A 72,089-nucleotide genomic window follows, 5' to 3' on the forward strand; every position below is an offset into this window, starting at 1 on the left:
TCAAGATCAACATGTAAGAATAAAGAAACATACAATATATATCCGAAATCCTAAGTTTAACATCATCATTTTGCAAGAAACAATGAAGCATAGTATGTTTAGCCATAATCATTCTTAGACTACCATTTGTTAGTCATTTTAAACATGTCACCAAGCATTCAAACCTAAGGGTTTACACATATAGTCAATCTTCACAACCATTCATAAAAATCATGCATAAAACTACTAACCAAGCATTTCTTAGTTTATTCAACACAACATAAATCCTTATGCACATAATAATTAGCACTAACCGGTTGTGAAGAAGAAGAAGGAGCCGAAAACAAAGAGAAGGGAACCGAGAAGATGGAGTGTCCGAGTGATGATCTTGACCGAGATTCCTTGTCCGAGATCCTTGAGCTTGAACCGAAAGTTGGGGAAGAAAATGGTGTTGTTGTTTGGGGTTTCTAGTTGAGAGAGAATAGGAGTGTATGTGTAGATATGTTTGTGTAGCAAATGAGGGAAAGTGGGGGAAAGTGGGGATCTATATACAAGGTTCGAAGTAGGCTAAGGGATTTCGGCCCAAACCGGTTACGGCCCAAGAGGCCCACTCGAGACCGAGTGGCCCACTCGCAACCGGGTGGTTGCGAGTCATGGTCTCGAGTCGTGGTCTCGACTCACATACATATATATATATACATACACAACACACATATCATGTAAAAAGTCACGTTTCCATTTAATAATATTTATATATACACGAAATATTACAAGGTGTTCGTTCGGAAAAACCTAGAGTGTCACACACACATACACTGTTACAACAAATGAACCGCTCCTGCCTATTTATAGATATCTTGGGTCGCTTATATGACAGACCATATGAGCGATCCAGAACCCTTGTCCTATAAGCGATCCATAATAATGCCCTAAAAGCGGTCCAAGACTAAGACAATGACAAAAAAACGATCCTACATCAATCTATCTTAATATTTACACTCTGACCCCCTGTAAACCAATCTTGACTTCAGACTTTTTGTAGACGCAGTCAACAGACATTCCGTGCATCAACAGACTCCCCCTTGGATGTTGACGTAGTCTTTTAGCATCTTCAGTTCCATAGTCTTCAGTCTTTGTCTTTTCACAAACTCTGTCTTCTTCTCATAAGCATTCTTCACAGGTTCCCGGACTGTCTCCTAGCTCTATCTACAAACTTCCCATTAGCTGTTGATCCAGACTCCCCCTCTCACTGACTCCCCCTCTCAGTATGCTGGAATCTTGAGATATCTGGTTCAAGCTTTTGCAAATTGCCTCCGTCGGGAAATATCGTCCAAACCTGTTACTCAACCAATAACATTACAATCTATCTTTTCAAATAATAACCACTAATTCAATCAGCTATAGAAATCCACTCAAGTTTTCAAGTTCAAGTTAATGACCCTGAATACTTGATTAATCTACCAAGTTCAACTTAATGACCCTGGTTGATCTTTTGACGAAACAAACTGATTTAGTAAAACAATTTTCCAATTTTCTGAAAAATAACAAGTATCAACTTAATGAACTTGTTTATGACTTTGAAAACAAACATTTTCCAACAATGTAAGCTCTCCTCATTCTTCAGCTCAGAATCTCCTGTATCTGCTTCATCTTTCTAGAATCCGACAATCAACTTTCCACTCTGGTTTGTCTAAAATAAAGCAGAAATAAAATCTTTTTGGATTTTAAAATGATCTAAACTAAGAAATGAAATAACAGAAAATTTAAATTGCAGAAAGTAAACTATATACAACTTATTTTTGGCGAGCGTGTCAGGGAATCATATCAGCTTTTTACAGACAGATTACAAGTACCGTTAAGCTACATTACATACTCAGACTTAAACAATTCACCTCGATTGACGATATACTGATCCATCTTAAATTCTCATACAAACTTCAATCTATTCAGGATACCATTTAAGTGTTTTAAAAACTTAGATCAATTCATGTGTCCCACCTCTTGAATATACTCCCGTATCCAGAATCCCAATATTCAGTCTTACAGGCAAAAATACTACAATGATGTCTGTACATAAATTAGGATATGCGAGAACTGAGGGATCTCAGGTCAGAACTTCCGTTCAGCAGAGAGATATCAGCTTCGACTTTGCAGTGTGTTCCCTTTAGAGAATCTTTTCAGCTACAACAACTGATTATCAATTTTATTGTCTAATCAGCTGAGGGCTTTATGCTATATTTCAAGCATTTTTGGATAAAGTATTAGCCAAGGACTAGGTCAGAACCACCGTTCAGCAGAAGTCCCGGAATAATACCCCAGACATCATAGAGTATAACCACCTAGTATATCAGAATACGAGACCTTTCAAACGAGATTTCAGGGGTTACCTATATATCCAAGTAATGTTCCCCACGAATTTCACAAGTTTGAAATTTTAGGTTTATATCCCGAATAAATCTACTAAATGTACGAAAACCTATCGACACATCGTTAGTGAGACTGTTTAACTCATTTTGTCTTTCCAAATCTTTAGCATACTGTAATTGTCTAGCTGATGTACTATCATTTTCCCTATATACACAAGCTCTTTTTCAATTTTATCATGTTTTTGGATTTTTACATTTTTTACTGTTTTTGTATTTTTCTCAAAATAAACTATGTACAACTATCTATCTCACCCTAAATACCAAAACACGTAAAAAATCGACAAACCATCGCAGATTGTTTCTCATCTTCATCCACAACAGTACTCTCATCAACGCTCACAACCCCATCCGACACCGAAAGCAATTTCATACCATTAAGTTTTAACAAATATTGAAACCGATTTTTATCAAAAGCTTTGGTATGCAATCAGCTTTTTGTTCGTCAGTGTGGATTTTCTCAATTCGTATCAACTTTTTCTCGAAGCAATCGCGAATAAAGTGATGACGAATCTCAATATGTTTAGTTTTAGCGTGATGTACTGGATTTTTAGTTATATTAATTGCGGCCTCATTATCAACAAACAGAGGTGTGTTAAGAAACTGCAAACCATAGTCGCGCATCTGTTGCTGTATCCACAGGATCTGAGAGCAGCAACTGCTAGCAGAAACATACTCCGCTTCACAAGTAGATAGCACCACAGATGTTTGTTTCTTACACTGCCAAGTAACCAATCTCGGACCAAAGAACTGGCATCCTGCAGTTGTTGATTTCGCGTTGATTTTGCAGCATCCGAAATCCGAATCGGAAAACCCTTCGAGCGTAAAATCGCCTTTGCGAGGATACCACAACCCCAATGTGGGTGTGCCTTTCAAGTAACGTAAAATTCTCTTCACAATAATCATGTGCGATTCTCTCGGGTTAGACTGAAATCTTGCTGCGAGGCACGTTGGGTACATGATGTCAGGCCGTGAAGCAGTTAGGTACATCAAAGAACCTATCATGGATCGATAAAGTGTCTCATCAACCCTGTCTCCGGTGAGATCTGGGTGAATCCCATGATTAGTCGCAAGTGGGGTAGCAGCTGGAGTAGAACTTGACATTCCAAATTTCTCTAGAATATCATGCACGTACTTCGTTTGATGAATGAAAATTCCCTCAGGAAGTTGTTCAACTTGTAATCCCAGAAAGAATTTCATCTCCCCCATTGAAGACATTTCAAATTTCTGCTTCATCACCTGTTCGAAATCTTTGCATAATTTCTCATTTGTCGACCCAAAAATAATATCATCTACATAAATCTGTACTATCAGAAGATGACCATCAACGAATTTAGTGAAGAGAGTGGCATCCACTTTTCCACGTATGAACTGGTTAGAGAGTAGGTGTTGAGACAAAGTCTCGTACCAGGCTCTCGGCGCCTGATGTAGACCATACAACGCTTTGTCCAGCAAATAAACTTTGTTCTTGTGGATCGGGTCAGTAAAGCCCGGCGGCTGACCAACATAAACCTCCTCTTTGACCTTCCCATAAAGAAACGCTGATTTAACATCTAACTGAAATACTTTGAAATTCTTCCAAGACGCAAATGCTAGGAAAATTCTGATAGCCTCTAGTCATGCGACAGGAGCATAGACTTCGGTAAAATCAATCCCCTCCTGTTGACTAAAGCCCTGAACAACGAGTCGAGCTTTGTTTCTTACAACCACTCCTCTATCGTCCCTCTTACATTTGAAAACCCAATTTTGTATTGATTTTTCTTTGACCATCCGGCAAATCAACTAACTTCCACACACCTAACTTCTCAAACTGACCTAACTCTTCTTGCATCGCTATGACCCAAGAGTCTTCAGTAAGCGCCTCTTTGTAAGTCCTCGGTTCGACCTGCGAGATAAAACAACTTAATGAAAATTCAGTTTGTAAAGGTGCTACTGTAGTATAAAAACATGTTAAGCCCTGGTCAATTTGACGTCTCGTCCGAACGCCCGATTGCAATTCTCCTATTATCAACTCCTCTGGATGATAAGAAAGAGTTCGCGGCATCACTTCGCTTGGAACTTCTACATTTCCCTCCAGATTAGTAACATTCTGCTCTGCATCTTGTTCACCAACTTGGTTTGTTTGACTTGACAACTGGATCTGCTCCCCCTCAAGATCTGAATCACCATGGTCAAAAACTGGCATGTTTTCAGCTTCTTGATCATCATTCACCTCCGACTGATTACCAGGAGCAACTTCATCATCATGTTCACCAGCGTTACTAGGACCTGCTTCATCATCATTTGAAGTCTCCTGAGGTCTTCTAGAATACTCTGCTGGAAACCTGAGCGACGATTCATACTCTCGTAAAATATCCAGCTCATCAAAGAAATCTTCCTCTTCCTCTGATTCTTCTCTCATGTCAAACGATTCCCAAAGTTTGTCATAATGATAACGCCATGAATCACCAGGATTCTGTGGCGGCATAGTATAACCCTGACATTCAACATTCGCTGCTTCAATAATACGCTTTTCTCTTGGAACAAAGACACGCCGTGTAGGACCTAAATATCCAACAAATATTCCTTCAAAGTTCTTTGAACCAAACTTGCCATTCGGCTCTATTACCGTACAAGGTGACCCAAACGGTTCTAGATACTTCAAATTCGGCTTGCGTTTATTGATTAGCTCAAAACACGTCTTGTTGAACTTCTTCACAGTAAGAACTCTGTTGAGAGTATAGCATGCAGCAGAAACAGCTTCAGCCCAGAAATTAATTGGTAACTTGGAATCTGCAAGCATCGTTCTGGCTGTCTCGATTAGTGTCCGGTTCTTGCGTTCTGCAACTCCATTTTGCTGAGGAGTGTACGGAGCACTAAACTCATGCAGTATACCTCTTTCATCACAGTATTCCTCCATCTTACTGTTTTTGAACTCGGTACCATTGTCACTCCGAATTCTACAAATTGGTCTCTGGTACAGATTCTCAATTTTCTTAAACAATACCATCAAACTATCAAAGGTTTCATCTACTGTTTTCAAAAACATGACCCACGAAAATCTGGAGTAGTCATCAGTCACGACCAAACAGTAGGAATCCCCTGTTATACTCTTGACATTCACAGGACCAAACAAATCCATGTGAAGTCTTTCCAAAGGTCTTGAAACTGAATTAACTTGCTTTGTAGGGTGTGACTTTTTCTTCTGTTTGCCTCTGACACAACTTATGCACTCCCCTTCCAGATGAAAACCTTTAATATTCACTCCAGTGACCAAGTCGTTATGCACTAAGTGATTCATTTTCCTTAGGTGAATATGCCCCATCTTTCGGTGCCATAACCTTGACTCTTTCTCCGTTGCTCTAGACACAAAACAATGAGCCTGACCCGTGGTTATAGTAGCAACGCTCATGTCCAACACTTACAGATCGTTGACTCTTGGTGCCCTCATGATGATCCACTCTTCAGGTATCACAAATCCTGGTTTCAAGATCAAACATTCTTTGTCGGTGAAATGAGTAGTATACATCCTGTCACAGATCTGGGAGATACTCAGTAGGTTGTTCTCCAGCTCAGCGATGTAGTTAACTCTCTCAAACGTGATAATGCCATTTGATAATGTTCCTTCACCTATGATTCTGCCTCCTTGATTACCCGCAAAACCCACATAACCACCATTAATGTTATTCACATCGTACAGCAATGCGGTCTTCCCTGTCATATGCCTTGACGCTCCACTATCCATTATCCACCTGGATACAAGTTTTGGAAGATCCTGCACATAACAAATCATCATGTAAAACAACTTTAAGAAAGATGCCGATTCATGCTTCGCGATCCAGGAAGCTCCGGCAATTCAAACTATTTAGTCAAACATGGTGTCCACCCAGGCCTCATCAGCCTTAGGTGTAACCGTGACTTTAGCAATTTGAATTTTGAAGTTCTTAGACTTAAGAGGTGGAAATTGTGCATCATAATCAACCGTAATTAATTCTTCAGCCTTTTTCACCTCAGAAGGTAAAACTTTCTTCTCAACTTTAGGTTCAATTTTAGGTTTCCACACCTGTTGAGCTACTGCAACCCTCTTATAAAATTTATCATTTTGATTTACCAACTTTTTTACGGGTTCAGTTTTTACTGTCAAGTTGTCAATTTGAACATTTTTCTTCTCAACAACTTTCTTCTCAACATACATCGGTGTTTTACCCTTCACATCAACTTTCTTTTGTTGAACCTTCACAGCTTCAGTCTTAGGCTTCACATATGTACACTTTCGTGCAATATGACCAACCTGTTCACATCTAAAACAAGTACGAGTATCAGCTACCCGACTTGTGCCTTCAGACTGAGCCTGTGAAGCTCTCTTCTCAAAAAATTCTTTGTTTGATTTTGTAAAAATTTCTTTTTCTTCATCAACAAGTGAACTCGAACTGTTCACAAACTTTTTCTTTTCGACAAACCTCTTGTTTGAAACATTTCTTTTCTGATATGGTTTACCCCCTGATAACCACCCGACCAGTTGTTTCTGTTGTTATTGTAAAAACGTGGTGGATAAACAGTTTTCTTGTTGTAAACCCTCTCTTTCTTTCGACTCAGATCGTTCACTGCTGACAACTCGACTTCGACCAGTTTGAAAACATTTGTCAATTTGTTCAAATTAACATTCTCTAATGGAAACTCAGAATCCGAAAACAACTTATCCGATCCCGACATCTTGTACATGACAAGATCAGATTCATCATGTAAGTTGTTTTTGGACTTTTGCTTCGGAATGTATTTATCTAGAAAACACCCATCCTCCTCAGAAGTGTCACAATCCGGTTTAAGCACTTTGTCTACCACACTTTTTACCACATCATTTTGGACACCCTCTTTATTGGAAGACGTGAACGTGACATCAATGTTCTCAGGAAGTGTAACATCACTTTCTTCCTCAATTTCCACCAAACTAGACTGCTTTTTCATGTAGTTGTCTAAAATTGGCGGTGGAACTTTGTGAAACCCTACACCCGTTCCATCAGAAAACACATCCTCACCAGCTTTGTTTTTCCCTATAGGTTTGGGAACAATATGCTGCAAAACAAAGCTAGCTGAGCTATAGCTGTTTAATTTCAACTGAATTGTTTCATTTTCAATTTCAATTTCTTGAACTTTAAGTTTTAGTTTAGCAATTTCATCCAGTTGTTTGTTAATTGATTCTTCTTTTAATCTCAAAACAGCTCTTAGATGTTCATTTTCTTTAGTTGTTTTTCCATTTCGATCATCACTATCTTTGACAACGGTTTTTAATTTTTCAAATTTTTCAGAAATTTGTCGGTGCTCAAGAAATACTTTGTCATTTTCAGCTTTAATTTTCTTACATTCAGTCGTTAATTCATTTACTTGTTCAGTTGAAGATTTTAATTTTGTGTCACGTTCAAGAATCTGATCCTCAAGCTTTCCAACTTTAGTTGTTAGATTCTTGATTTTCTCACCGTTTAGGTACGTGACAGTGCCACAAAAATTGCATTGTTTGGTGCAACTTTTGCAATCAGCATTACCCCCAACTTTGTTACCTGACACATTCGTTGACTTGTTTTGACTAACCTGATTCTTTGACTCAGTAACAGAAACAAAATCTACCTCAAGTGCTTTTGCAGCTAGCACTTTGTCAGCCATATTTCCCAGGTTCTCAGCTGTCAACTCCTGTGTAGTATCGATCAGACCGGTATCAACTTTCTTTACTTTCTCAAGTTCTTCTTTTTCTTTCATCTCTTTCTCTTTTCTCTCTTTCTCTTCTTTCTCCTTTCTCTCTTTCTCTTCTTCAATCATCTTTGATGTTGGTGTTCCCCACCACTTGTGCTGCCAATATTCATCATCTTCTTTGTACTCCTGAATGATGGCTTCAATATCTATCTTTCTGTCATCAACCGCGATGTTGCCATATCTATCAAGATAACATTCTCTGTCTGGATCCCATCTGTTTGCTCTTTTAGCTTCCAGATAGACACTAGACAGTCTGATGATTTTGGCTTCAGCAACCATCTTCCGATATTTATACTTCTGTTCCTCCGTACGATCATCCTTCCACGGAATGGGTTCATCATGACTTGCCATGAATGCGTAACCCACCGCATCATCTTCTGGTAGAACTTCTTTACTCCAATCGTACCCCTCATCGTCATAAATCACAGCTAATGCCCTCGATTTGTCTCTATTCTCTTCCTGCTGCTTCAATCTAGGCGGCTCGGATTTATTTTGATAGTAGATTGCCTTTTTGTAATAATCGTCACGAAATGGATTCTCTGATTCATCAACGTATGCGTTTCTACATTCACGCTTGAAGTGACCCTTCTGCTTACATTTAAAACACGTCACTTTGGATTTATCGAACCCTAACTTTGTAGATGGACCACCGATCGTTTTCCTCCCAGTAATCTCCATAAAGCGTTGTGCACGTCGAACTGCACTTGCCATTGCCCAACGAATATCGATCAGTTCCATTTCTTCGGGGTCTATCTGATCGTAATCTTCCTTTGTCAGATTTGTATTCCCGATCTTACCAGCTACCAACCCTTCATAAGATTCTAGCACAGACGCCAGAAAAACCATTTGTTGCTTGGCCGACTCCTCATCAAAATTCTGTGCGTTCTTCAGATCTATCGCGATGTTGCATGAAAACTTTGCATCAGCACGTTTGTCATAAGACGTAGATCCACTGTGATACCCACTATGGCTTCCATTGTTTGAACTGCTTTGACTTTCTGTGTTTGCTGAAGAAACATTCTCAGCAGAAAATGCAGTTTTCGGAGAAGTAGCTTTCGGCATCAAACTCTTTGGATAATAAAGATCCAAGTTTTGCTGATAGGATGAGTGATTAACTTTGTATGTTTTCTTCAACTCTAGCTCATGGCTTTCAAGTCTTTCAATCACCACATCTGGAGTCAATTTTGCTGGAGCAATAGTGTTTTTTAACATCAACGCATAATACCTCCAATCCATATCATCAGGTAATGAATCAAACAGTTTATCAACAAGTTCTTCCGGAGGATACTTAATATCATGTCGTGCCAGTTCCAGCTTTAGATGACCGAACCGTTCAATCATTTTGCACACTGATTCATTCTTAAGACAACTAAACATGTCAAACTCTTTTTTAAGCAGTTTCTTCTTATTTTTTATAATCTCATTACTTCCAATACACTTCGTTTCGAGCTTTTTCCACAAATCTTTAGCATTGGTGTAATCTATCAGTGAAATGATATCCTCCCGAACTGATTGAAACAATAAAGCTACACACTTTTGTTCAGCTACAAAAAGATCAATTTCTTCAGAATTTCTTAAAGCTTCACCATTTTTCTTTCCATCAGCATAACCGTTTTTCATACTCTTCCAACTGGGGAAAGCGAATGCCATTAGCCAATCTTCGAACTTTGTTGCCCACCTGCTGTAGTCTCCTATAGCCATCAACTTAGGAGGTTTGTTAAACGTTCCAAATGCGCTTTCAGACTCCCAAGCTTCTTTCTTTTTCTCTTTTGGTTGATTCTCGTTCGTATTGTTCGATGTCGAATCGTTGTTTCCTGAACTTCCCGTGAATGCGTACATATCGCTAAATGGATTCAAGAACATATCATCCATCATGAACGTACCTGAAAAATCAGACAACACTTAGAAAAATTTTTGATTTTGAAAAACAATAGAACCACAAAAGCGAGCCTATCTGTGCAACTGACAGAAAAGCGAATCAGGTTAGGTTCAAATAAGCGAACCCAACTATAACCTCTCGAGCGGTTCACAAATGTCAGAAAAGCGAGCCTACTATGTTAGTTCGAGCGGACCAGAATGTGCCCGTTCGAGCGGTTCAGCAATGTCAAATGAACGATCGAGATCGTTCGAGCGGTCCAGACTATGATCGTTCGAGCGGTCTAAGTAACGTCCGTTCGAGCGATCCAAACTGAATATTGTCTGAAAAAGCGATCCAAATTGGTTTCTATGAGCGATCCAAAGGATAAATTTCGAGCGATCCAAGAAATGTCCGGATAAGCGGTTCTAATGTCCGAAAAGGCGATCCATTGTTTTTAGCCTGTTTTTACCAATTTTAGTCCGTATTTTCACCTGATTCTTTCCAGGGTTTGTTAATAGTGTGTTTTACACGTTATACTCGAATTTCAGACAATTTTGACCGTTGAAACCACTAGAAACTGATAAAAGTATGAGAGAAAGTAAGTAGAAAAGAGAGATTTCTGCAGATCTATGCTGTCGTAGTATGAACTCCTTGTCCTGAGCTCTGATACCACTTGTTGGACCGTTCTATGACCCTAAAAGTCAGTCAAGGTAGTTCATCTTCATGTACGAAGGCGGAATTAACGTAAATGAAGTTACAACAGCTTATCCTTTCAATTCCTTATCTTTCTATTGCTTTCTGATGAAAATTTGGCAGAGTTTCAGCACCGTAGCACACACATACACTGTTACAACAAATGAACCGCTCCTGCCTATTTATAGATATCTTGGGTCGCTTATATGACAGACCATATGAGCGATCTAGAACCCTTGTCCTATAAGCGATCCATAATAATGCCCTAAAAGCGGTCCAAGACTAAGACAATGACAAAAAAACGATCCTGCATCAATCTATCTTAATAGAGTTAACTGCCATTTTCGTCCCTGTGGTTTGGTCACTTTGGCCATTTCAGTCCATTTTTCAAAAATGCGCCATTTTCGTCCCCCACGTTCTGGAAAGGTGCCATTTCAGTCCAAAAATCATAACCCAGTTAAGTCAGTTAGTAAATAAGGACTGATTGTGTAAATTTGTAACATAAAGGACCATTTAAGTAAATATTAAACACCACCACCACTAGCCCTGCCACCACCACCACTCCGCTGCCACCACCACCACCGCCACCACCACCGCCACCACCACCACCACAGCCCCCGCCACCACCACCACTCCGCTGCCGCCACCGCCACCACAGCCCTGCCACCACCGCCACAGCCCTGCCACCACCGCCACAGCCCTGCCACCACCGCCACAGCCCTGCCACCACTGCCACCACAGCCCTGCCACCACCACCACTCCGCTGCCACCACCACTCTCACAGATGTCAACAGTGTCATCTCCCCCAAATCGGTCAACAGAAGGTCAAACAGGAAAGTCAATGGCTCAAATTAACGACCAAAATCAGGTTATATTCCAATTAACCTGGTGCAAACATTGTACAAGTATAAACGAATGAACCGGAACAAGAAAAACGAACCGTTAACGGCTGGAACGACGTGTTGACTGATTCCGGCCACTGTGAAGATTCTGGCGAAGTTGCAGGTTCGGTTCCGGCTAAAATCGATGTGTTTGAGCATTGTGAGGGGTGTAAAATGTTTGTGGGGATCTAAGGAACTTCAGATGTCCGTTCAATTCGACCCAGATCGACAGAAACAGAGAGTGTGTGGTAGTGGTGATGGCAGTGGTGGTGGTGGCAGCGGAGTGGTGGTGGTGGCAGGGCTGTGGTAGCCGTTATGAATCTGAAGTGTTTCCGGAACCTGCAACTTCATGTATCCGTCATCGAAACTTGCAACTTCACTTCTCCGTCATCTTACCATCATCTCCGTTCACCTCCATCTTCCGTTTTGAAACCTCCATCTTCACCATTTCAATTCTTTCAGTCATGGTAGCAGGTCGGGTTATGTATGGAATGGTGGTTCGAAGAACTGTTGATGATGATCAACGTGATGATTGACGATGATGATGAACTCTTGATCGCACAAGCCAAAGATAATCGCACAAGATCCCGTAGTCGCGGTGGTGGCGGTGGTGGCAGTGGCTGTGGTGGCGGTGTGGCTGTGGTGGCGGCGGTGGTGGTGGTGGCAGTGGCTGTGGTGGCGGTGGTGGCTGTGGTGGCGGTGTGGCTGTGGTGGCGGTGTGGCGGTGGTGGCGGTGGTGGTGGTGGTGGCAGCGGAGTGGTGGTGGTGGCAGGGCTAGTGGTGGTGGTGTTACAAATTTACACAATCAGTCCTTTATGTTACAAATTTACACAATCAGTCCTTATTTACTAACTGACTTAACTGGGTTATGATTTTTGGACTGAAATGGCACCTTTCCAGAACGTGGGGGACGAAAATGGCGCATTTTTGAAAAATGGACTGAAATGGCCAAAGTGACCAAACCACAGGGACGAAAATGGCAGTTAACTCATCTTAATATTTACACTTTGACCCCCTGTAAACCAATCTTGACTTCAGACTTTTTGTAGACGCAGTCAACAGACATTCCGGGCATCAACAAGGGTGTCAATTTCTAGGCAATCGCTTAGTATCTTGGAAAAGCAATAAGCAAGCAGCTGTTTCCGCATCCACTGCTGAAGTTGAATACATTGCTACTGCAAGCTGTACAACCCAACTGTTGTGGCTTCAAAATCAATTGCTGGATTTTGGTGTAACTGCTTTAAAGACTCCACTCATGTTAGACAGTCAAGCAGCTGAAAACATCATTAAAAATCCAGTATCCCATTCAACCACCAAACATATTGACATCAGACATCAATTTGTGAGGGATTGCGATGAAAAATGTTTGATTTCTCTGCATCATGTTCCCACTAAGGATCAGCTGGCAGATGTGTTGACAAAATCTTTAGACACATCTACCTTTGAAAGCTTGATCTCTAGGATTGGCATGCTTAACATGGATTAAAAGGTAAAACTTTGTTTTCCATGAATAAAAAGCATTAAAATGTTTTCAGAAAATCAAAAATACATACTTAAAAATAGCTTAAAGTGAAAATTTTTCATAAATCCTTAAAAGTTTGTCCATAACTACTGTTTTCAAACCTCCGATTGGCTAAAAATTCATCCACTGCTGAAAGGTATCCTTTGTTTTCATTTACCACTGCTTGGACCACTGTTGATCAAACAACTGTTGGTCGCAACCACTGATGTCTATCCACTGATAAACTAAAATTAGCCACTGTTCATTTCACTGTTCCCAACCACTATTGTTACCCAATAGTAGTTTCCAAACAAATGTCCTCCATTATTCCAACAGAGGTTGCCACGTGGATAGATGTTAGCCGTCAGATCTTTGTAACCGCTGACACGTCAGCATTCACCTTTTCACTTTATAAAACCCTGTTTCATCCCCAAACAAAGCTTTACTGCCGTCTCGAATTCAAATTCACAAAAGCGGTTTCCATCTTCTTCTCCAAACCTTCTTCTTCAACCATACGCAAATTTCTTCTCCAACCATGGCTTTGACAATCAAACATCCCCACAACTATCTTCCCATCTTTGAGAAAATAGCAAAAAATACTACCTATCACTTAATAATTGATGTTCTTACAAAATACAAAACAATTCTTAGTGCCAATGCTCCAATCTATCTAGATACACTCCGCGATTTTTGGGGCAAATGCTGAAATTCAATCACAAAAGAAAGTCCCTTATGCTATAACTTCCAAAGTCAGAGGAACACTATATCAACAACATTTGGGTTGAATAACCTGACAGGGAAGACCTCTTTTGAAAAACAAGAACTTGACACAGAATACATTGAAAGGGGGTATGAAGGTCAATTAAAGGGAGTTACTATTTATAAATCAAACTTCCCTGCTCCAATGAAATTCTTTTTCCATACTCTCTTGACATGTCTTTCTGCTAAGACCACTACTTTCAATGAAGTACCACATAATATTCAGTACTTGGGTTATGCTATTTTAACAAACTCTGATTTTAATTACTCCCAACACTGTTTACTGATCTGGTCACAAATGTGAGGAATGTTCAAAAGGGGGCGAATAATGATTTTTTGATGTACCCTAGACTATTAAGCTAATACCTACAAAGCAAGTTTCACAAAAAGATTTTCAACAAGGTGTAGCTTTTCAAATAAAGAGTCTTACTTCTGAAACCTTTACTCGCCTTATGGCTAAAGAGTCAAATGTTTCCAAAACACAAGCAAATGGGGACGTGCCTATTTTAGATGAGTCCACATCTGTTGCTCAAACCTCTGTTGTTGAGCTCACTGCTCCTGGTGATCATGACACCACAACCGGTGTTGTGAAACCCACACCAGCCAAAACCAAAAAGAAACCTGTCCAATCCAAAAGGCCCACCAAAACCAAACAAAATAAAAAGGGTCCTGTAGAAGATGAGATCCCATAGGTTAACCCGGTGACAACACAAATGTCACTTGAACCCACTGCTGCTACTTCCTCACAGCTGTTGGAAAGATCTCAACCCATCCAAACTCCTCATGTATCCTCACAAAGGGATCATGTTGTAAGCACAGGGACACCACATCATGAAGCAGACCTTTCATTTGAAAATATTCTTAAAAGCCCCTCTCCCAGGGCAATGTCGCTTTCTACACCACAACCCTCTCCCCAAATTCCACCAACAATCTTACCTCTGTTTGAAGCAATTGAAATTCAGACTCAGAACAATCCCTCTCACCCACACATTACTAAGAGTATAACCCAACAAATGACTGTGTCTGAACCAATTCAATATGCTATTCCACAAACAGTTGAGGAGGTTACACCCCTTGAGTTTTACGAAACTCTTGGTGGTAGTTCAAGTGGAGCAGCCACTACAACTGTTGAACCCATTGGTTATCAGTTGGACAGTGGTTACATAATTAAGACCTCATTGAAGGAAACCACTGTTGAGGCTACAACTGTAACCCTGATCCAGTGGGAAGTCCCCAGAACCAAGAAAAAAGGGCATTTGTTTCTGATGTGGAGTCTTCTATTATCAAAACAAATACAACCACCACATGTGGTTACATAATGAAGCACAAGCCTTACAAAGCAACCATGGCTCAATTTAAAGACTGGTCATCAGATGCTCTCAGGGAGGAAATTGAAAGAATTACAAAAATGATCAACGATCCCTCAATAAAGCCAACTCCACCCAATTGGAAGAAAGCCAAGCAAGTGGATCCGGATGAGGCATTGAAACTTAAGAGAATGAGAGCAAAGCTTGTGGCTGCTGATTATGGTTCAGCTAGATCAATTGCCAGATGGTCAAAACTCAATATAGTGGAGACCTACAAAAAGCTGGAAGAGCTTAGAGCCAAAGATCCCAATGTTCCTCAAAAGCAATCTATCCTACAACCACTGTTGGCATGTCTCAACAGACCTAAGCCTCCAAAAAGCTTCTCTCAACATCTGCTTTATCCGCAAATGCCTTAAAACAATTAAAAATGCAAATGTAGACTGATGAGGAAGATAAGCAGAGGTTTGAAGTATACAGAAAAGAGGCAATAAGGTGTCAGCTTGAGTTTCAAACTGATCATGCTGCTGATTTACTTGCTGCTAAACTCAAGGAAACTCTTAGTGTCACACCCCAACTGATGGCGGAATCATCAGGGCGCGGCACTGAGCGAAACATATTGTCCACTAGAATCCATAACAACTATTAATCATAATATATTAAAGGTTCATGTCCCATACCACAAACATATAAAATAAAAACAGTTATTACAGACGAGGTTCTCATAGACAAATATCCATTCCGACAACTCAGATTTTATTTAGGTTTGTTTCTAAGACTCCATCCTAGCTTGATTCTCATATAGCGGCAAAACATAAGCATCCTAAACACCTATCACATACGTTAAAATAGAGGTCAATACACATAGTGTAAAGGTGAGCATACAAATATAGTAGGATAATAGTATTCGAAATCGTTTACGCATAACCAGCATGTAACATGTAGCAAAGTGAAGGCTAGTAGGTTATCGACAATGAAATATGCACAAACGTGACTGTGAGTTGTAGAATGTGCAACATATATCCTCACTGGGACACGTGAAGTAAAGCCCTTAACAACCCCTGTCCACGATAGGTGCTGAGTCCAATAGTACTATCGTTGCTAAGGTGTCAGGCAACAATCACTGTGTAAACATAACATACAAGCATTCATCGAATAACACGTAACATGCAATAACAGTCAGCGTATAAATAGTGTTTGCGTTGTCTGTCGATTGTGATTTGGATAAGTAACATATGTAACACTGAAGGGGTAAGGTCCCAAAAATCCCACAAAGATATGGGACCATACCACCAAACCGACCTTTCAACCTTTCTAACCTTGCGCGGCCGCGCGTTGGTCTTGCAGAAGGAAGAAAGAAACTTACAAGCGATAGTCGCGAGCCCAAAGGGAAAACTGAACCCTTGCGCCGCCTTCCATTTAACAAAGGGTCAAAAACCCTGAGACCAAAATGTCCACCCAAATATCCAGACTTGGATATTATTTTACCCAGACTGGGATCCGTCCAGCTGTGTGCACACTGTAAGGTGTCACACCAGATTACAGCAGTAATCTTCTAGAAGAAATACGATCGTGCACCACCCAGACGGTTATAACCGTCTGGACACGTGTCATCATCACAAACATTCCTGAAATCACAACGATAGCATGTGATTGAAGAATGATCTCCACTAAGATCACTTTCCACGTGGCAACTCCCTAGCCATAAGATCAAGTCACAATCTGTGTGCATCTATGTCAGATCAAAGTAACTTAACAAAGATTAAAGAGACTTAACGGGAGGAAAATTAACCGCTACGGCGTTGGCATCTTCCGTTATCTTTTCAATAACAGATTTTCCCTCCCAAACTATCGGTTATAAATAGGAGAATTCTTCAGGTAAAGATTCAGATCCAATTTCACTACTCAAATACCTTTATCTTCTCCATTCAAATACTTATTCTCACACCGGAGTCGGGTCAAGGAGAGAACCCTCTTCTCCCCTTGACGAGGCTAACGGTGCTTTGTTTTGCAGAATCATCGGAGAAGGAGCTCGATTATCTCCTTTCTTCAAGTTCCAGACAGGAGCATGAGGGTCAGCAGCATCCTTCTCCGAATAGCTCCGATAATAATAATCTCCCAAAGTTTCCTCTGGATGGATAGGAGATTGCTTACTAACATCGGCTGATGAGTCTTGTTCTACTGTTGTCTTCTCAATATGCTCCGGTGTAGTATCTGAAGGAGCAGGACTAGGAATTTTTTTGGTTGACCCTCTCCCTTGATCTTGAGTAACTACCTCAGGAGCCGAAGGATTATCCGTATCATCCGTCTTACCTAGGCCCGCATCAGCAGACCTCTAAATTTCAACAGGCTTCTCCGCATCGTCATCAGCGCCTTCTGCAGCGTCCGATTGAACAGTTGCAGAAGCGTGCGGAGGAGTAGGAGGAAGTTCTTCATGCACCACGGCTTGAACATTGGTGGGAGCTGGAGCAACAGGAATTACTGTAAAAGTAAAAATCCATAAAAATTTAACCCATAAAAAGGAAACAAGAGAAGATGCTGCTTACCAGGAACAGATTCCGTAACAAGAGCATCAAGATTCCCCCTTCGAGTAATCTTCTTTCTTTGAATCTTCTTAGGAGGCTGATCCTCCGCGTTCGTATCAGTTTGTTTTCTCTTGCTTGCTCCTCTCTGCACCAAATGCTCAGGACTAGATTCCAAGTCAATTGGATCATCTGGGTTGGATGGAGGAATGTCAGCGGAATCTTTCGGCTCTGGTTTCGGTCGCCGAATAGTAATTGCAGGCGTAAGACCCTCCAAAGTATCAGAAACCATCACATAATCACACTTGTCAGAAGAATGGCGCATACCTTTCTTCTCAACATTTTTAACTTTGAAAGATTGAGTCTTTCCCGCATCACCTTTCTTGGGCGCAACATTACTAGCCGTAGCGCGCCTTTTCCTCTCAGGGCCTACGCCCAAATTTGACAACTCACCTACAAAGCGCAAAGAACAATTAAGGCACGAGTAAAAAGATTAGACGGACAACACACACAATCTTACCTGCGCCAGCGGCAGGAGGATCAGACAAATCCGCGTCCCGCGGAAGAGAAAAATTCCTTGCAATACGATCATACCAAAATTCTTCATCAGGATTTTTCTTAATGGTACCCATTCTCCCCCTTCTCTTTTGTAGGCAACAACATACAGTGAAACAACTGCAAGAAAAAACAGACAGGCTCAAAAAAAAAAAAGAACTTAAACCGTACCATGCCCCCCCCTCTGTGTATACAGGCTTGTCGTCCCGATCCATCTTCCAGTTTAAACTCATCCCAGCTCCGATAAGGGCTTTCTCTGGTAAAGCAATATTAGGTACCTCCTTCAGATCCTGGTACCAAGTTTCATCAGAAGGGGTCCGGAGTGTTTCAATAGGAACATCCTCTTTTCCCCTCAACACCATCCTCACCGGAATCACTCCGGCCTTAATAAAGAAAAATTTCTGTTTCCAATCATGGAAGGATTTCGGAGGATTGAGCAAAATCTTCTTTGCAGTAGCCCTCTGAACAGAAGAGTAAAACCCCTGGGTACAGTGCATTTGGTGAAAAACCCTAAATCGAGGAACGGTCGGCTCAATATTCATAGTCCGACACACGAACTCAAAATGTCGAACCCTGACCATACCAATAGGATGCAGTTGAGAAAGATGAATATTATAAAATGTAAGGATGTCAAGAAGAAACGTCATTGCAGGCAAACGGAAGTTGCCATCACAGAAGAAATCCCAGAAAAGAGTGATGTACCCAGACAGAGCATCTGCCGCTGTCTGCCCTTCTTCAGGGTACAGAGCACCCCAACTTTCCGGAAACTTAAGATTTCGCATCAAACCGTCAAAAGACCCCCTCGGCCACTTCAATGGTGGAAGTTCAGTAGACATCTCTTCAGCAAGACCTTCTTGATTTTCTCCGGTCGACATAAAAAGAGGAATGATGGATTTCTCAAGAAAAGAAAGGTAGGGGAAAAAGTTTCAACAGAACAATGATGGCACTAGGAGGTTACCCAAACGTTATATAAATAAGCATCGGGAACTGTCACAGCAATTTTCTCGGATATCACAGTCCTTCAAAAGAGCAGGAAAAGTACACACGCGTTTGCACACGCGCGTGAAAGGCACGAATAGCAGCATATACCTGACAATGTCAGCTTGACTTACAGTCCTAGCTGTACCATCATATAAAGACAAAAGATTTCCAAAATCCCCAAAATAAAATAGAGTCTTCTCATAGAAGATTTCTCATTTTTTCGCGCTCAAAAACCATCTCTCTCCTAAGTCCAGTGCTCCACTTATTTGCATAAGTACAACACTAGACTGGGGGGACTTGAAGGGGTAAGGTCCCAAAAATCCCACAAAGATATGGGACCATACCACCAAACCGACCTTTCAACCTTTCTAACCTTGCGCGGCCGCGCATTGGTCTTGCAGAAGGAAGAAAGAAACTAACAAGCGATAGTCGCGCGCCCAAAGGGAAAACTGAACCCTTGCGCCGCCTTCCATTTAACAAAGGGTCAAAAACCCTGAGACCAAAATGTCCACCCAAATATCCAGACTTGGATATTATTTTACCCAGACTGGGATCCGTCCAGCTGTGTGCACACTGTAAGGTGTCACACCAGATTACAGCAGTAATCTTCTAGAAGAAATACGATCGTGCACCACCCAGACGGTTATAACCGTCTGGACACGTGTCATCATCACAAACATTCCTGAAATCACAACGATAGCATGTGATTGAAGAATGATCTCCACTAAGATCACTTTCCACGTGGCAACTCCCTAGCCATAAGATCAAGTCACAATCCGTGTGCATCTATGTCAGATCAAAGTAACTTAACAAAGATTAAAGAGACTTAACGGGAGGAAAATTAACCGCTACGGCGTTGGCATCTTCCGTTATCTTTTCAATAACAGATTTTCCCTCCCAAACTCTCGGTTATAAATAGGAGAATTCTTCAGGTAAAGATTCAGATCCAATTTCACTACTCAAATACCTTTATCTTCTCCATTCAAATACTTATTCTCACACCGGAGTCGGGTCAAGGAGAGAACCCTCTTCTCCCCTTGACGAGGCTAACGGTGCTTTGTTTTGCAGAATCATCGGAGAAGGAGCTCGATTATTACTGAACCAATTGAGAGAGAACTAACCTTTTATGCGGATTCAAACCCCCTAGATATCTCGGTTCCGACCATTTATCTAGTGTTTCTTCAAACACCCAAAAGTGCGTAAAGCAAAAAGGGTTCAAGTATACTCACAGATTGTGTTTAGTAAATAAACACTCTCTTGGATTGAAGGGAGTGCTGAGAGAGTAGCCTGAACAGCTAACGATAGCTTAAGAGAATAACGGTGCGTTAAACGATGCAAAGTGACTAAGTGACGAATGGTAATCCGATCGGATGGCAATCCGAACGGATGGTCATTCGATCGGATGTCAATGCGTTCGGATGGTCATCCGATTGGATGGCCATTCGGTTGGATTGACATTCGTTTGGGAAGGATGTGTTTGTGTATGATGGCTTTGAAGTTTTTGTTGTAGCATTTTAAAAACAGAGAAGTATCTCTACCCTTCAGGTCGATCGATCGAACGGTCGTTCGATCGGATAGTAATCCGATTGGCAAGACATTTCTAGGGAGAACAAGTTCACAGCAGGATGGTCATTCGATCGGATGGTCTTCCGATCGGATGGCAATCCATTAGAAACCGTTGATCTTTGAAAATTATGAAAATGTTAAGTGTTGGAGATCCAAACGTCAACCGATCGGATTTTCGTTCAATCGGATGGCAAACCGATTGGACGGCAATCCGTTCGACCTTCAGATCTTTTGAAAGTTTGAAGATGTTTAAGTGTGGAAGCTCAAGTGCAATCTGATCGGATTGTTGTTCGATCGGATGGCAATCCGATCGGACAGCAACCCGTCCCAACGATCTGATCGTCTTGAACTTGATTATTTTGAAAAGTTTGCGGTTTGATCGAGACGGTATGACAACGTATTAAACAACGGAACCTCGTCAAGTCCAAGTCGTCCGATCGAAGTGGGAACCACCCCAGTCCAATCAGTTTACTGTTCGTGACGGTGGTTCATGTTCAACCCGCAATCGGTTGTCTCTTTGATAGAAATCAGATCTCAGACTGACACTTCACTAAGAAATGAGTAGAATACCTGAATGAGCTCTGATCCTATCGGTTTTGAGTGCATTGAGTGTAAAAGAATTGAAAGAAAGTTGGAAAAGTATCTTTCAATCCTTTTAACTTTGAAAATGTTTAGATCTATGCAAAAATCATGTTTAATCATGCGGAAATCCTTCAGATCTGAGTTATTCTTGATGGAATGAGATCAAGACTTGAAGTTCATAAGAACTCCATGATGACATCATCCTAGAACACCTCAAATCCGTTGATTTCACGGTTAAAAGTTAAGATTCGAAGGTGAAAATGATGAAGAAGTGTGTATAGATCATAGATGTACAAGATTTGAGTTGAAAACTTACAAGAATCGCGAGAAATCGGGAGAAAAGAGGGCTTGAGCGTGCTGGTCGAATGAGAGAGCTGTCACATCACTGTTGGTGATGTGACAGGGGTATTTATAGGTTGCCAAAAGAGGAAAGTGTGCACTGGTGTCGGATCGGACGACACATCGATTGGATGGCCATCTGATCGGATGGTCATCCGTTAGGATGACCATTCGATTGAAAGGTCATTCGATCGAAGTGGTCCGGCGAGTTAGGTTTCGACGTTTCATTTCGGGTTTCGAGCGTTGCGATGCGTTTAAGCGAGTATCGATTAAGCGATGCGATAGATTGAAAATAGTCACACAAATACTATATCTAACATACAATCATCCTAATTAACTTGTGTTTAGCGTTTGCGATTAAGTTGCGTTGCGATAGAGTTGCGATTGCGTTTCGATTAATCACCACCAAACAATAAGTAAACATGCACAAGTAACACATAAGTAACACACACACGTAAAACAATATACAGAACCTATAATTCAAGTCGCGAATGCGATTGCGATGCGATTAGCGATAAAGTGATAAAACATGCGATCTCGATTATTAATAGATACTCCACATAATACAACTAAATCGATTAAATAAAAAGATTCGATTACAAGTCATTGACGTACAATCAATAGTTAAGCAAGGAGTGACAGATCGCAATTAGCAATCTTTTCTTCCTTTGACTTTGACTTTGACTTGTACTTTGACTTTGACTTTTGTAACATGGGGTGTTACACTTACAAAGTTAATCAGTTGACCACAATCACCAAACTCATCCTTAATAAGTCTTGTCCCAAGAAAACCATCTGATCCAAAAATACTAAAGTGGAAGTCATCCTAAGACACCCACGTATTGACTTTGCTCAGATTAAATGGTGATGTTGAAAGGATAAAAATGGAGGATGCATATGGTCTGAATGCATGTGACCTCCTAGATCTTTTGAACCTTCAACTTGAAAGGGATGATGAAGAAGACATGATCTCCTTAGACTTTGAATTACAATTCAAAGGGCAAATCAGGGAGATGTTGATGAGAAATAAGATCAAGAATAAAGAAGGTTTTGGCATCATCTGTTCTAGGGGGAGATTGTTGGCTCATGTGGATCCACCTTAAGTACAGATGATTGAAAGCTAAAACAATCTACAATCAGTTGGCCCTTCAATAACAGTGCTTGGATTCATTCTCCCCACAATGGCAAAGGCATCAAACAACTGTTGATACCAAAGGTCTGCTAGAAGACAAAGTCTGCTGATTCACAAGGTCTGCCCAAGTAAACCTCTGATGAAGACTAAGGTCTGCTGGAAGCAAAGGTCTGATCACCCTTTGATTATAGAAGACAAATTCTGATGAAGAAGGTCTACTAAGGCTCAACAGAGGATAAGGCTCATCAGACGTTGAATCAACAGATGATAATAACAGTGTTTTCAATGTAACAGTGTCTCTGTTTATAGCAGATGTTAGAGGTTGTTATAGTTGTTAGATGTCATTGTCTAGGTTACGTCAGCATAGATTCCACAGTGGTTTGCGCTGTACTATAAATAGAACAGTGCATGTACTGTTCTATTCATCACTTAACACACTTAACATTTTGTACGAGCAAACTGAGTGATCTAAGGCCGAGGGGGAGTTTGTATTCATGCATATGTGAATCATTGTAATATTCAATCATTCAGTACAAAGTATTCATGATGAAAGCAAATATTCCATTGTTTGTGAATTAAAGTTTATCTTCATTCCCCTGCATTATTTCCATATTTGTTATCATCTACCATTGTTCATCTTAAACTTTTGCAAACAATTGAAACTCAGATCCTAACATCGTATAATATTGCTTTAGGGTCAAAAACATGTAAAATGGTGTCGGTAGTCGACGTTGGTGCGTTCGTTCGTCGGTTGCGTTAAAAATCACGTAAAATGCTTCTTTTGTCGTTTTTAATCCGTTTTTCGATCCGATTTTGACGCGGATATTAAGATTCGATTACGAAGCTAAATATTTCATAATATTTCAGTTTTTAAGGTAATACATGTGTCCGATGCTTCCATTTCGTTGTCTATGCGTTCCTGCAGTCGCGTTTTTCGTTCACGTATGTGTTTTGTGACGTTCAAAAGCATGATAATTTCGCGAAATCAAATTCATATGTATAAATTATACATGTGAAACTCGTATTTGTCAACGTTGTCAATATTTTGTCCGGTGTCAGTTCGTTACCGTTTAACATTCAGCAGATTTCCCGCAAATCACCATTCGCGTACTGTAGAGTCAAATAGGCGTTCCTAGGCATACCATAGGCCTATTTAAGTTGTTGTGCGTCTTAAAACATTACTTTTAATAGTCTAAACGTTTGTTATTCGCGTAATTAAAACCCGAAAATTATCGGTTGTCACAAACATACTCACTTTGGGTACTACCGGTCTGTTCCTTCTGCTGGTGCATTTAAATCCAAACTTTGTGCCAGCGATTTCCGTTCCACTCTAACCGAAAAACTGCCATCCTTGTTGCTTTTCCATTTCCATACATCTTTCATGCTAGTATCATCTTTCCCTGCAACATTCTATTTAACTCTTCCATCTCTTTTTTCTCCTCATATTTGGTGTCATCCCAAAATGGCACATAAAAGTATTAAGTATCTGGTATTTTTATTAATTTTATAAATAAGTAATTATTAAATTTCATTATAAAAGTAGGGGTTGGCTAAGATACAATTTGTCTTAACGTACAATGCGTACGAGATGCAATTACAACATGCGGATTTTTGTTCATGTGGTTTTTTCTACAACATGCGGTTCTTTTTACAACGTTCGAATTTTTTTTCAACATGCTGACTTTGGTATTTTACAACATGCAGGTTTTTCGTTATGGGGGTTATAACGTGCGGAATTCACATCTCGTACGTTCATACGATAAGGCACATTGTACATTACAGTTTCAGTATAAAAGTAAGTGATCGATGTTAATATATAACTTTTAGAGCACTCCACTAAAATATATTAAAAGAAACATCATTAAACATAAATACATGAAGTAAACTTAGTGGTGTACAAATCATCTTTGGTTTAAACCGTTACCAAATGTTTAACATCGACCACATTTTATCGTTTTTACTAATCATCTCAAAATTAGTCTATTGGACAATCCAAAGCAGAATCAACAACTTGCAAAATATAACACAACTTAGAATTTTGAAAGAAAAAAAAATCGGTGTATTCTTGCAAAATATAATATTTTCTCAAAACACAAGTTTTGGCACACAATAATATACAATACTTTGAGAAAATGTAGGAATTATTCTTTTCATCTAAAAAAAAGCTACAAAATGTACCATACCAGAAATCAAGATAAGTCAATTTGAAACAAAAAAAAAAAAAAAAAAATTAGAATGAAGAACAACAATTGGTTTTGGTATTCCCTTCCTGTCCGCCAACCACTAAAGTCTCTCCTTGTTTGATGCTAGCTGCTGAATTGGCTGCAGCAAGTGCTTTCTTGCTAACTATCTTATAAATCTCACCAAGAATTGTCTGAAAAGCCTTCTCCACATTAACCGCTTCTAAAGCCGACGTTTCAATGAACGAAAGACCTTCCGATTCCGCAAATGTTTGAGCATCCTCGGTCCCAACCGCCCTCAGATGTTTAAGATCGGTTTTGTTGCCGATAAGCATGATCACGATGTTTGAGTCTGCATGGTCCCTCAGTTCTTTTAGCCATCGCTTCACATTTTCAAAAGTTGTCGGTTTTGTGACGTCGTATACCAGAAGTGCCCCGAGGGCACCCCTGTAGTAGGCACTGGTTATGGCCCGGTATCGCTCTTGCCCTGCTGTGTCCCATATTTGAGCTTTCACTGTCTTTCCCTCTACCTGAATATCACATTTATATTCATCATTACAAAACAAGTCTCTTTTTGTAGCATATGACGGAATTATTTCACCCGTTTCACTAGGGGGTGTTTGGATGCGTGTTTTGAAAGTGATAAATGTGTTTTGAATAGTCAGAAACAGATAATTGCAACATGAAATGACCAATAAGTAGGATTACTTTATCCAGACATGACAGAATCATTATTCTGACTTTAAATATTCAGTTTCAAAATATCAAACATTTTACTTAGATGTGTGATGACTCTTGCTTGTATTATAATTTCAATTGTTGGATAGTTTGTTTGAAGGCTAGTTTGATTGATTCATCATTAGGCCTTGATACACGTATGAGGCACATTCAACGCACGACCAAATTTAAGTAGAGAATGCGAGAACTGCACAAGAACTTGTACGTGGTGCTGACTAGATGTAGTGGGAGAAAAAAGAAACAGTTATGCTGTTTACATAACCCCTTTATGTATCCAAGTCAAAGCACTATGTACGGGTGTTTATGCATGCCTCTACTAAAAATTTAATCTATATTGAACGAACCTCTACACACTAATGTGTTGAAACAATAATGTGTTTATACACACACACCCCCACACATACAGATCCATGGATACACCGCACAATACACTTATACCAATTGTCTTGAATTGGAAATTTGGATTATTGGATACACGAGACGGTTATGCAACCTTCTCATTTTCACTTTCCCCCTACTTTGATTATCATTCATGCACTCTGCACAAGTGTATGCAATTTTTTTCGTAGTCCGTAACATATTTTTGGTTGTGAAATGAATGTGCCACCATGTACACACACACTGACACACATACATGTATATATTTATAAATTATACATACATATACATGTACACACAAGTAAAGGTTCTAAGACCATCCGTAGTGGCCCAAAATTTGGGCGTTTTTTCACAAAACCACGCCCACATACGGCCCCTAGGGGCATTTTTGAACCTAAAATTGGTTTTGGCGTTCTTTATTCCACGCCTAGTTGATATTGTTTTGGCCAATCACAATTAATATCCTTTTTGTTTGCCAATAAGATTTTATTGATGGGTTTTTTTTATTTAATTGTAACACAATGCCCACATCCCCACTACACCCATTTTAGAAAACGCCCCATAATGCTCCATTGCTGACTGGACTGCCACATGGCGCAAAATGCCCAAGGATGGGGTGTCTTCCACTATGCATGGTCTAAGTAGTAGAGTACAAAAATAGCATAAACACTTGTATATATTGTAATAAACGTGATACATGTCTCTAAGCGCCTAGGTAGTTAAGTACAAATGTTTATGCATACTCAAAATTGGTATAATTACTCACAATCCTCATACCAAATATCATCAATACGCCATAACTACCGAATCACTTAACTAATCATTAACTTTGACCAACATAAATCATCATTCATCAAATAACTTGGTCAAACCCTAAAAACTCAACTTCAACAAACAAAACAGAACACGCACGAAAACTAAACTAAACTATCCATTTTAAGCAATATATTCTAGATCCAAAACAATACACACATGAACATAAATTTAGAGAGAAAGAGAGAGAGATTACTTGAAGTGTGCGAGTGGCGAATTCAACGCCGATGGTGGATTTAGATTCCAAACAAAACTCGTTTCTGGTGAATCGAGAAAGAAGATTGGATTTACCAACTCCTGAATCCCCGATCAACACGACTTTGAATAAGTAATCGTACTCGTCGTCCGGTCTCCTCGCCATTTGAGATTATTCTCACAAAAAGTCGCCGATGAATTGGTGGTTGCGGAACGACAGGAATATATATTATATATAGATAGATAGATACCACGATACGAGATATTGGCAGTTAGACGGCATGTGGGTTAATATATCATTTAATTTAATGTTTCAAATCATACAACATACATAAATTCCTAACGCATTCTTTTAGAACTTCGTGTGTATTATTAATATTTCTTTTATCAAAGTTGTTTTCCGTTTTTTTAAGGGCTCGGTTTTACATCTAAATTGTTTTTCAAAACATAGTGTATACTAGTTTTTTTATGTCGCGTGTTGCTGCGAAATCGAGCAAATGATAATGTAAAACAAACGTGATTTGAAAATAAAGCATGTTATTTAGAAAGACAAACCATTAGAACCAGGGGCGGATCCAGCATGGTACAAGGGGAAACCCCCCGGCTTGGCGCTCAGGCGGTAGTGTAAAATTAGTGTAAATTTTGTAAAAATTTGAAGTTTTTTCGATTTCGTTACCGCTTTTTTATAAAACGTTACGGCTTGTCAGATTTTCTAAATCTGCCACTGATTAGAACGCTTCAGTTTATCATCGTGTCGTTTTATAATACCAAATAAATCCTTTATTTTGAGTACAACTTCGTTTTTAACAAAACTATAACAAAATGTCAAGGAAAAAATCAAGCACAACTACATACTTAAGTTTTTATAAAAAAGTTATAAACGTAAGTTATTAAAAAAGTATCAAATTAACCGATAAATTAATATATGTTTTAAAAAAGAAAAAAAATATTAAAAAATGGTAAAATAAATATATGGTTTTAGAAAAGAAAAAAAGAAAAAATATGTTAATAAAATTAAATATAATAATAAACTATTATAATATATTAAACAAAAAATAATAAAAAACTATATATTATTATAAAAATAAAGTTACTATTCATGGTCCTTTATATAATATATATATATATATATATATATATATATATATATATATATAATATAATATATAATGGTTGATCTTGGTAATCTTAATTTAATCCAAGTTCTTTTGTATTAGACTATATAGAGTGGACAGTATGATTGAGGTGTGGAGGTCTCTCACGCCGCTACATCGTCCCGTAATCGGTGTTTAGGACAGCGTGGGAGAGGGGGCGCATGAAATTTCACTGGCGCTGGGGGGTTAAGGGTCCTAACGTGGCGCGTTGTGGTTGGGCGGCATATAACCGTTGGGCCCAACGACTCTTTTTTTTAAAAAAAATTAAATAACACTCCCTATTTAAAATCCAACTCATTCCACCATTTTTGTTTACCAAATACTCTTCTACCATTTTTGTTTACCAAATACTCTTCTACCCTACTCCAAAATTTATAAAATCCCTCAAGTTTTGTAAAAAAAAAAAAAAATGCATCCCCACAACCGTTCTTTCGATCTGAACAACCCGTATGGTGTAGGTGAAATACCGAAAATACTACTTCGCCTCAACCTCGCCCCTCTTTACAAGATCCGGGTAACTTAGCCGACATATCTGCTTATGCACATCTTCTCGCAAACTACCCAATTTTTTTCCGCAACAAATCCCAAACCTCTCTCAACAACAACCACTTGTTCCTTTATCGCAAACGTCCCCTATAGCTGAATCTGTACCCGAAACGCAACCTCAAAATATCGTTGAACCCTCTACACAAAAAAAAAAAAGAAAAAAAGAAACAACAGGAAGAAAACCGATGCAGAGAAGGAAAAAACCAAAGAGGAACTAATCGTTATTCCGTGGACAAAGGAGAAATAAGTGGTGTTAAAGAAAGCTTTGTTTTCTATTTCGGAGAACCCGGTTTTAGGTATATTTTATTTTATATATATTGTTAAAAAATAGATATGTTTAAAAAAATTATATATTTTCTATTTGGAATATTAATAGTATATATGTAACCCCCGTCAAGAAACGAATCTCCGAAACCCGAACCGGATTGTAAAACCACACACATTTTAAAATTAAATAGAAATAAATATTTTAATAATTTATATTATTTTATTATTCAATTATCGTTACGCAACGCGTCTGGTTGAAAACGGACTAATAACTTTAGAGTATAAGAGTTTTCAGCTTGTTCAGTTAGCCCAGTTAAAAATATATAAGAGAAACATTGACCGAGTTAGTTGGTTAGTTAATTGAAGCTAAAAGTTTTGAGGTTGTATTGTAAAAATTGAAACTATAAAATAGAATAAACTAACTAACCAGGTTAGTTTCTTAGCTATGTAAAGTTATATAGGGTTGTACACATGAGGGACTGGAGTTGTCAATAGCTAAAACTATATAAAGAAAGGAATTAAAGGGTGGAGGACCGCATAGAACGGGACTCAAACTCGAGTCCCCACCCGACTGTGACAACCCGTAACTTCAGGTTAATGCTTTAACTTAACACAATTAAGTTGGTCACACAATCTTTAGCATTACATGGAACTATGTACTACTTTATGCATTATTTGACTTACATGAGAACTTTGTGCCTTAACTGTAAATTATATGTGGTGTGTGTGTTTTATGTAAAAGATGATACTTAGGGGTGAGTAGAGTAGTTAGTGAAACCTTAATAACCCCTAACCCCAACCTCTCTCACAAAATCAATATACGTACTTTCAATCTTTCTCTTCAATCATCTTCTGCAATCATCTTTTTCATCATTCTTGGTGGCACAAGCTCTCAATCATCACTTTCGATCTCTCTCTTCATCTAGAATCAATCTAAAGTAGACGTTTAATGATTATTTGTTGTTAATCATTGGTTATTTGATTCATGCAAAACCCTAGTTCTCCAAACAATGACTCTGTGTTTATTAAAAATCCTGATTGTTTTTGCAATGGTTTGTGGATAGTTGTGTAATCAAATGCCTGACAATAGGATGCCTGATATGTTAGAATTGGTTGATTGTTGATTAGGTTACAGCATTTGCCAATGAATGAAAAGTAGGGTTTTGATCGTAACCTGTAACTGTTCCATTGAAAACTGTGATTTGGTTTTTGAATATTTCGCATGATTGTTAGTCCAGAGATTTGTGTCAGGGTTTTGTGAAGTCACAAAGTCCGAGTTTTGATTGAATGCTTGATCCGAGTTTTATTAAAGTACACATGGTCCGAATTTTTGTAAAGAAACTCAAGGTCCGAATTTTTGGAAAGGAAACTCAAGGTCCGATTTTTGTAAAAGAGATACATGGTCCGAATTTTTATAAGAAATGGGTGATCCGAGTTTTATAAGGAGTGTTTGGTCCGAGTTTTATAAGGGGTGTTTGGTCCGAGTTTTATAAGGGAATGTATGGTCCGAGTTTATAAAGGAATGTATGGTCCGAGTGTTATTGTGCTATATGGTCCGAGTTTTTGGTTGGTGTATAGTCCGAGTTTATTGTTGGTTCAGTTAGTGTCAACTCTGTTAAATATACGAACTTTGCTAAGCATGTACACTCCTGTCAAGTTGTTAAGTGGTTAACTTTATTTGTTGGTTAACTCTGTTAGTTAACTACACTGTTAGTTTATTATTCCTGTATGTTTATAAACCCTGTTGAGTTATTAACTTCGTTATGACTGATAACTCACAATTGTGTTATTTAATAACCACATTAGCACAAACTGTGAAAGACAATTATGTGAGCATGAATGATATGAAGGTGACTATCTGTTTACGTGTTACTTGATGTTAACTATCCCGTACACTTAGAGATTTCGGTTTCATGTGGGACTTTATAAACTTGAACTGATTTAGTATACGTGCATACTATAGGACTTGATTGATTATTTGTGAGCACTTAACTTAGCATACCGAGCAAACCAAGGTGAGTTCACACTCTTACCAAGGCATGAGATTCCCGGGGTTTAGGAATGGGATTGAAGGAATGAGATTGAATAAATACTTGTACTTACACTGTTCCTAAACTATCTACCATCGTCCTCGGATGCGAAGGATACATACGTAAAACCTACGTATACTTGTACTCAGTACTGTCCTAAGGATGCGAAGGGCACTTACGTAAAACCTACGTAAAACTTATATTCACTACTGCCTCGGGTTGTGAAAGGCACTTACGTAAAACCTACGTAAACCCCCGCGTACCATTGTCCTCGGGTTGAGAAGGACGCTTACGTAAAACCTACGTAAACCTTGTACGTACTACTGTTCTCGGGTTAAGAAGAACACTTATGGTTACAAGTAGTCTAGTGTATATGCAACTATGGGAAGCCCCCACTAATAGAACATACTATCGGCCTAGTAGAGCCACATGTTACGAAACAAACTTACTATTACGAACTTACTTACTGTGAACTCGCTCAACTAGTTGTTGACTCTCTGTTACATGCCTTGCAGGTCGTTAGGTATTCATGGATCTTGCACTGGGAGGCGTGGTCGTTGTGGGCAAGGATCGTGAACGCTTTGATTAAACATTTTGACATTACATATTCATACTTATGTTGGTTTATTTTTTATGCTTCCGCTAAACATTGATATTGCACTTGTGTGTTGAAACCCCTTTCATATTGGTTTGGTTGAATTACATTACTTTTACTTATTACTTACATGTTCAATATGATTGGTGGCTTGATCCTAGTCAGTCACGCCTCCAAGCAGTGGTACTCCGCGCGTGGATTCTGGGGTTGTGACACCGACCAACAACTTAACTCCAACACACGCACCAACTGGGTTGTGAAGCCTTGGTGTTATAAGTCCCTCGCTTTTAACTTAAATATACCAACTGAGCCCCTCTTTCTTTCACTCGGTTACCTGCACACAAAAAACACGACCAAAGTGGGACTTGAACCCGCGCTCTCTCGTTTAACAAACAACAACACCACTGGTCCATGGTTGCATCCTGTGACATAACCCGACGCCTGTTATTTAAAATATCACCCGAAATCCGACCTGGATCACCACCTTCTTCGCTGCACATGTCTAAACACGACCCGGGAAACCTAAGTCCGACCCGTTCTGTTATCCTTCTATACTTAACGATACAACTTTATTTTGGTCCATAAGATTCGTATTAATGGTGTATTACTTCATATACCCACAAATAGTTTGGATGACCGATTAATGCAATTAATTAATCACCATTAAACCACTTTCAACTCACCAAGAACACAAATCGCTATGTCATGAATTCGGTGCTCATAATTCGTGAAAATGTTATCAAAAGAATCCTTTAACCGATTAATGCAATTAATTAATCACCATTAAACCTCTTTCAACTCACCAAGAACACAAATCGCTATGTCATGAATTCGGTGCGCATAATTCGTAAAAATGTTATCAAAAGAATCCCCTTTAACCTTTGCCTTCCTTTACCCACTCTCAAATCCGTATATCCACTCATCAGACCCACGGATTCAAGAGAAGAATAAACTAGGGCTCCAAACTTCCATCAATGATTTCTCCTTCAATACGCATCCTTTTCAGGTGATTCTTAATCCCATTATGCTTTATTTTTTTTGAGTTCTATAATAGCCCTCTATGAATTTCGGTTGATAGAAGGCAATTGTAGTTCGTTTTATAATAGCATGATTTTAGGGTTCTTAACATTAGGGATTTTTATAAATTAACCAAACTAGTTGATGTTCCGCCCGCGCGTTGCGGCAGGGACCCAATGTCTGCGAAACGCGTGTCAACAACGACAAGCATATACCGAATATCAAAACATAAATAAAAATGACGTGGTAAGGATAGTCACTCCGTCCAAAAAAGCGATTTTAAATAACCTAATATATAATAATAGGACCCACACGTCCTACACGTTGGAAATTCAGTTGTTTTTAATTCAGTTATTACGGTGCTAACACGTTAAAATATGGATGAGCTTGGTGCCGGTAACGGCACCGAAGTACCGATCCGGAAAATCATCGAAATTATGTATCGGCACCGGAAATGCTCGGTACAATACGGTATGGTATTTGAAGGTAAAAATCAATAAATACAGATATGGTGCTAGACCGGTGTCGAACCGAAAGTAACGATTCTGAAAACGCCAAAAGGTGGGTACTAACTTGGTACCGAAAACGATTTGGTATAGTAACTTTGGTACCGATACGATACCGGTTTGATTATAGAATTTGATACGATTTGCTCATCAATAATCTAAATATCCAATTTAATTTTACATGCTACAATTCATTCTTATTAAAACGAAATACAGTTTACTTACTGTGTGTATGAAAAGTAATCTAAACGATGCATTTACTTGCATTGATACGTTGCTACAGGATTTGATGAGCTCGGTATCAACCGGTACCGAAAATACCGTTACCAAAATCCCCAAAAGTGGGTACCGGTACCGAACATACCTGGTATGGTTTGGTACCGGTCGGTACTGGTACGACAACGGTATTTGAGGGTAAAACCGATGAATATCGGTACCAAACTGGTACCGAAAATACACCCGGTTTAGTAAATCTGATACCGGTACCCGTATCCGTACCCGATACTGTTTACTCATAACTTGATGATGTCACTATTGATGTTACTGTTCCTTTGATTGTATTTTTAATATATAGGGTAATTAATCTATTTTATGATAATCTTAGAGCTATTTTATGGTATAAATTTAGTAGCTTTAATGTTAATCTTGTTTACATATTTTTTTTCTAGGATTTATTTTGTTATAATCTAGATGCTCATTATTTTATCTTGTTAGTATATATTTTTGCTAGAAATCCATGATAAGTATTTTCATATTAGTAAAATTATGAATTTCAGAATATATTGTTGGAGAATGTTAGATGAGAATTTTATTAATTTGATTGTAGTGTATATTAAATCATATATTTTATGCAATATATATATATATATGTGTGTGTGTGTGTAAATACTAAAAATGTGTATTTTGTTAATCTAAGAATTGGTGTCTTTAGATATAGACAACCTAGACATAATATTGTAATCATAGACTTCACAAGTTAATATTAGATGATGTGGAGAGAGAGTGTATGATTTTTATTATATTTTTAAGTACTTTTTTACTCTTTAATCAAGTTTTAAATTTATAAAACACGATATAACACTATCTCTCTCTACAACACGCTAGGGCAACTGCACCCATCGTCGGTATAGTGTAGTGATGGTAAGATACCGAGGTCGTCCAAGGACATAAGAGCTTTTAATACCGGAATATCGTCGACATCTAATCTAATCAAATTTTGAGGAAAGATTTTTTAATAAATAAAATAAAGAAGCTAAATAAATAAAGAAACAAATAGACAATATAGAATCACTTGGCTCCGACTCATCTTCTATGTATCATTTGATGATTTCCGCACTTTGGGTTTTTTAAGAGATTATCATATATATATATATAATATATATATATATATATATATATATATATATATGTGTGTGTGTGTGTGTGTAAATACTAAAAATGTGTATTTTGTTAATCTAAGAATTGGTGTCTTTAGATATAGACAACCTAGACATAATATTGTAATCATAGACTTGACAAGTTAATATTAGATGATGTGGAGGGAGAGTGTATGATTTTTATTATATTTTTAAGTACTTTTTTACTCTTTAATCAAGTTTTAAATTTATAAAACACGATATAACACTATCTCTCTCTACAACACGCTAGGGCAACTGCACCCATCGTCGGTATAGTGTAGTGATGGTAAGATACCGAGGTCGTCCAAGGACATAAGAGCTTTTAATACCGGAATATCGTCGACATCTAATCTAATCAAATTTTGAGGAAAGATTTTTTAATAAATAAAATAAAGAAGCTAAATAAATAAAGAAACAAATAGACAATATAGAATCACTTGGCTCCGACTCATCTTCTATGTATCATTTGATGATTTCCGCACTTTGGGTTTTTTAAGAGATTATCTTTGTTATAGTGGCATGTCCCTCTTTTGGAGGCAACGCTACCCTCAACCATATTGTTCTGAGTCAACAGGGATACAGTGCCGCAAGGCCGGAATATTGAAAGATAATTAAGTAAGTTATTAATGAAAAATGTGGCATGTCCCTCTTTTGGAGGCAATGCTACCCTCGGCCATAGTGGTCTGAGTCAGTAGGGATACAGTCCTGCAAGGCCGGTTTAAAGTTTTAATAGTAATTTATTTATAAGGGATTCAAGTTGTTCTTACTTCCTCCGATTTGATGCTATTTGCCTCAAAGGAAGTCCTAATAAGCTTGAATCAAGTCCTCGCAGGATCTATACACTGAACGAGGCAAGAACTCTACCCATACCACCCTTCTAACCCCCTTCCAGGCAGTTAATGTGCTTTATATAGACCGTAAAGACACGAATGAGTGAATCAATGAAACCTGAAGAAATGATAGAATAAAGTTCACTTTCAATATAAAAACTAGTTATTAAAGCCATTAATACATACCCAATTAAAAAGTTAACCAAAGATTGTAAATCAAAAGTAATACATAAATGACTTGTCTTCACCAAGTGATGTAAGAGACTTGCCAAGCATGGCCTTCGTTTGACAAAAAATCTTCCGATCAATATTGGATCCCGAGACTACTACACACAATCTAGAGATGGATAATGGATGAATGTGGTGGATGATGGTGGTATTGTGGTGGTGGAGTGGTGGCAGGTGTGAGAGAAGTAGTTTGCCAAGGGATGGATTGCTACTGAACCAAGCTCCCCTATTTATAGCTGAAAACAGAAGTTTTACACGGTCGCGTGCCTGGTGGGCATGACCCCGTGCCTTCCTTTTTCTTTATCTTCATTTAATGAGCTTGTCAGTCCGGATGCTCATGCCACACCCCAAAAATGTCGTAGCGGAAATACAAACGTGGTGGTGATGGAGGTTAGTACCCATAAGTATCTTAGTGGAAGATGCAATATAAATTTTGGACATATTACTTAATTAAAACATAAAGTTTAAACATAACCACAACCACCAGATAGTTGTTTGATCCTTATGGATCTTAGTACATTTGGTCCCAAATAGTTTTAAAAAGTTGTCCAAAACATTATTTAATAACCATTGCATCAACTACCACAAGATATGCCAAAATCCCGAAGCCGAACTCATGCACCCGAAGACCACGTAAAAAGCAAGTGTCAACATAAAGGCCGGTGAGTTCACAAATTCAAATTGTACACAATTTGTTTAAGGAAAACTTTCTTATTACGAGTTTTATAATAAAACATCCATATATAATTAAGAAAGTTAATTTTATTTCCTTATCGAAAATCCAAGGGTCAGTTCTCTGATCGCAAGCGTTTTCTCTAAAAACCTTCGACACAAACCATCTTCCCAAGATTTATTTGTATATTAAATTTCTGCATCAAGTTTTCAGATTCATAGGGTTGCAAGGCCTATGAGCTATATATTAACAATAAGTGTATAATCAACGCTAGACAATCACAGAATATCGGTTCGTCGTTTGACTTGACACGGAGCTACCGGTCACGACGGGGTGGTCAACCTGATAGATCTATAAGCCTATTCCGATACTTACTCTCTTGAGATCAGGCAAATTCGCCACAACTTAGATTTAAATATTTTTAAATCTATATGGCCGTTTACCCCAAGCACCGTAATCCTTCTTGTTTCTCCCAGAAACATATCTATATCAATCAATTCATGTTTTCCTCTAAAACATATTTGTATCATTCCAAACCATATTTTCCATGAAAATATATTTATAACTTATTCAAAGGCATGTTTTATACAAAAACGTATCTTTTTAAGGCGTGTTCTTCCCACAAAACGTTATATAAAAACAGTAAAAAGAGGGGTTAGTGACATTCACGTTTGGGTGCATTTTATACTAGCGTAATCCCACAAATTGGTCTACACGTCCTAATTTAAATAGGAACGATTTAATAACCAATTATTTCACAAATACCATGTTTCTCCAAACTTAGAATTTTCACATAACTTTGAGATTTTCTCGAAAAGTCTTTATTTTAATTATGTTGGCGTGTGTGTGTATATATATATATATATTAAGATCTTTGCGACTTGAACGATTTTATTGGTGACCCTCATTATGTTATATTCGTTATCACACCCGTTTATATACAACATATCTACGATTTGCGCTTCGTAACATATTTACATAAACGTGAACATCTCATCAAATATCGTAATACATGTATTCCGTCAACTTATATATTTTATCATTTTTATAGCATTTATACATGAAATAACTCATCAAGTTAACCTATGTATCATTTCCATGCTTGATTACGTGACATTTAACGAAATTACCGTTTTAACCGTACAAGTGTACCTGCATAGTCTTAACTCCTATTATCATGTCAACACTTAACATATCACATTGCACATATTCATATCCAGATATCATATCATAACACAAAAAGTTCACCCTTGAACAATCCGTTTTCGTGTACGTTGAAATATGCATATTTTAACGTTGCGGTAATGTTTTCGGGCGCCAGAAGTCACATATGACTAGCCAAACACCATGGATACTTAATATAAATTAAAATACTTATATTTATCATAAAATATCAGTTTACAACTTGATCTAAAACAATTTTGCAAAAAAAAAAAAACACTTTAAAAGCCGATTTTTACCGTTTTTAACGCATAGTATTGTACCGAACTTTATCATGATCATCCCAAGTCATCATGACTACATATTTTAACATAACCCGTGTTCTTACTGAATAAAAGGGTACTAATATCCATGTTAGTGAAAATTTTATGTAAGTCACATAAATCATGCAATTTCACTCATTTTACTACTTTTTAAGCTTCATGTACAACATGCAAAGCTGCCAAACTTATGACATAACTTCATATTAATCTCTATTAATAAAAGAAGTGAAATGGATAGTGTTCTGAAGATGTGATTTAAATTGTTTGGGCTTTTTTGGGCAGTGGCGGCCTCATCACCAATGAGATACATGTGGTTGCATCTGAAGGGGCGGTGTAATGCCTGTAAAACACCCTGTTGGTGCATATTACGTATGTCTGCCACTGTGCGAATAGGCTAGATAGAGCGTGTGTTGAATATTGTATAGAATAGTATGATATCCGTTACGAATCAAAAGGTTTTGTGATGGAATAGTTGGTTCGTACGAATGGAGTCCATTCATACGAATGGACTAAGTTGTTGATTCGTACAGATGCACAAGACACACACCTGGGTTCGTACGAATGGACTGAGTAGGTTTTTACGAATGCACTTAGTCTATATATAGGTGTGTTGGGGTCTTGTTTTGGCTAAGCTTTGGTTCCCTGAGGGGAGATGCTGTCCAACTGGTTTCGCGGGTATGTAACTTCAAACATTTGAATAGAAACAAGATTAAATTGACTTGTTCGGTGTCGATTCTACTTCTACTCCTTTCTTGTTAATAATACTTCACCGAACCGGTTATCTCGGGACCAAAACTCTGTCAAACCTGCCGGATCCTGGTATCTCAATTGGTATCAGAGCTACGGTACCGATTCAATTGATCTAACAGTTGATTGAATCACCTACGCTCATAATTTTTGGAGTTTTTGGAGGTTTTGACGTTAAACATCGAATAAACAAACAATTGAAGGTCAATTCATGGTTGGAATTTGAAATTGAAGACATCATTAGATTTGTGATTGATTTTCATACAATCCTGTGAAGTTTCATCATAAAATTTTCATAAATAAAACTTCTGGATCGAAAAATGTGATTGGGAGTGTTCTTGAGGAATCAGCCTCTCTGGTACGAATGCACAGATTCATACAAATCAACTCATGACCATATTTGTACGAATCAACTCATGTCCAAATTCTTACGAATGGACAAATTCTTACGAACCGACCTCCCATTTGTTCAAAATGTCAATTCGTTCCAAATCAGCCCATTCGTAAGAATGGAGTAGGTTCGTACGAAGGAGAAAATGTCTAAAAAAGGCATTTTTTGATCGCAGTGACGAGATGAGTCTCCAGAAAAAATTTGGTGTTTGAAAATTTTTTCGAGTTTTTTACACCCAAGCTGGGTTATTCGGGGACACCGTCCGGGGCTTAAGCGAACAGATTTGATGATGCGATCACATATTGTGGAAATTAGTGGGGTAGTCATGATACTGGTGCAGAATGTTTATTGTCTGGGTTATCTGACTATTAATGGGCCGTAACGTAAAATCCGAAATGATGAAAAATGACGTTTCGAGGCAAAACTGTCATATTTTCGGCATAGTCAAGTTTTTCAGAGAACAGAAAGAATTGGATTGCCCAATTTGAGGGGGAATTCAGTGATAAGACGTCAGAATTTGCAAAAACGAGGGGGAATAAAAATTTCATATTGAAATTCCAGCATTTTTGAAATTTGTGACGATGCAACTGTATTTGGGTGGTTCCGACTTCAGATTGTCTGGGAATGTGAATCTGATCGTGGACGAAAGCTTCTGCGATCTGAATGCGTTACCAGATGAGTTGTTATCCAATGAAGATTTGTTGATTGTGGAGATTACTGTTTATACTGATCTATCATTCTGGAAGGTGGTTAAAGGTGATCATAGAAAACGGGATGTCAGATTTTCGTGGGTAATCACATTTTTGAAGTTAACCATGAGGTATTCGAAGTTTCTATCAATTGCCGGTTAGGTTTTTGTACATTAAAAGAACAAGCAGGCAGAATGCGCGATCGATGGTGCTGAAATGATATATCAAAAATCAAACACGGATGTGGTTAAAGCCAAAACAGAGAAGCAACATTGATTAGTTTCAAGTTGGTGATTATTCGTGAAGATTGCAGTTTAGCAATTCAGAGGAGGAGTCGTGAATTGTGCAAACAAAGACCTGAAGATTCACTTCAGGGGGAATGTGTGTATAACATTGTCAAAGCAAACCCGGATCATCAATCAAGGGGGAATCTATTGAAGATTTCAAGATGTCAGATTGAAGTTGCAGAATATTCAAAACACGACTCTAGGTTTTCAAAGAGACAAAAAGACGATTCGACAATGACGGCCAAGGGGGAATCTGTTGGTGCATATTACGTATGCCCGCCACTATGCGAATAGGCTAGATAGAGCATGTGTTGAATATTGTATAGAATAGTATGATATCCGTTACGAATCAAAAGGTTTTGTGATGTAATAGTTGTTTCGTACGAATGGACTAAGTTGTTGATTCGTACGGATGCACAAGACACACACCTGGGTTCGTACGAATGGATTGGGTAGGTTTGTATGAATGCACTTAGTCTATATATAGGTGTGTTGGGGTCTTGTTTTGGATAAGCTTTGGTTCCCTGAGGGGAGATGTTGTCCAACTTGTTCCGCGGGTATGTAACTTCAAACATTTGAATAGAAACCAGATTAAATTGACTTGTTCGGTGTCGATTCTACTACTACTCCTTTCTTTTCAATAATACTTCACCAAACCGGTTATCTCGGGACCAAAACTCCATCAAACCTGCAGGATCTTGGAATCTCACACCCCCCAACTTTGACACACTCTCACTTTCTAGAATCCAGATGAGGGGGCTTTTTTTAGAGAGAGAGAAAGGGGTGTTCACCTGCTGTTACCGGTGATTTTCTGGGTGTCCATGACGGCGTCGGATCTGTGTACCAAATCACCACAGTCGTTCATGTAACACCCGTTCTTATTATTCAAGGTTTAACGTAAATTTTACGTAAAACAATCATGTAATTAAGATTACATAATACATTTGGAAATATGGATTTATTAAAACTTTTATAAATCAAGAGTTATTCTACATAACGTGATTAAATTCGTTGTTTAAAATTTACTATGTGTCAAAGTGCGGAAGCGTGTGTCTTTATCGTGTTCGGTTCTTCACTGAGCTTGATCGTCTTCCGGCATCAAAAGTACCTACATTTCAATAACATGAAATGCTTTAGTCATACGGGGTTTAAATCATGTCCGAACGATGTCCGGGAAACAATTGATTTTTCAATTTAAAAAAAAAACAAAATATATAAAAATCTCCACCGTAAATTACGGTGGCACCGTAATTTACGGTGGCACCTGGGTTCAAGCTTTTCTACCGTAAAACAGTGGGCCACCACCGTAAATAAATCATATCCACCGTAAATTACGGTGGGACCGTAAATTACAGTGGACCCTGGGTTCAGCCTTTCCATTTTGCCGTAATTTGACACGAAATCTTTCGTATCTTTCAAACCGCTTATCCGTTTGACCTACCGTTTCTTCCTACATGTTTGTAATTTGATTCTCCATCATATGGAGTTAAAATCCAACATCCGGCTTGATAAAATTCAAGACTTTTAAGTCTTCGGCTTATTAATCTTTTACCAAAATTTGACCCGTTCGTGATTTTATCAAACATACAAGTTTGTTTGACCCTTATTTCTCATAAACCTATTAAATTCAAGGATGTCTAACATATTGGGTTCCAATTATAGAATTATATACATTCTTTAACCCATTTTCACCCATATGCTTATTTTGACCCGTTTGAGGTGTTCAAGCATATTTTAAGCACCAATTGCTTTCATTCATTTCTAAATACATATATCCACATTTCTTAACAAAGGATCTTCCACCACAACTATATTTATGGTGGATTCGATGTGGTGATTTATATATACCAGAAATTACCCTTCAAATAGTTATTTTACAGCAAAGACTCGAATAGAGCCATTTGACTAACGTTTTACATCTTTCAACTTCTATACTACTCCTAAGTAATTGTTTAGTTGTAAAACTCATTTCCAAACAACCTTTAAGGGTTGTTTGTTCAATTTAGCCTACAAGGGTGTTTTGGTCAATATTAGTCCTTCATTTACGACGAATGACTTTTAGTTACTTGCTTAACCCAACTCCGATCTTTTAACTATGATTTTATTTAAAAGGGCACTAGGCCTTTCAAATATAATGACCATCGTCCGTAGCATTTGGTTTACCTATTAAAGTAACCAAAAATTTAATTTAGACTTCGTTTAACTCTCATTAGCCTTACATTTAAATGAGAGTTTTTCTTATTATGCGTACCTGGCTCGGATCATTACATTGACTCATTTAAGAACCTTGCCTCAATATTTACTAGGTAATAGCGATGTAAATATCCACTCGATATTTATTTCTGAAATCAAACAACTCATCAAACCATTAGCCGATATTGTCAAAAAGTGGTATTTCCACCTTTTGACCCGTTGGTCTAAATGACCGATGATATTGGCGAGATAAAGCTTATTGCCATCTCGTCTACACGACTCGTTCCGATTTACACCGCACAGTCGTTTTAACTATAACCACCTCTTAACACTTTTTGGCCTATTAAGGCTTACGTAATATGTATCTTTCAAAACCAATGATTATTGTCAACAAGTGTCCAAATTTCAATTTTACCCTTATGGGTTATCTTGTTCCCTACGACTACACACCGGGAACACCATATCTCAATTTCCCATTTGTCTTGTTCGAAATCAAACAACAAAAAGGTCATTCTAAACTATATGACTAGTGTAAGCTATACTTACCTTGCATCCGAATTACGTTTTTCCTTCATGCTTGCTTCGTTTGACCCGCTTCCTTTCCAAGCCTCCATCTAGCTTGTCAAGCGTCAAACTATCGTCATAATTCGTAAGACGGTTATATTAGTCATCATTAATTATGACTATTCCATCTTACATATTTTCTATCACAATTACCATTCGATCTTATTAATGGTCGGTTTGACTATTTAAAAGTCAAATCACCAATTAACACATATGATTGCACTAACAAGTTCACAAGACTCAATTAGGCACATTATCAATACTTAGTTCTCATTTAGGCATTTTAACAAACACCTAATGTGCATAGTTTTACATATTTACTAACTAGTCCCTAACTAGCTATTTTCACCAAGATTTACATCAAAATCAAACATCTATATCTAGTGTTCATGAATTACATCAAGAGCTTATATCATAACAATCAATATCCATCAATTTAACACTCTAATCCGAGTGTTCATCATATTGTCATAAAACCCACTTAGCACATAATGGGGTAATTATCAAATCCCTAGTGTTGACACCAATTCATCAAGTTTTTCAACTAGGGTTTGTTTCTAAACGAAGATTTCATCATAATAACACTCATAGATTCAACATTGATCTCAAAATTTCGATTATGATCGTTCATCATAATCTCAAAGTATCACTAAATCATACAATTCAACATACCTTGTGATCCCCACGACTAGGTGATCATTAATATGTGTTCATGCATCCGGTTCGGGCTAGATTTGACCTTCAATTTGATGGATTTGGTTGAGTTAGGGTTCTTGCTCCTTGGAGCCCCTTCCTGGTCGAACCAGAACACGCACCACACACTCTTGTGTGTGTGTGTTGTGTTATTTTATTTAGTTTAATAAAACCATTTTCAAGTTATCCCATTTTGGCCCCTCATGTTTGGTTAGTTAATTAAGTAGGGCACAACCTACTTATTTCTAACAATATTCCCCACTTATTAACTAGGTTAAACATTCCTAGTTAAATTAGTGGGTTCGGGGAATCTATGACTAAGTTTATTTTAAATCCCGTTACTCGGCCTCTTATAAATTTCATTTCATTAAAAGCTTTTATTCACTTCTTATTTAATATTAGGATTAATTATTTAAATCCTAATATTTACCGGGTAAGTTTTACCACTAACGGTATTTTACCCGTCTTTTAGGGCTAATGTGGTTTGATCACCAAACCCATTTTCGGGGTGTTACAAGTCTACCCCCCTTAAAGAGGTTTCGTCCTCGAAACCTTGCTTACATAGTTCATTGAGTTTCTAAACTCAATGCGTTTGACTTGAGTAATCTCTTAAGCATTACTCATACTTTAACCAATTGTTAGCATTACCAGAAAAATTATGGTAATATCTTTTTGGTTACAGAACCTCTACGTATCTCATATGACATAATGTAACTTGAAATAACGTAATTCCGTTATTTTTACTAGTTTAGTTAACTTAGCGATTTCCATCGCTTTTATATATTATCGAACTCTTGGTGCATTTGTCACCTCGACCCGTTTAAGGGTCCTTAGTGAAATATTTCACTTTTAGCAATACTTTCTTTTGTTTTCAGATTTATTTATTCGGTTCAGTTATACCGAACCTACCGCTTACAAGCAAACCAAATTTATTTAAATGACCTTGACATGTCTCACTAATTAGACTTATTAGTCCAGTTACTCTTTACCGCTTGCTTGGTTATATTGTGATTCTACTTCACATTACATTTCTTGACCGTGATTTTGTTACTTCATGTTTAATTTATATCAAATTTTCATTTTCGAAAATATCACTTTTCGAATATATCGTCTTGCGCCTATCAGTGTCAAGACTTGTATCTTTCATGCTTACTATTTAAATTCCTATCAGAATTTATGTTTGTAAAAACATTATTTCTTACTAAAACCGAAGTTTTAGTTTTAGAATCTTCCCTTTAACTTTTGTCAATCATCCATACCAGGATATTGACAGTCCATAATTTATTCTTATTTGGTCATATCCCATTATCGGGCTCATTATTCTCTTGCATTTAACGCTACCTTTATCTGGCTAGTGCTCATTTGTGCCATTCGGCGTTATATTGTATTCAACATGTTTGACCTATTAATGTGAAATCCATCACTTATAAACAATCAACTTTATTCTTTGTTCAACCCTTTCGACTTCGAATAGTTGAACATATTTACTCACAATTTCTATATACGAGATTTTATAGTCATAACTCGTACTCCAAGTTACTTCGATTTTTCAACCCGCGTTCACGTCTCTTGGTTTACGCATGTGTTTAATTCTTACCCATCCACCAGGTGTTTTACTGAAGTCGTTATTATTGCAACCCTCTCGGTATGCATTAAGACCTCGCTTCATTTTTATATTCCGACTTTGTCTTTAAGTTTGACGTTTTACAAAAACGACTCGTTTAGGGACATATTCGCATTTTCCGGGTTCGAGTGTAAGTACACTCCCTTCCAAAGGCTTGTCTAAATCATTTTACATGTTTGCGTTTTCTGGGTTCGAGTGTAAGTACACTCCCTCCCAATACTTGTCTAAATCATTTTACATGCTTGCGTTTTCTGGGTTCGAGTGTAAGTACACTCCCTCCTAATACTTGTCTAAATCAATTTACATGCTTGTGTTTTTCTGGGTTCGAGTGTAAGTACACTCCCTCCCAATACTTGTCTAAATCAATTTACATGCTTGTGTTTTTCTGGGTTAGAGTGTAAGTACACTCCCTCCCAATACTTGTCTAAATCATTTTACATGCTTGCGTTTTCTGGGTTCGAGTGTAAGTACACTCCCTCCCAATACTTGTCTAAATCAATTTACATGCTTGTGTTTTTCTGGGTTCGAGTGTAAGTACACTCCCTCCCAATACTTGTCTAAATCATTTTACATGCTTCTTTGTCCCTTCATTTGGGCTCATTATCCTGATGTAATACGCTTCCGTCACTCGGTTGTGCGTTTACATTATCATCAAACATTTTGCTTATCTGATTCATTTGGGTACTTTTAAGTTAGCCCCCATTCACACTGTCCTTACTACATCGGATGTAAACGTGCCCGCCATAAGAAGTTCATGGTATCATATGTCACTACTTACTTGGCCAGAGTAAGCGATTAACACATGACACACATGACCTTTTTATGGTTTTCACATCACGCCCTATGTAAGTAACGCCTCTATTTGTTTCTCTTGGAAACAATATCCCAAATACATTTTCTATTCGGGTTTTTCCAAGTTTTTAATCTACATTATGCAACTTTCAGTTTCTACTTAATTGTTGCATATTACTATTTGTGCGATTATTTAAAATGTGCACCTGGTAATGTTTGCCCCAACGGGCGTTCCTTGCCATTAACCTTGTTCGCGGTCGTTACGCGATTTAGTCCTCGGTGAGCATGCTCCTCTCTTCATACTTTGGACCGTTCTATCATTATATTCACAATTCATTTGACTCTCGTCGTCTTCAAACGCGAGTGTCCTTCAATTAAAACATTTACAAAAGTTAGTGACATCTACTTCAATAATCGCCCGTATTCTAATACAAAGCTTTTTCTACTTTACACGTCAACGCGCGTATTTTCGTCAACTATATCAATCATTTTAATTGGGGTAACGTGTATCACACGATAGCCCTATGTGTTGTTTACAACACTTTAGCATGCTAAGCTATTAACATACTTGTACTTACCGGATTTGCGATCAAGCCTCGAACCAAACACTATTCTTTGTCAAGAGCATAAGGTTTAAGTCCAAGCATGGTTCCTCCCCACCATATTCGAATCTCTTAAACCTGGGCTCTGATACCAACTTGTAACACCCGTTCTTATTATTCAAGGTTTAACGTAAATTTTACGTAAAACAATCATGTAATTAAGATTACATAATACATTTGGAATATGGATTTATTAAAACTTTTACAAATCAAGAGTTATTCTACATAACGTGATTAAATTCTTTGTTTAAAATTTACTATGTGTCAAAGTGCGGAAGCGTGTGTCTTTATCGTGTTCGGTTCTTCACTGAGCTTGATCGTCTTCCGGCATCAAAAGTACCTACATTTCAATAACATGAAATGCTTTAGTCATACGGGGTTTAAATCATGTCCGAACGATGTCCGGGAAACAATTGATTTTTCAATTTAAAAAAAAACAAAATATATAAAAATCTCCACCGTAAATTACGGTGGGACCGTAATTTACGGTGGCACCTGGGTTCAAGCTTTTCTACCGTAAAACAGTGGGCCACCACCGTAAATAAATCATCTCCACCGTAAATTACGGTGGGACCGTAAATTACGGTGGACCCTGGGTTCAGCCTTTCCATTTTGACGTAATTTGACACGAAATCTTTCGTATCTTTCAAACCGCTTATCCGTTTGACCTACAGTTTCTTCCTACATGTTTGTAATTTGATTCTCCATCATATGGAGTTAAAATCCAACATCCGGCTTGATAAAATTCAAGACTTTTAAGTCTTCGGCTTATTAATCTTTTACCAAAATTTGACCCGTTCGTGATTTTATCAAACATACAAGTTTGTTTGACCCTTATTTCTCATAAACCTATTAAATTCAAGGATGTCTACAATATTGGGTTCCAATTATAGAATTATATACATTCTTTAACCCATTTTCACCCATATGCTTATTTTGACCCGTTTGAGGTGTTCCAGCATATTTTAAGCACCAATTGCTTTCATTCATTTCTAAATACATATATCCACATTTCTTAACAAAGGATATTCCACCACAACTATATTTATGGTGGATTCGATGTGATGATTTATATATACCAGAAATTACCATTCAAATAGTTATTTTACGGCAAACACTCGAATAGAGCCATTTGACTAACGTTTTACATCTTTCAACTTCTATACTACTCCTAAGTAATTGTTTAGTTGTAAAACTCATTTCCAAACAACCTTTAAGGGTTGTTTGTTCAATTTAGCCTACAAGGGCGTTTTGGTCAATATTAGTCCTTCATTTACGACGAATGACTTTTAGTTACTTGCTTAACCCAACTCCGATCTTTTAACTATGATTTTATTTGAAAGGGCACTAGGCCTTTCAAATATAATGACCATCGTCCGTAGCATTTGGTTTACCTATTAAAGTAACCAAAAATTTAATTTAGACTTCGTTTAACTCTCATTAGCCTTACATTTAAATGAGAGTTTTTCTTATTATGCGTACCTGGCTCGGATCATTACATTGACCCATTTAAGAACCTTGCCTCAATATTTACTAGGTAATAGCGATGTAAATATCCACTCGATATTTATTTCTGAAATCAAACAACTCATCAAACCATTAGCCGATATTGTCAAAAAGTGGTATTTCCACCTTTTGACCCGTTGGTCTAAATGACCGATGATATTGGCGAGATAAAGCTTATTGCCATCTCGTCTACACGACTCGTTCCGATTTACACCGCACGGTCGTTTTAACTATAACCACCTCTTAACACTTTTTGTCCTATTAAGGCTTACGTAATATGTATCTTTCAAAACCAATGATTATTGTCAACAAGTGTCCAAATTTCAATTTTACCCTTATGGGTTATCTTGTTCCCTACGACTACACACCGGGAACACCATATCTCAATTTCCCATTTGTCTTGTTCGAAATCAAACAACAAAAAGGTCATTCTAAACTATATGACTAGTGTAAGCTATACTTACCTTGCATCCGAATTACGTTTTTCCTTCATGCTTGCTTCGTTTGACCCGCTTCCTTTCCAAGCCTCCACCTAGCTTGTCAAGCGTCAAACTATCGTCATAATTCGTAAGACGGTTATATTAGTCATCATTAATTATGACTATTCCATCTTACATATTTTCTATCACAATTACCATTCGATCTTATTAATGGTCGGTTTGACTATTTAAAAGTCAAATCACCAATTAACACATATGATTGCACTAACAAGTTCACAAGACTCAATTAGGCACATTATCAATACTTAGTTCTCATTTAGGCATTTTAACAAACACCTAATGTGCATAGTTTTACATATTTACTAACTAGTCCCTAACTAGCTATTTTCACCAAGATTTACATCAAAATCAAACATCTATATCTAGTGTTCATGAATTACATCAAGAGCTTATATCATAACAATCAATATCCATCAATTTAACACTCTAATCCGAGTGTTCATCATATTGTCATAAAACCCACTTAGCACATAATGGGGTAATTATCAAATCCCTAGTGTTGACACCAATTCATCAAGTTTTTCAACTAGGGTTTGTTTCTAAACGAAGATTTCATCATAATAACACTCATAGATTCAACATTGATCTCAGAATTTCGATTATGATTGTTCATCATAATCTCAAAGTATCACTAAATCATACAATTCAACATACCTTGTGATCCCCACGACTAGGTGATCATTAATATGTGTTCATGCATCCGCTTCGGGCTAGATTTGACCTTCAATTTGATGGATTTGGTTGAGTTAGGGTTCTTGCTCCTTGGAGCCCCTTCCTGGTCGAACCAGAACACGCACCACACACTCTTGTGTGTGTGTGTGTTGTGTTATTTTATTTAGTTTAATAAAACCATTTTCAAGTTATCCCATTTTGGCCCCTCATGTTTGGTTAGTTAATTAAGTAGGGCACAACCTACTTATTTCTAACAATATTCCCCACTTATTAACTAGGTTAAATATTCCTAGTTAAATTAGTGGGTTCGGGGAATCTATGACTAAGTTTATTTTAAATCCCGTTACTCGGCCTCTTATAAATTTCATTTCATTAAAAGCTTTTATTCACTTCTTATTTAATATTAGGATTAATTATTTAAATCCTAATATTTACCGGGTAAGTTTTACCACTAACGGTATTTTACCCGTCTTTTAGTGCTAATGTGGTTTGATCACCAAACCCATTTTCGGGGTGTTACTGTTCACCATTTCCACCACCCTCCTCTGCAAAATTCGTCCAAACTTCAGCAACCAACTTCGTGCACCAAAAAAATCTGATTTATCTCTCATTCAAATTGGTGATGGCGATAAATTAGTAATCGATGGTAAATTCTTTCACTTTAATTATTCTCTCTGTATTTCGATATAATATATTATGATTTTCGTTTCGCCTCTTTTGTTATTTGTTGGGTTTCATCATCTAATTTGTGAAATTTGAGCATACAACTATTAGTTGTTTGTTGAACTACTTTATGATGTTAATAGATGCAATTTGGATTGATTTTTGTTGAAATATGTTGTGTATAATTTCTCCATTTACTTGAATCATAAATAGGTCTAGTTCACTTGAAATTGTTGTGAGAGTTTGAAGACGTAGTTATGGAGCCCTAGCTCTTTGAATTAGAGGCTTTTTAGGTTTTTTTGAAATATGTTGATCTTTTTTTTTAGATTGAGTTTTCCAGACTTATGAAATCATGAGGTTGTATCTGGTACTTTGTGTAGTCAATGTTATGGAATTATGATTATTGTTTGAAGTGAAATATGTCTCTTTGGCACCGCTAGGTCTTTATACAAACTCATAAGTTAGAAAAAAAAGTTTTTCTTTTTTGGCCTATTGTGCTTTAAACATTTTGTTCAATTCATGATACTTTTAACAATTTAATCACGCCTCAGACCAATTAATAAACTATTTTTTGAACAACAGACCAGTTGATAAACTGTCACTGTATACTCTGCTACAAATTGCTATGATACACAGCAAAAGACTACTCTTTGAATCATCGCTTTTAACATTTTTTCTGCGTTCTGATAATCCCTTTGATTTGAGGAGCCTACCCCACATTTACTTCAACACCCATGTTGAACCCTCAATTTATCTTGAAGAAAATCTTTAACGGCCATACCACTCTGCTTGGCAAGGAATTGCGCCTTCACACGCTTGCTCGAATGACTTTTTTCAGGTTTTTTGTCACACCCCTTTCTTAGGCGGAAGCACGAGGTGTGATCATGAAAGGTTTTCATTGCATACGACTGGCAAACAGACTACATGCTCATAAAAATAACTTCAAAATGCTAAACATTACATAACTGAAATCATAGTTTAAGTGTTTACATCATGAGACAACATATTGTCTGAAAGGTTTACAACTTTATTCATCGATAAACATAAACGATATCCAAGAGCATGAGTAAGACCGCGCGCACATCCACTTTTAGTTACCTGAAATACATGTGAGTTTTGGAAAAACGTCAACATAATGTTGGTGTGAATTCATGCAGTTCTTGTATTGAACGTTTGTATACTTTGTATGAAAAACATGGTATGTATTTTGTATAAATCAAGTATTTCTGTATGTATCAAGTTTTTAATGGGTTGCAAGGCCATTAACATGTGACACGACATAGGAAGCATCCAAACCATAGGCATTTTTCTAGTTATCGATTCATGATGGAGACACAAAAGCACTACTCGGTACTAGTTTTCACCAAGAGTGTGGCTGCCCGAAAACCCATTAGATCTAACCTTTTGTTCTGTGGTCTTAATATGTACACGATTAATGGTGCTTATGGTACCCTATTCGTGACACGATTTCTCGTATCACTCCTCAATTCTTGTATCCATCATACCATTTGTAAATATTGTAACATTTGTAACATGTATTTCACCCCCGAAGTTATAAAACTGAAAACAGTTAAAAGAAAAGGGGGAGCATGAACTCACAACTTTGCGTTTCTTGCGCCGTAAACTTCACCGAATTTGCTTATTTAGCGTCGTGACCTAAACGTGTTTTATTAACGTTAGTCACTAGACTTGTATCGAACAAGTACGAGTCACTATCTTTTGTATATGTGTTCTTGTGTTAAAAATAATTTATATTTTTAACTATGTATCTAACTTATATTATTTTCTCAAAAATAAATATAAGTATCTTGTATTTTTCACCCGAATCATGTATTTTGTCCAAAACTTCATTTCATGTTCATAACTTGTCCAAGTTATATATTCTATCAAGTAATATATTTTCATAAATATATTCTCTTGTATTTGTCTAAGCATGTTGTATGTGTATTTTTGTATTTTCACTCCTTAGGAGTATTTAGTGTATTTTCAAGTCCTAATACACTATCACGCATAATACATACTACATACACTTAGCACAAAATTTGGTGATCAATAAATATATATATTTTTCTCAAAAATATACATACTTAATATCAATTTTTATCTTGAAGAAATCATCATTTCTTAACTTGAAGTTTACACAAAAATTAGGGAAACCTTGGTAAATGTTTTTAGATACATTTTTAGGAATTAAGTTTCTCAAAAACTTATATTTTTCTAAGTGTCAAAATTTATAAAAATTTTGACATGGTTTCCCCTAAAAATTGAGGTTTCCCATGTTTTCAAAACATGTGTTTATTTTCTTTTAAATCATCACAATCAATAATCAACTTATTCAACACTTTCCGAGTGTCAAAATCAAGTAATTTCACTACATCATGAACTTGAAGTATTTGTAAAAACTTGTAGTAACTTACCATGTTATTTAGTAGGTTTAGTCACCCTTAAAAACATGGTTGTTTGTTTGTAAATCTCATTCTTGAAGGAGTTAGTCATTTACAACTTGTAAGATGATTTTTCTAAAAATATTTCTTTTGTATTTTTCTTGTTTCATAAGTGTTTATACACTTGTTTTTCTAATAAAAATAGTGTAGGTTTAAGTAAAAACCAAGATCTTCTAAAAATCACATTTTAAACTTGGTTCTTTTAGAAAAACCATTCATACATCTTAGATCTATAAGTTTACTAGCCTACTTTGTTTGTTGTTTTCCAAGAAATCATTTATTCATCAAGTTCATGTTTATACATCAGGATGATCTTCTTGTGTTAACACATAATCATCCTCTAACTTGTTAGATCACGTGTTTAATCACAATCTAACAAGCTTCACGTATTGATCAACATCAATATTTCTAGTAATCAACAAGCAAACATTACACATCTACTAAACAACATCATTTCATCAAGATATCATCATATTTCACCTTATGTTTCAAGATTCATGTGCATGTCTTTTAATGTTCTTATGATAATCAACATGTTATATCTTTTAACCAACTAAAATGGAAGTAAACAAGTGTTCAAAGGATCTTACTACTAGCTTGAAGCTAGGGAAGAACAAGATGAAGGTGGAGTGGATAAAAGCAAACGAGTGAGGTCCTTCAAGTTCCGTGAGCACCGAGCTTCGTTAGTGACCTTCTAGTACCTTGTATCACACTTGGAATGGATGAAGGAGATCGAAAATAATGGTGGTGTGGAGGGGCTTGTTCGGCCGTAGCTAATGTGAGGGAGAGAGGAGAGTTGTGTTGTGGGAGATGATGAGAAGTAGGTTGCTTATAATCTCATATGGTTCTATTATCCAAAGGGTATAGTGTCTCCAATAGTACATACGAAGATCACACCAAATCTTAAGAAAGATTTAAGTGGGATTTAGAGAAGATTGGGTGATCTTGTGGTAAGGCCACCCATTTGAGCCGAAAATATATATGGGGGGGTTAAATGTAAGTTTACATGGTAAGTAGGTGATTTAGTGGAGGGTGTTAAGTGTAAGGGTCTTGTGTTTAAGTGTTTCATGTATCATGTAATATGTTAGGGTGTTCGGGGCCCATAACTAGCCAAGAAATAATTAAACAATGTTTCTAGTAATATTTTGATGTCCCGGGTAATGTCCGGTTATTCGGTTAAATACCGGTTCGTTAAAGTGCTAAATTGCACCGTTTAGTATCCTTTGTGTCCCCTTTTGTGATACTTTCAATTCCCGACACTTAGGAAAGTATTCTGGATCAATTTGTCATATTTTTACATGCTACAATCGTGTTACAATGCTGAATTTTGCTGAAATATGTAAAATTCAGCATTTAAAGTGTGTTTCGGGTGCTTTTTAGTGCGTATTTTAGCTTTCGGGAAGTCTATGTGTTAACCCTTGTATGTATTCTTGGGTTTTAATGTATTCTTGTCATTGGACCTACACCTGGGCCCCAATTCTTTTATCTGACTGCTTTCTGCAGATTTGTTGACACAACGTGTCTTACCGGTGAGTTTACTAGTATTTCTGACGCAACGCTATCGTAAAGTAATTCTTGTAGTATATAAAACGTGCATGAATTCACTTGTATAGTATGTAATCAGACTATGTTGGCCTTTAAACACATAATTGCAGTTATTAAGTATTAATTAAATTGTACGGAACTTACCGGTTTGGTGCCAGTTGTCACAGTCTCCCCCCGTTAAAAGAATTTCGTCCCGAAATTCAGGCTGAACTAACTCTTGCAGGAGTATTCTTGAACAGGTGGGGGTACTTTCTTTGAACTGGTCTTCACGTTCCCATGTGTACTCGGGTCCGTGCTTAGAGTTCCAACGTACTTTGACAAGTTTGTCACTGCTCCTCCTGGTCTTGTTGACATTCCAGTCTGTAACCTCAACGGGTTGTTCTGTAAATCGGAGGGTGTCATCAATATGCACTTCATCCGTAGGGATGATCACGTTTTCTTATGTTGGACTCTTCTTGAGGTTGGATACATGGAACGTATCATGTACTCCATTAAGTTCTTCCGGTAATTCCAACTTGTATGCCATGGTACCAATTCTTTCTAAGATCTTGAATGGTCCGATGTATCGTGGGTTCAGCTTTCCACATTTTCCGAATCTTACTACGCCCTTCCAAGGTGAGACCTTCAACAAAGCTTTGTCTCCCACCTCGAATTCTAATGGTTTTCGTCTTTGATCAGCGTAGCTCTTTTGTCGATCTCGAGTCGCCTTAATGCGCTCTCGGATCTGCATAATCTTGTCGGTTGTCTCTTGTACAAGTTCGGGACCAACCATTCGTTTATCTCCAGCGTCTGCCCAACATAAGGGCAAGCGGCACTTGCGGCCATACAGAGCTTCGAACGGTGCGGCCTTTATACTTGTATGATAACTGTTATTGTAGGAAAACTCAACTAAAGGTAGATGAGTATCCCAGCTGCCGCCTAAGTCCATAACACATGCGCGAAGCATATCTACTAGTGTTTGTATTGTTCGTTCGCTCTGACCGTCTGTTTGCGGATGGAAGGCCGTGCTTAGATCTAATTGAGATCCAAAGGCTTCCTGAAAGGATTGCCAGATTCTTGAGATAAAGCGTCCATATCTGTCTGAAATAATTGAGATAGGCACTCCATGACGTGCCACAATTTCTTTTAAGTATATCTCAGCAAGCTTTCCCGTGCTATCCTTCTCTCGGATTGGTAGGAAATGCGCAGATTTCGTCAATCGATCAACTATCACCCATATCATATCGTCCCTGTAGGGGTCTTGGGTAATTTCGTTATGAAATCCATCGAGATTTGCTCCCACTTCCACATGGGAATCTCTGGTTGTTGTAGTAGGCCGGACGGTTTCTGATATTCAGCCTTAACCTTAGCACAGGTTAGGCACTTTCCAACATAAACAACAACGTCACTCTTGAGTCTCGGCCACCAATAATATTCCTTTAAGTCTTGATACATTTTGTCCAATCCTGGATGGATCGAGTATTTTGACTTGTGCGCTTCATCAAGGATGACTTCTCGTATACCACCATAGAGTGGAACCCAAATACGCTTCTCAAAGTATAAGGTTCCCCCTTCATTTGGCACCATATATTTCAACATACCCCGGAGGTATTCAGCTTTACGGTTTTCCATCTTAAGGGCTTCTTGTTGTGCGTCATGAATACGTGCAGTGAGGTTCGTTCGAATAGTCATTTCCAATGCTCGAACCCTTAGGGCCTTAATCCTTTCTTTTTGACTTAATGCGTCTGCTACAACGTTTGACTTTCCAGGATGGTACTTAATCTCACAGTCATAATCATTTAGCAGTTCGACCCATCATCGTTGACGCATGTTTAATTCCTTCTGATCAAATATGTGTTGCAGGCTTTTGTGATCTGGGAAGATTGTACATCGTGTACCATATAAATAGTGTCGCCAGATCTTCAAGGCGAATACCACCGCGCTGAGTTCCAAGTCGTGAGTGGTATTGTTTCTTTCATGTACCTTCAATTGTCTTGAAGCATAAGCGATGACTTTCTGGAGTTGCATGAGCACGCAACCCAAACCTTGTCGTGAAGCGTCGCAGTATACCACGAAGTCTTCAGTGCCTTCGGGTAATGATAGTATTGGTGCATCGCATAACTTATTTTTAAGTAGCTGGAAGGCTTCTTCCTGCTTGTCACCTCGGTCGTACTTCTTGTCTTTCTGTGTGAGGGTAGTTAGCGGTTGAGCTATCTTTGAGAAATTCTCAATAAACCGTCGGTAATAGCCCGCTAAGCCCAAAAATTGTCGAACTTCAGTTGGGGTTTTGGGGGCTTCCCAATTCTTTATTGCTTCTATCTTGGATGGGTCTACATGAATGCCCTTCTCGTTCACAACGTGACCAAGAAACTGTACTTCGCGAATCCAAAATTCGCACTTGGAGAATTTCCCATAAAGTTTCTCTTTCTTTAGTAGTTCCAAAATGGTTTTGAGGTGTTTCTCGTTCTCTTTTCTCGTTCGCGAGTAAATCAGGATATCATCGATAAATATAATCATGAATTTATTGAGATATGGTTTGCATACGCGGTTCATCAGATCCATAAATACCGCTGGCGCATTCATCAGTCCGAATGGCATCACAAGGAACTCGTAATGCCCATAGCGTGTTCTGAATGCAGTCTTCGGTATGCTTTCCTCTTGTATCCTTAACTGATGGTATCCAGATCAAAGGTCGATCTTGGAATAGTAGCTCAATCCTTGCAATTGATCAAATAAGTCATCAATCCTCGGTAGTGGATACCGATTCTTGATTGTGAGCTTGTTCAGTTCCCTGTAATCGATACACATCCGTAGAGTTCCATCCTTTTTCTTCACGAACAATACTGGAGCTCCCCAAGGTGAGAAGCTTAGCCTTATGAATCCTTTATCCAACAACTCCTGGAGTTGTGTAGATAATTCTTGCATTTCGGATGGTGCAAGCCGATAGGGTGCCTTGGCTACAGGAGCAGCTCCTGGAACCAAGTCTATACGGAATTCGACTTGTCGTTGCGGAGGTAGTCCTGGCAGATCTTCGGGAAAAACATCAGGGAATTCCTTCACCACAGGAATGTCTTCGAGTTTTGGCTCCACAACCTTCTTATCTACAACGTGTGCTAGGAAGGCAACACATCCTTTCCTTAAGCACTTCTGTGCCTTCATACAGCTGATGATTCGCAGAGGCACGTCTTATTTTTCTCCATGTACGATGAGAGTTTCATCATTCGTCAGGGGGATGCGAATGATTTTCTCGTGACAAACAACTTCAGCCTTGTTCTTGGACAACCAGTCCATCCCGACCACCACATCGAAGCTACCCAATTGAATAGGTAAGAGATCGATGCTTAATTTTCGCTCACCAAGTTCTAACGTGCAGCCTCTAACAACTTCGCCCGATTCCACAAGTTTACCATTGGCTAGTTCTATGGAATAAGGAATATCCAATCTACTAGGCTCTATCCCAAGCATACGTTTAAATTCCACAGACATGAAACTATAATCAACACTGGTGTCAAATAATATGGATGCAAAGTGATTGTTACCAAGAAACGTACCGGTGACCACATTAGGGTCCTCGCTTGCGTTCCTTGCTCCGATCACGAATGCTCGTGCCTGAGCTCCCCTTTGGGCAGTCTTTTATGAAATGATCTTTGCTTCCACAATTGAAGCATCCTTGGTTCTGCCCAGCTCCATTACCATTCCGGTTACCATTGCCATTGCCATTTCCACCATTGTTCCTATTACCAGCACCGTTGCGGTTTCCATTTCCGTTCCTTCCTTTTCCCCCAACAGTCCTCAGTATGGTGACCCAGTTTTCCACACTTGTCGCATTTTGGGATGCGACAAACCCCTTCGTGATGACGCTTGCAATTGTTGCAAATGGGCATAGTGCCCAGGTATCTTTTGGCAGGAGCGTCATTCATGGTTGCAAGAGTTTTCGCCTCCTAAGGCGGGTTAGTGTCACGCTTCTTGTTGGAACCCTTGTTGTTACGTGTCGCTTGATTCAGGTTCGCATGCTTCCTTTTCTTGTCACCAGACGACTCAGCATGCGTCTCGGTCTTTTCTGTTGGGTTCAATGAAAATTTCTCCATACGGATAACATCTTCAGTAAGGCTGACAACCAGAGTTACAGCCTCAGTGATTGTTGCGGGTTTGGGTGAAGTTACCATGCTGCGAAATTCTGAGGCCAATCCCCAGATGTAGCGTTCAACGCGCTTAAATTCGGGAGTCACCATATAGGGAAGCACTCTAGACAGATCGTGGAACCTTCGAGTATAACCAGTAATGTCAGCACCTTCCATGGTCAAGTGCCAGAACTCAGTCTCCAGCCTTTGGAGTTCAGCACGAGAGCAATACTTTTCTCTCATTTTCTCCTTCAGCTCATCCCAAGACATGCCATACGCGGCATCATCACCCAGAGTCTGGACTTGTAAATTCCACCAAGTCAAAGCTTCATCAACAAACAACCCAGTAGCAAAAGTGACTTGCTGATCCGCGGTACACTTGCTCATGCGGATAGTGGCATCAGTCTTTTCCGTCCAGCGTACAAACACCACTACACCTCCAGTGCCGTCGTAGTTCAGCGGTTTGCAGTCGAGGAACTGCTTGAAAGTACAGCCTGAGCTGCGTTTCCTCTAGATGAATCTCCATTCCCATTACGTCTTGCATTGCTTGGTCCTCCACTTTGTTCGGTGCGGTTCGCTTCGTACTGGGCGATAGCTGCGGAGATCCTTTCTTCCAGTAGGGAGTTCAGCTCTTCACCAAGAGTGTGGCTGCCAGAAAACCCATTAGATCTAACCTTTTGTTCTACGGTCTTAGTATGTATAGATTAATGGTGCTTATGGTACCCTATTCGTGACACGATTTCTCGTATCATTCCTCAATTCTTGTATCCATCATACCATTTGTAAATATTGTAACATTTGTAACATGTATTTCACCCCCGAAGTTATAAAACTGAAAACAGTTAAAAGAAAAAGGGGAGCATGAAATCACAACTTTGTGTTTCTTGCGCCGTAAACTTCACCGGATTTGGTTATTTTGCGTCGTGACCTAAACGTGTTTTATTAACGTTAGTCACTAGACTTGTATCGCACAGGTACGAGTCACTATCTTTTGTATATGTGTTCTTGTGTTAAAAATAATTTGTATTTTTAACTATGTATCTTACTTATATTATTTTCTCAAAAATAAATATAAGTATCTTGTATTTTTCACCCGAATTATGTATTTTGTCCAAAACTTCATTTCATGTTCATAACTTGTCCAAGTTATTTATTCTATCAAGTAATATATTTTCATAAATATATTCTTTTGTATTTGTCTAAGCATGTTGTATGTGTATTTTTGTATTTTCACTCCTTAGGAGTATTTAGTGTATTTTCAAGTCCTAATACACTATCACGCATAATACATACTACATACACTTAGCACAAAATTTGGTGATCAATAAATATATATATTTTTCTCAATAATATACGTACTTAATATCAATTTTTATCTTGAAGAAATCATCATTTCTTAACTTGAAGTTTACACAAAAATTAGGGAAACCTTGGTAAATGTTTTTAGATACATTTTTAGGGAATAAGTTTCTCAAAAACTTATATTTTTCTAAGTGTCAAAATTTTTATAAATTTTGACATGGTTTCCCCTAAAAATGGAGGTTTCCCATGTTTTCAAAACATGTGTTTATTTTCTTTTAAATCATCACAATCAATAATCAACTTATTCAACACTTTCCGAGTGTCAAAATCAAGTAATTTCACTACATCATGAACTTGAAGTTTTTGTAAAAACTTGTAGTAACTTACCATGTTATTTAGTAGGTTTAGTCACCCTTAAAAACATGGTTGTTTGTTTGTAAATCTCATTCTTGAAGGAGTTAGTCATTTACAACTTGTAAGATGATTTTTCTAAAAATATTTCTTTTGTATTTTTCTTGTTTCATAAGTGTTTATACACTTGTTTTTCTAATAAAAATAGTGTAGGTTTAAGTAAAAACCAAGATCTTCTAAAAATCACATTTTAAACTTGGTTCTTTTAGAAAAACCATTCATACATCTTAGATCTATAAGTTTACTAGCCTACTTTGTTTGTTATTTTCCAAGAAATCATTTATTCATCAAGTTCATGTTTATACATGAGGATGATCTTCTTGTGTTAACACATAATCATCCTCTAACTTGCTAGATCATGTGTTTAATCACAATCTAACAAGCTTCATGTATTGATCAACATCAATATTTCTAGTAATCAACAAGCAAACATTACACATCTACTAAACAACATCATTTCATCAAGATATCATCATATTTCACCTTATGTTTCAAGATTCATGTGCATGTCTTTTAATGTTCTTATGATAATCAACATGTTATATCTTTTAACCAACTAAAATGGAAGTAAACAAGTGCTCAAAGGATCTTACTACTAGCTTGAAGCTAGGGAATAACAAGATGAAGGTGGATTGGATAAAAGCAAACGAGTGAGGTCCTTCAAGTTCCATGAGCACCGAGCTTCGTTAGTGACCTTCTAGCACCTTGTATCACACTTGGAATGGATGAAGGAGATCGAAAATAATGGTGGTGTGGAGGGGCTTGTTCGGCCGTAGCTTATGTGAGGGAGAGAGGAGAGTTGTGTTGTGGGAGATGATGAGAAGTAGGTTGCTTATAATCTCATATAGTTCTATTATCCAAAGGGTATAGTGTCTCCAATAGTACATACGAAGACACACCAAATCTTAAGAAAGATTTAAGTGGGATTTAGAGAAGCTTGGGTGATCTTGTGGTAGGGCCACCCATTTGAGCCGAAAATATATATGGGGGGAGGGGGTTAAATGTAAGTTTACATGGTATGTAGGTGATTTAGTGGAGGGTGTTAAGTGTAAGGGTCTTGTGTTTAAGTGTTTCATGTATCATGTAATATGTTAGGGTGTTCGGGGCCATAACTAGCCAAGAAATAATTAAACAATGTTTCTAGTAATATTTTGATGTCCCGGGTAATGTCCGGTTATTCGGTTAAATATCGGTTCGTTAAAGTGCTAAATTGCACCGTTTAGTGTCCTTTGTGTCCCCTTTTGTGATACTTTCAATTCCCGACACTTAGGAAAGTATTTTGGATCAATTTGTCATATTTTTACATGCTACAATCTTGTTACAATGCTGAATTTTGCTTAAATATGTAAAATTCAGCATTTAAAGTGTGTTTCGGGTGCTTTTTAATGCGTATTTTAGCTTTCGGAAAGTCTATGTGTTAACCCATGTATGTATTCTTGGGTTTTAATGTATTCTTGTCATTGGACGTACACCTAGGCCCCAATTCTTTTGTCTGACTGCTTTCTGCAGATTTATTGACTCAACGTGTCTTACCGGTGAGTTTACTAGTATTTCTGACGCAACGCTATCGTAAAGTAATTCTTGTAGTATAAAACGTGCATGAATTCACTTGTATAGTATGTAATTAGACTATGTTGACATTTAGACACATAATTGCAGTTTTAATTAAATAGTACGGAACTTACCGGTTTGGTGCCAGTTGTCACATTTTTGATTTATGGTTTTTTGTTTGGGTTGTTTAGGTGTGGCAGATTTACTTTTGTGGGTTGTTGATTTCTTGAAATTGTTGGATGGCCGCAATCATGAGACGACAATCTAACTAACAGAGTTGGTTAACATGCAAAAAATGTGCAGGTTAGGTTTCTCAATTTTCTTTGATCTCTGAATTTAGTTCAATCTTCTTACAATTTGACATATGATCGTTGTTGCGTAAATTTCTAACCTGAATTGATTGATACTTAAGGTATGTACGGAAGCCCCTCAGAAACTAAGGTGAGGTCATTGAGGTCACCCTAATCTCACACAATCTAAACAGAGTTGGTATAAGGTATGATTTCCCAAGGCTCTCAACTTTATTTCTGTCAAAGATAAAAGAGTACAACTTTTCTGATCATTTATGTTTATTTTCTAATTTTGCGAACTGGGTTTTGTAGACAAATCATGCTGTTTGTTGGGGGGTTTTTTGGGGGTTGATATAGTTGTTTGATTTGTTGAAGTTATGATGTATGGTTATCGTCTTACTTTTTTAGTTTTTTAAAATCTGAGATGATCCAGTTGGGTTGCATCTCAAATAAAGGTACTTTTTAAAGTTATAAACTATGAGGTGATCCAATCATATTGAATCTCTATAAAGGTGAAGAAATGAACTAAGAGGAAGTATGTTTATAGAATTTTATAAATGGTCACGATATAACAGTTTGGGTTGACATACAGTTGGAACTCAATATAATGTTATTGAACTTTTTAATTTCCGTAGATCTTGCACGTATCACAAAAGTTTTAAGTAAGAAAATCATATTTCACAATGCTAATTGGTAATCCGTTGTGGTTACCTATGAATTTAGAGTATACATTCTTAATAAAATTGTGTTCCAATCATTTCAGCCGTTGTTGTCCTTTAGTTCGATATTGCTATGGTAGAGTTGCCATAAAGTTTGAATATAAGTTTTAGATGATATTTCTATAAAGGCTTTTTTGGTCGGAAAAAATTGGCGACCAACTGTTTGCGGTGATCGATCCATCAGAATTATTTATCATGAATACGATTCTCGCCTTGTGTGTTCTTGATTTCCAAAGTGGTTGTGTTTTCTTATATCACCTAGGTTTGTTGGTAGGAGCGTATGTTGAGCTCTATGAAGACCCATATGTTGAGGTCGAACCCATTGTTAGTCCGGTTGATAACCCACAATTATAGGAGCACAACGTTAAAAGATGGAGAAAGGGATGCATCTTTAGCTTTAGGACCACTCACAATCCTCGCATGCCGTTATGATCCTCAACATTTGCAGCACTAGAAAGTATGCTTATTCTAGGATGTTATGTTTATATGCAAAAGGAGGTAAAGCTATACAATGGTCGAATTGGTGATAATTATTTAAATATTTTTAAAACAATTTGTTGTTTTTGAATTAGTTAGTTGTAGTATTGGTGATGATTTCGTTAATTATTTAAATATGTTGAAAACAATTTGTTGTTTTTGAATGAGTTAGTTGTAGTAGTGGTGATGATTTCGTTAAGGATGTCTAAAACAGATTGTTTTTGTTGAGTTTTAAGGAACTTTTTAATGAATGATAACTGTTTGATAATCTTGAATTGTAATCTGTTCATGTCTAAGGGCTTACAAAAACAATGGTTATCTCATGGTTTCTTGCAGTGGTGATCTTAATTGAAAAGGAGGAGTAGTGCATTTGTTGTGGACTTACAATCTTGAATCTTAATCCGTCAACCTTTTGTTAGATTATTATTTTAACAAGTTATTAGGGTATGTAGATCTCTGACATGCCAGATACTTAAGTGTGACATCATTTGTTCCAGAATAGGATTAAATTACCATTATTAGCATAAAACCACATGTATTAATTCAAGATTTTGAATTTATGATCTGCAGTTACCTTGAAGACGTCTTTGTTGCTAATCATTTTATCGGATCCTCGAGGGACGAGTTCAAATATTAGAACTTCCCACCTAGGCCTCATGTTCAACTTGGTAAATTTCGCTCTTTAGCACCGATTTACTGGTCTCATATTTCTTATTATCATAACCAAGTTTGTATTTTTGTTCATAAATCATGTTACATTATCTTTTTGTTGGTTCCTAGCCAACTCAACTTAGAAGCAGGTGTATGGATTTCATCTTTGTTGAAATCTCAGCCTATAAAAAAAAAAGATGAAAACCTCTATTACATATGTGTGTACTTTTTTCTGTCTTTAAAAATCTTTTGCAATATTCATTTCAATTGATCTCCAATGCAGCTCTTCTTCAACGGTATTAGGGAATCAGAGCCACCACATGCATGTAACATTGTGGATAAAAGAACCTAGTATATATTCTAGGTTCTTTATGCTTCATATGATAAATACTTTGTGGATTTCTATTTCTTTATAGAACATAGGAAGCTGCACTTATGGAACTCCTCACTGGTGATATGTTTGAGGTGGCTTCGTCTATGTGATATTGCAGTCGTTCATTGACAAAACTGGATATAACGTGAGAATTTGCACTACTCTTATCTTGATGTTTGATCCAGTGTTTTAATGGCAAACCCTTCAATATCTCAACTTACATACGGCGTTCTCTGATAAAACCATTGTGCACGTGTGTAATCAGCTAGATTCAATAATATTTTTTTGACGTTTTGATTTTTTAGATGTTTCGATATGTTTATATCTATGCCTCGATATAATTTTTTCCCTAGATCATGTTATGTTATCAAACCGAGAACGATTCCGTTTAGCGAACCACAACGCGGACGAGGTATAAAACTAGTTATCATAACATATCATTTAACATAATTTTAACATGCTTATATTCTGATTTAATCCATCTTTATCAGACCACTTCAAAATCATCAACTTATGATCATTTAATCATCATGTATACTTATGTATAAGTACCTAATGCATGATTATCATATCATCATCATTATCCAAGAACTTTAAATGCATCTAACATACATTTATTTCATCTTCATATAATCCAAAACACCATCTTCATTCAAATCATTCATCTAATTATCAAATCATCAATGCATGTAACATTCTCATGCTTTTATGAACTAACCAACAAAACCCATGTACATGCATACATATACATATACATGACAAACATACATATATACTTCCAAAAATCCACTTTTTATATATTCATCATCCATCATATGAACTTTATTCAAAAACCCTTTTTGATCATGCATGCATCAATCTTTCAAGAATCACATCAACAAAAGTTAACTAACAATCAAAACACAAACTCAATCCCACATACATACACACTCACGGCCATATATATACACACACACACACATAAAGTTCCATTTTTATTTTGTTTAAAACTCATTTGTTATTAGTTTTCAAGTTTGTGAAGAACTCCAAGTCTATGAGAAACCTTCCATCATCATCATCATCATCATCATCACCAATAATCACGAATAAGTTTTTAAAATTAAGTTTAGACCTTTCAAGAATTTGGTGGGTTTTGATAAGATTTTTGATGATATAGAGCTTGTTCTTCTTGGAAATCACCTTGGAAACTCCCTTGGATCTTCAAACACCATTGAAACAAGCTTGGATTGGACTTGAATCTTCAAGAAAGCTTCAAAATTTGAAAATGGTGGTGTGTGTGTGTGTGTGTGTCCGGCCGAGTGAGAGGGAGAGAGAGTGAGAGTGAGAGGGAGAGTTTTGGTGTTGGGAGTTGTATATTATAGAGTGTTAGAAGGTTTTAATGATTGCATACCTCCATAGTCCTTACACTTGGCAAAAGAGAGAAAAGGGTGGGCTCTTGGGCCGCCACCTACGTCCCCCACACATACATTTCTCATACATATGCATATATATTATATATTAGGCCAAAGACATGTATTTAACTGACTACCATGTATTTTATCTCGCGTTTTAATCGTGTTTTAAGGCGTTTTAAATTATTTTTATCATTCTATAAAAAGTAACTCACCATAGTATTGCTGAACAATATTTTATTTGCCTCGACTGGCTGCGTTGTTTATATTTTGTAAGATATGCGCTATATTGCGCAGTGCGCGCTTGAATTCGCAAAATAGTGTTTTTAAGCGTTTTACTTGATTTTTCCTCATGGATATGATTAAAAATAACATTTTAATCATAATAGAATATTTTTAGGATTTTAACATTAATCGGGCGGTCACCGACGTTCGTTTCGCATTTTGTTCGTTACGTGATAAGCGTTTATCTTAATTTTTGCCAACATAATTTTTTAACAAAGTTTGGATTTACCAACACATCAAATACCATCAATTAACACCAAATTCAAAATAATATTGCCTTTATTCATTAATAACACGTGTCACACTAGTACGATACAGACTCAAAATAGTCGGGTGTCACAGCCTCCCCATGTTTAGGAAATTTCATCCCCGAAAGTCTACGCTACATGTCTTGATTTCGCACTAGTCGGAAAGAGATGGGGATATTTTCGTTGCATTTGGTCCTGTCATTCCCATGAACTCGGGTCCACGTTTGGAATTCTAGCAAACCTTTACCAACTTAATCTGACTCCTCCCAAGCTTCTGAATCTTCCAATCCAGAACTTCAACAGGTTCTTTGATAAATCTCAGTTTATCGTCAACATGAACCTCATCAAGGGGTATAATCAGCGTCTCATCTGACAGACAGTTTTTCAGGTTGGATACATGAAACACGTCATGTACTTCACTCAATTCCTGTGGTAGCTTGAGTCGATAGGCGACTGATCCAAGTCGAGCTAGGATCTCGAAAGGACCTATATAACGCAGGCTCCATTTTCCCCCTTTTCCAAACCTAACAACACCCTTCCAAGGTGACACCTTCAACAAAACACAATCACCGACCTGAAACACCAACGGTTTCCTTCGGATATCTGCATAACTCTTTTGTCGATCCGTGACGGCTTTCAACTTTCCCTTAATCTGGGCAACCTTATTAGTGGTCTCCTGAATGATCTCGGGTCCGGTTAGTTGCCTTTTGCCAACTTCAGCCCAATAGAGAGGCGATCGACATTTCCTTCCATACAAAGCTTCAAACGGAGTGGCTTTGATACTCACGTGATAATTGTTGTTGTAGGAAAACTCAACTAATGGCAGATAAGTATCCCAACTTCCACCGAAGTCTATCGCACATGCTTGTAACATATCCTCCAAAGTATGAATGGTTCTTTTGCTCTGACCGTCCATTTGAGGATGATACGCAATACTCATATCCAACTGAGAACCCAACGACTCCTGAAGAGATCGCCAAAATCTGGAGTCAAATCGTCCATCTCTATTGGAGATAATTGACACAGGTACTCCATGACGGGCTACAATCTCGTTAAGGTACAACTGTGATATCTTCTCTGTCTTATTTGTTTTCTTAATGGGTAAGAAATGAGCAGACTTTGTGAATCGATCCACAATTACCCATATGGTGCATGTCCACGTGACGTACGGGGTAATTTGGTTAAAAAGTCCGTCGTAAGATGTTCCCATTTCCACTTTGGAATCTCTGGTTGCTGCAGAAGCCTAGACGGCATCTGATGTTTAGCCTTAACCTTCGAGCAAGAAAGACATTTACTAACATACACCACAATATCTTTCTTCATATTCAACCACCAATACAATTCCTTGATGTCCTGATACATTTTGGTAGAACTTGGGTGAATAGGGTATCTGGATTTATGGGCTTCGTCCATAACCAGTTCACGTAGGTTACCCCTAAGCGGAACCCAAACCCGGTTCATGCAGTACATCACTTCATCTGCTTTTGGTATCAATTCACACTCCAAACCTCTTAATCCTTCTTTCCTCAAATTCTCATCTCTTAAAGCCTCTTGCTGTGCATACGAATCAGAACTGTCAAACTCGTATGTATGGTTAAACCAAAAGCACGAACACGAAGAGGCTTTTCCCGTTCTTTCCTACTAAGCGCATCACTAACAACGTTTTCTTTACCTGGGTGATAACGAATATCACACTCGTAATCTATTAGGATCGGAGGCTCTCATGAATGTGTTTTGTTTGCATAATTAGTTCATTGAGAGAATATGAAATAATGTAAAGTGCAGCGGAAATAAATACAAACTTTGTAAACACAATCAAGGAAGAAAATAGTTTGATAAACAAATGCTTCACATTAAGTTGAATGATTCAATTACAAAGCAAATGATTACAAGCATGCTTACAAAACTAAGCTCCCCCTCAGCCTGATACTCCAGGGTTGGTTGCACAAGATGAAAGGATTAGACATGAGGAGAAGTACCCACTCAGTCAATCAAATGTAACAGTACAGGGTACTGCTCCATTTATAGGCAAACCAAACCACTGAGGCATCTCAGCTGACGTCACCATGATAGTGACATCTAACAACCTAACAACCTGTAAACACTGTTCTATACAAACTACTGATGTCTAACAACTGATTATAAGTAAAATACGAAACATAAGAAAACTACTGCATCACTTTCCACTGATGTAGCCTAGGCACTGATGTTGAGCATCAGAGCTTTCTTCAAAGGTGATCAGTCCTTGAATGAGCAATGCTTGTGTCTTCAGCAGTACTTAGGAAACAGCAGTAAATAGAGCGTCAATGTTTGTCTTCAGCAGTCTTTAGAATTTCATCAGTGTTTGGATCATCAGTTGTTCTATTGAGCAATACTTGAGATCTATCAGCTGTTAGACAACCACTGTCAAGGGGAAAGCTTAATGTAAACAGCTGCTTATTTTGAATCCACTGTAGTGATCCAGTTTTGGCTTTCATTATCTGTTCCTCTGGTAAGGTTCAATTCCAACAATCTCCCCCTGGAACAGATAATGCCAAAACCCTTCATTATTCTGGATTTTTATTTCTCATCAGAAGTTCCTTAGCTTGTCTTCTAAATTCTTCTTCAAAATCCTTGGAACTTGAGTCATCCTCATCCCTACACAGTGCAAGTTCAAGGAGATCCTGTAAATCTTCAACACTAAGGCCTAGTGCTTCTTTCCTTGATATGTACTTCACTTCGCCATTGGATCTGACCAAGGTCAATACGTGGGTCTTTTGATCAGACATCCACTTTAGTACTTTTAATCCTAATGGGTTTCTTGGGAGAGATTTATTTCCAGATGAGTTTGGAGATGTTGGCCTTGTGAAAAGTTGTAAGCTATCAGACATTTGTTTGAGGGCCATCTCAATGATATCATTTGTTGCAGCTATGTCTTCTGCAGTTTCCTTTTCAATCTGCTCTTGTCTCTTTTGTTGATCTGGCTCAATGTATGATATTTCTGCTGAGTCATTTGGTGATGCAGGTTTGGTTAATACCTTTTTGGCAAGGTCATGAAGCTTAGCTGATCTATCTTCTTTTAGATCCATTTTCTTGATGGCATCCTTGAAGTACTCAGCTTCCTTTTCTTTCACATCTTCACTTGTCAATGATTTCCCTTCTTCTTAATTTGTCACAAGAATAGGATTGTCTACTGATGAGACCAGTGATTGAAGAGCATTTAACTATTGTTCCAGCTTATTGTAGTCGGGCTTGATTGGAGTGCCTGAGACAGTTATTCTCCTTTTCTTAAGCCTTTCATAAGCTTCATCAGTGTACTGCTTTGTCCATTTTGCTATGACAGTGGCAGTATCCACTTTTGCATCCACCAATTCTTGCTTCTTTCTTTTATATTCAGATGTGAGGTCAGCAATGAGCTTTTTGTATTTGATCCAATTTGGAGCTGTCTTCTTCTTTCTTGGATCATTTTTAATTCTTTCAATCATGTTTGCCTCATGCTTTAAAGCAACTATTGGCCATTCTTCAAACTGTTTTTCTTCAACAGGATAGAATTTTTCTTTCATGATATAAGCAAGATATTCTTTTCTTAATTTATTTCGTTGATCAGCTTTTTCTTTGCTTAGTTCTTGTGCAAAATCTTCCATCTGCTTAACTTTTGTGAGCAAGAATTCCAGTTTTTCAGAGATGGCTTCATCACTTTGACCTTCACATTCAATCTTGGCTCTTATCTTAGCCTGCCTTGCTTTGAGCTCAAGATATTCATCCATGTCTTCTGGGACTATGAAGCTTATGAGTGAAGGGAATCTTCTGTTTGAAGGATCATCATCAGTGTAGAACTGTCTCATCTCATTTTTGCAGCAATAGGATCATATTTGTCCTCATTTGCTTGAGTAAGTTTTCTTTTTCTGGTGTAAAGCTTTATGGATGAAGGAGATTTTGGTTGTGATGTAGGAATGGTGAGAGTAGTGGTGGATGGTTGACAAACAACAATTGAAACAACAGGTGCTTCAACCACTGTTGTCATTACAACTACTGATGTATCAGCAGGTGTCTTCTGCTTTTGAGCAGGGGTTGAAATGGCAGTGGCTTGAGGTGTGGAAAGTGTCTGACTAACAGTTGTTGAAACAACTGGTGTTTCAACCACTGTTGTCATTACAGCAGATGTTGTAACATCTGCTGTCTTCTGCTTTTTGGCAGGAGGTGATGATGGGGTGGCTGTTTTTGGTGGTGAATTTGGTTTTGGTGATGTGATCACAGATGATGATGATGGTGTAGTAGTGGTTGTGGTGGTGTGTGGTGATGTAGTGTGTGTTGATACTGCAGCTTTGGTTTGGCTATTCTTTTCTGGCTCAATGTAGATACCATCTTCAATTCCCTTATTCTTCCACTTGATCTTCTCCCCCTTTTTGGCATTATCTGGGAAGGGTTCATTCATGAAAAGGACAGTGGGAGGAATTTTTCCAGAGGTACTTTGGATATGAGCCTTGATAGCTTTGATGTCTGTCTGAGTATCTTTAAACCTTGATTCCACCATGTTTGTCAGCTTTTGTACATGTATAGCATGCTGCTGATCAGCCATCTGTTTTTGTCTTTCCAGGAGTGGTTGGAACATATTCCATAGCTCATTTGCAGCAGGTGCGGGTTGTGCAGGTGCTTGAGCTGGAGCAGCAGTGGATTGTGCTTTTTGAGCTTTTAACAGTTGTTGCACCATATCCTTGATTTCAGCAACTGAGGTCTCCAGATTTTCAACTCTGCCCGCCAATTCCTGATATTTTGAATCATCACCCAACTTAATGGGATCATCTGAATCCCCACCAGGTGTGGTTGTATCAATGTGTGACTTAGGAAATGAATCCAAAAAGTCATTCATTGATGCCCCTTGTTCTTGGTACTGGAGACTTCTTTCTTCAGCACTTGATAGCCTTTTGAGGGTACCAGTGGGCAGAACAACCTCACTGGTGGTTCTCAGAGGTGCTATTGAAGAAATTGCCTTCAAGGGAGTCTTATGAATGAAACCACTGTCCAAATGTAAACCAGTAGGTTCAACATTTGTAGTGGCTGCTCCACTTAAACTACTGACAGGAGTTACTTGTAACTCCTGTAGTGTAACCTCCTCAGTTGTTGGTGGGATAACAGAGGTATAGACATCAGACCCAGTCACTTGTGGGAGTATACTCTCAGTGATAGGTGATTGAGAGGAACTGGTTTGTGTCTGAGCTACATTCACTGCATGCAACAAGGGTAACATGGATTGTGGTAATATGAGGGGTGAGGATAAAGGAGTTGAAAGAGACATGTCCTTGGGATCAGGACTGTGGAAGATGGATCCGAGTGGGTCCAGAGCTTCATATTGTGGGGTCCCTGTGTTTACATCCTGATCCTTTTGTGAGGATGCAGGAGGAGTTTGAGGCAAGGGTGGAGATCTTTCTTCCAACTGTTGTGAGGAAGTAGCAGCAGTGGTTATTGGTGACATTTGTGTTGTCACTGGCAGTGGCTCTGGGATCTCATCTTCCAGAGGTGCCTTTGTTTTGGGTTTGGGGGGCTTTCTGGATGTTTTCTTTTTGGTCTTTTTGGTGGTGGCAGGTGTGGGTTTCAAAACAGTGGGTGTGTTGCTTTGATCACCTGGAGCAGTGGGCTCAGTAGCCGATACCTGAGGAGCAGTGTCATCTGCTAAATTCTGCTCAGGTACCTCTGCTTTTGTTTTTATAGGTGCCAATATTCTAGAGAATATTTCAGGCGTTAAACCATTTATTTTAAAGTGAGCACCTTGTTTGAGCAAATCTGCATTTTCTTTTTCAAATTTTTGTTCAAAATAGTAGCTTAAAAATCTTGGAAAAAGCAAGAATGCTTTGCTGTCAACATTTTTCACCAAATCATCAAAAATCTCCGGGGAGTAATTAAAATTTTCATTATTTAAAATAGCATATCCCAGGCATTGAATCTTTGATGGTATTTCATTAAAAGCAGTTGTTTTATTAGAAACACACATTAAAAGAGTTTGAAATAAAAACCTTGGTGCTGAAGGGAAGAAACCTTTTTGTAAGGTATCCCTTTTTGGTTGCTCTACATATCCCCTATTCATGAAATCCTTTTTCAACTCGGTTTTAGAAAAAAGAAGTTTTACCTTTCAGATCGTCGAGTTTAAAGACTTCTGAAATTGATTGTGGAGATATTTGAATCTCTTTACACTGTATCGAGGAGTTGATAACTGTGATAATGTCACCTTGTTTCTCAAGGGTAGCCTTTTTCCAGAACTCTCTCTGGGTTTGTAGGTAAATAGGAGCATCTGCTGTTAGCAAAGTTTTGTACTTTGATGCAGATAAGGTGTTGATGATGGAGTCGAAAGTGTTGTTGGAAGTGGGTTTTGTGAGTATACCCAAGTAGTTGTGAGGAGATTTGTATGGTATTTCGTTCGGTTCAGCGGCCACTTGAGTGGCGTCTTTAGGAGCGGATGAAGAAGATGATTTTGATTTTGATTTCGTCATTTTGATGAGGAAGATCGAAGAATGTTTTTGTGAAGAAGAGTGGGAAACTGCTTTGAGAAGAAAATTTTGGAATTCAATTCGACAG

At 37.9% G+C, this 72,089-nt stretch overlaps 1 protein-coding gene across 1 annotated transcript; it reads right to left on the reverse strand.

The window, feature by feature from the left end:
- Positions 1-24,859: 24,859 nt before the first annotated feature.
- LOC110865301 (ras-related protein RABA2a) lies at positions 24,860-27,410 on the reverse strand. Its single transcript, XM_022114546.2, has 2 exons — positions 27,105-27,410; positions 24,860-25,509 (listed from the first exon to the last, which is right to left on the reverse strand). Exons 1-2 carry the CDS (start codon positions 27,267-27,269, stop codon positions 25,030-25,032), a joined length of 645 nt encoding a protein of 214 aa, XP_021970238.1. The 5' UTR covers positions 27,270-27,410; the 3' UTR covers positions 24,860-25,029.
- Between the last annotated feature and the right edge of the window lie 44,679 nt (positions 27,411-72,089).

Source organism: Helianthus annuus, chromosome 6 (genome assembly GCF_002127325.2).
Source record: "Helianthus annuus cultivar XRQ/B chromosome 6, HanXRQr2.0-SUNRISE, whole genome shotgun sequence".
NCBI lineage: Eukaryota > Viridiplantae > Streptophyta > Magnoliopsida > Asterales > Asteraceae > Helianthus > Helianthus annuus.

Bases quoted from the DNA above. Each gene is read 5' to 3' on its own strand.
- LOC110865301 (XM_022114546.2), bottom strand. From the start codon at position 27,269: ATGGCGAGGAGACCGGACGACGAGTACGATTACTTATTCAAAGTCGTG. The intron at 25,510-27,104 runs GTAATCTCTCTC...TGTGATATTCAG, and splicing joins TCGCCACTCGCACACTTCAA to GTAGAGGGAAAGACAGTGAA.